The sequence below is a fragment of the Pelmatolapia mariae genome, linkage group LG7, assembly GCF_036321145.2.
Source record: "Pelmatolapia mariae isolate MD_Pm_ZW linkage group LG7, Pm_UMD_F_2, whole genome shotgun sequence".
NCBI lineage: Eukaryota > Metazoa > Chordata > Actinopteri > Cichliformes > Cichlidae > Pelmatolapia > Pelmatolapia mariae.
In genome coordinates, this window is record NC_086233.1 from 28,900,062 (window position 1) to 28,966,430 (window position 66,369).

General features: G+C 40.7%; 4 long non-coding RNA genes across 5 annotated transcripts; all 4 read right to left on the bottom strand.

The window, feature by feature from the left end:
- Positions 1-623: 623 nt before the first annotated feature.
- Positions 624-10,846, bottom strand: LOC134632141 (uncharacterized). Its single transcript, XR_010094458.1, has 3 exons — positions 10,660-10,846; positions 4,110-4,172; positions 624-2,746 (listed from the first exon to the last, which is right to left on the bottom strand). It is a non-coding gene; the product is annotated as an uncharacterized LOC134632141 (long non-coding RNA).
- Positions 10,847-20,037: 9,191 nt separating this feature from the next.
- On the bottom strand, positions 20,038-20,742 carry LOC134632142 (uncharacterized). The gene is made up of 3 exons (XR_010094459.1): positions 20,682-20,742; positions 20,278-20,387; positions 20,038-20,141 (listed from the first exon to the last, which is right to left on the bottom strand). It is a non-coding gene; the product is annotated as an uncharacterized LOC134632142 (long non-coding RNA).
- A 16-nt stretch (positions 20,743-20,758) lies between these two features.
- On the bottom strand, positions 20,759-23,214 carry LOC134632143 (uncharacterized). The gene is made up of 3 exons (XR_010094460.1): positions 21,992-23,214; positions 20,959-21,146; positions 20,759-20,785 (listed from the first exon to the last, which is right to left on the bottom strand). It is a non-coding gene; the product is annotated as an uncharacterized LOC134632143 (long non-coding RNA).
- Positions 23,215-27,648: 4,434 nt separating this feature from the next.
- On the bottom strand, positions 27,649-45,116 carry LOC134632144 (uncharacterized). Of its 2 annotated transcripts, none has more exons than XR_010094461.1 (3): positions 44,940-45,116; positions 40,803-40,865; positions 27,649-27,866 (listed from the first exon to the last, which is right to left on the bottom strand). It is a non-coding gene; the product is annotated as an uncharacterized LOC134632144 (long non-coding RNA). The 2 variants fall into 2 exon arrangements; XR_010094462.1 differs by lacking the exon at positions 44,940-45,116 and adding an exon at positions 41,555-41,640.
- Positions 45,117-66,369: the final 21,253 nt, after the last annotated feature.

The following is a 66,369-nucleotide window of genomic DNA, read 5'->3' on the forward strand; positions in this document are numbered from 1 at the left end:
GATGGCAAAAGAACCAAACGGGACAGGTTTAAAAAAAAAAAAAAAAAAAAAAAAAAAAAAAAAAAGAAATATTTACTCATATATGCTTAGAGTTTTATAATCAATTGCATGTTGATAGAGGTTTGATCCTTAGCAGTCTGTAAAGACTCTGTGTGCCTTCCAGAGTGTTCTGGCATACACACTCACATCCTGCGGTCACGAGAAGAGGTTGTACCTTCTTTTATTGTTTTATGGTATAGCAAACAAGTATAAGTGTACTGTAAAATCTAATTGGTTCCCAGAACTAAAAAAAAAGTTGAGTAAAGCTTAGCTAAAAATGACTAAATTTGGACAACTTATTTATTTTGAGTACTCTGTACAGGCTCATTTGTTCCCTGAACTCTGTTTAACAGGTACCGCATCCGTATCTGCCAACGGAATGAGTCGCCACCAAAAAACCCCCCACAAAATTACTCTGGCAAAGAAAAAAAAATACACATCTCTCCATAACAAAATGGAGCCCGAAAGAAAAACGTTTCTGCTGTGTGGGATCATTTTGATCTTTTAACTGCAAATAAGGTAACTGTTTGTTTCAGTGTAATCTACCAGAATAGGAAAAACAGCAATTTGACTTGAAGTGTAAATTATTTATTTCATTTTATGCAGGATAAATGTTGCATCTGTTCTGCAGAGCTTTCTTACAAACAAAAGCAAATCCTCAGTGTTACAGAGGCATTACAGAGCCAAACATGAAAATGAGGAGACAAACACACTGAGAATGAACACAGGTCGGCCTATACTGACACTGAACAGCTTTATCATCATTTTTTTTTTTATTAGTATGCGTTTTATTTTTCAAATCAAGCATCTAGGAAGACTGTTCTGGACCAAGCAGTCCTGAATTTTATTATAAAGGACTGCCAACCCCTTAGTATTGTGGAGAGTGTCAGAGAGAAAAATTCCAAGATCAGAGGATCCTTTAACGTACTGGGGGAATAGGAAGACATCTTATCAGAACCTTTTCCACCTGACTTTACAGCTTTTGTGTACCCCAGCTTCATCTGTGCCTGTGAGTTTTCCAAAGCTGGGGAAAAGGTGTAAAAAACAAACAAACAAACAAACAAACAAAAACAAAAAAAACCCACAATAGACTAAATGCAAAAAGATTGGATAAACTTATATTTCTGAATAGAAATTTATAATAAACTGAGTCGAATGGGTAATATTACATTCACAATACTTTCATCTTAATTTTCATTTAATGTGATTCACACTATATTTTAAAGATGTAAATGGCCTGTATTTGTATAGCACTTTACTAGTCCCTAAGGACCCCAAAGCGCTTTACACATCCAGTCATCCACCCATTCACACACTGGTGATGTCTACAATATTTGCAACATAAAAGATATAAAATGATTCCATAGAAAGTACAATACCTTACAGTGTATAAGTATGACTAGGTCATTGAATTGTTGTGAATTGTTGTGAGTCTCAAGTAAGTTGCCTACAATGATATTTAAGGTCCAGCAGGTGTCAGTATGGAGCAAAACAGCAAAACTGTGTCCACACAGTTTGGGGAATGTGCTGAAACGCTTCACGAGGCCTCATCTACCCATCACTACCAATTAGTATGCCAAATAACAACTTGGCCTATGGCATCAATTAGTGCACAACTATACAAAAAACATCAAGTTACAGTCAAAATCTATCAAAGTCATTCAAGCTGCGCTCAAGCTGCGATCAACAGAAAGTTTTGCCTCATGCTCACCCTACCTTTCTGCTCACCAACATCAGGTGCAGTGAACAGGTGAGTGCAACCACATTTATCATCTACCACACCCATGAGGCACGCCCCACACCTGTGCACCAATACAGTGAGTCCATTTAAACCAACCCACTTAGTCAAAAAAGAGCAACTCATATGGCTCCTACATTACTTATATAATCAAGATAAAATACTTTTCCACTCGATAAAGGTTAACGTGAGGGTTCGTGGTGGTTAGGGACAAATGCAATCACATGGCAAGATGCTGTAAACGGACCAAACTTCAGTCAGGAGAACAACTGAGATAATCCATCCACAATACGAGGTTAGTCATTAATATACAGCAACAACATGGGAATAGAGCAGCTGTGATAGAATACAGCATTAATGAATCAATGGTACAGAAGTGGAGGAAGCAAGAAGAATGAGTAGAATAAAGTTTGATTTATCTGACTGCTTTGTTTCGCTTAATGTGCCTTATAATCCCGTGCACCTTATGGTCCGAAAAATACATATTTGGCTTTTTTATTTGGCACACTGCAGTTTAATGTTGCAAAGCACCTCTTTTTAACTTCAGTGGATATTATAAATGGTTATGCTCAGGATATGTCAGCCCATTTCTACTGGAAATGCATTTGGGTTAAACTTTCAGCAAGGAATTTGCATTTGCACTGTTAAATTTTGATATAGCTTTAATGCATAAAAAAAACAGCTGCTTGTTTAAGTGAAAATAAATGGATGGGGTTTTTTCTTTTTGCGCTAGTTGTGGAGTTGTATTTTGTCTCGCATCAATTATATCGTCAGTTATATCGTTATCGCAAATTTTCAAATATATATGGTGATAAATATTTTTGGCCATATCGCCCTGCTCTAGTCTTTAACTTCCCTTAAGTAGAGTGGCAGTGGATGTGGGTTGGAGATGCAATGAGCTTGAACCTGCAGGCGACCATCTTCACTGACCACACCATCTGTGACGGAGGACCCATCTCTCCTGTTGTCCTGCAAGCAAACAATCATATTTTTTGGAACATGAACTTAATTGCTTTCTTAAAATATTTTTTTCTGCATTTGGTATAGAACAGACTCAAATTTAGACAATCTCAGGCTCCCTCCCCACTGGAGAGTTGACATTCAATGTCCCAATTGTCAGTCTGGATAGCCCTGACCACCAACCAACACTGTTACGAGTTCAAAATATTGGGGATGGATACAAGAGGAAAACCAAAATAACAACACTGGTCCGGCCGGGTCAAGTCAAAACGATGATTTTAATGCACACGTGTGGGAGATGAATACGGCGCGCCGACAGCATCGATCTCTCACCGAAAACCACACAACAATAGTTTTTATGAACCTCAGGGTATTAGAACGCCCCCTCATGCGTAAAGTAGGTACAATACAATCAATGTTGACAACTTTTAACACATTAAAAGAACATCTTCCTCTTCCCGAGGCCAAATCCTTCCCAGTAATCTTCTAACTCTGCTTATCCCCTGGAACAAACAGTCTCTCCTGCAAGCACAATCAAACAGCTACAAGGCCTTGCAAACTGTTTTCTAAATATTTGAACTCTCCCCTTCACATGAGTTTAACTACTGCTTGTGTGTGTGCGTGTGTGCCTCGACCTCAGCATTCACGCTGTCTGTAAGGACAGAGGCCAACTCTTCATATGTGGAATAACCTAACTGAAACCATACAGCTAATATGTTGAATAAATCTTCTAATCAAATGCCACTACTCAAAGCTTAATAAAAGAATATAAATGAATAAAGGATAATGATGCATAACATGGTATATGTGTTTTGTAAGCGTGTGCGGCCTTCTACGCTCTGAGCCACTTCCCTCAATAGATCAGTCAGACATCCCGCTGACTGTAGCTTTTAACCCTTACTGACTTGAGCACAACTCCATAATAAGCACCAGGGGGCAATATGTATAAAGATGATCATGGTTACACCTGCAATGAAAGATTATATGATTATACTAACACCTGTAAATAGAAGATTAACATGAGGTTATAACAGTCACTGTCATCCAAACTTTAATGTAATGTCAATAGCTTCAATAAATGCTTTAATGTAATGCTTATTACATATGATTCTGATGCAATGATAAAATAACAGTAAAATATATTTTCTCAACACACAATAATGTCATGAAAGCATCATTTTAAAAAGGGCTATGCAAACATGGCCAATAACTTTCATTCTAATGATGTGCAAAATGATTTGGGCACAAAACAAATTTTGCTGTTAGAAAACTTGCAGACTTCACTATATACAGTGTAAACCCTCTAAACTAAGTTTGGGGGATGTGATCTTTCAAGAAATGCAGACCAAACTGTTGTTGTTTGTTTACTTACACAGCATGTCTTGTAGAATTAACTGGAGTCACAGCAACAGCATAGTGCAGTCATATCTCAAGTCTAATAACAGAAGACAGGAAAAGATCAGTAAAGAAACAACTTTCCCAAACCATAGCAAAATTAAACAATAAGTAAAACAGGCTGATCTAAAGTATGATTAAAGTTCAGCCTGATTAATATAAATCTCACTGACAGTTGCTAATATATTGGAAAACCAAAACACTGAGTTGATTTCTTTTTGTCCAACAACAGGAGTGCTGGTCCCGAGCCTCAAAGACAGTAAGAAGCAAGCAGAGGGAGAAAAAAACAGAACATTTTTCAGAAACTGATTTCATCCTTAATGGCTGTGCAATCACGGGCGACCGTGGCTCAGGGGATTGGGAAGGGCACCTGTAACCGGAAGGTCGCCGGTTCGATCCCCGGCCTCTGTCCTGGTCGTTGTGTCCTTGGGCAAGACACTTTACCCTACCGCCTACTGGTGTTGGCCAGAGGGATATGGCAGCCTCGCTTCTGTCAGTCTGCCCCAGAGCAGCTGTGGCTACAACCGTAGCTTGCCTCCACCAGTGTGTGAATGTGAGCGTAAATGAATAATGGCATTGTAAAGCGCTTTCGGTGCCTTAAAGCTCACAAAACTATTTCCACAACCACCAAACAGCAAATGAGAGCAGGCACACGGATTCCACACAAAGACGTAACACAGAGCGGACCCGACGCATCAGAATCAGCTTTGTCTTTCTCGGCTTTCTCACCCGATGATAACATCTTGAGCTGACGCTTCTCCAGGTTTGATCAACATATTCCATAACAAATGCTGGCACTATGAACATGCGAACTGATCCGCGAGGGAGAAGGACGGTAGTGACCTGGCATTTTCAAAACACATCTTTCATCCTTCCGCAGTGAGAAGCAAAACTTCCGGCTTACTTAGTATTTTCTAAATTAAGACAACTCAAATAAATTGAGTTTATCAGCATTTTTGCATAAAAAGTACTGGTAACTTTTGACCAGTTGGTCTTCCTCGTATACGAGAAACAGCCAATGATGTTGCCAAAATGCTGCTGTAACAAAGACTTTCTGAATCCTGCTTCTGAAGTCATGTGTAGGCAACTCCTCACAGGTTCTCTTGGTTGTCCTTTTGTGTATTGTTCTAAATAATAAAGAAAACCTCTAGGGTTTTATTTCTGCTTTCAATGTTGTGTTCAAATCATTTAATAAAAGTCTGCGTCACAGTCGTAGCCGACCCGAGAGAAAAGGACTCCAATGCAGGATGCAGATGGAGCACAGGGAACGTTTAAGTGACAAAGTTTATTTAGAAAACAAGTGAATGCAACAAGGCTATTCAACTGTGAACTAAGCAGCGAGTTTACACTTGTGCCGTGAACAAAGCCAAAACTATGGAGCACTTATGCAATCAATCTGAGCTAAGCAAACAGTAAGTGAGATTTCAATTAATGAAACTGCAGTTCTGCGATTTGGGGGCCAAAGGGAGAGTCAGACTGGATGGAGGGTCCTGGGCAAGGGTCAGAGTCACTGAAACAAGAGTAACCAAGTTCAGGTATGGTTCCAGAAGAATGCTGGCAGATATTGGCTCTGAAAGTTCCTGTAAACTGCTTCCTTGTCGCAGGTGGATCAGCAGCGTGGAGGGGAGAGTGATCCGGATGAGTGGTAAGAAATCCAAAACTCCTGATGTTGAGGCATGCAGGTACAAGGGCAAGGTAATTTACTATGACGTTTACAAAACACAACAGTGGCCTGCATTAACTGTGGTTAGCTGCGAATCTGGCAAAGCGAAGTTGAGAGCGCTGGCCTTATAATTCGACAGCTTTATTACCCACAGGTGAGAGCAATTAGCAGGGACACTGTGGATCCTCCCAGAGGGAAACTGCCGGCTCAATGAAAGAAAAAAAGAAAAAAAACAAAACACTGGCACACAAACACACCCAGACCATGACAGGTACTGAAGTAGATCACCATCAAAAACTGGGCTCTCCTTTTTAGGTAATGAAGAAAAATCATGCTGTTGGATTAATCAAGCAGTGGGTTCATTTTGCTTACTTGTGACAGATAAGATGTAACATTCTTCTTCATGACTAGAAACTTGAGAACATTGTGACAAAGTGGGTAAGAACACCACTTGTCCATATTCTTAGTTAACATTCTTGTTTTGATTTAACCATATTTCATATGTAGTCTGCAATAGGCAAACATCTACTATCCCGGGTTTGTTTATGTTTTGCTTTTTTACAGATTATGTAACATAACATCTTGGTTTAAATCAATTCCTACAAGTTTGTTAAGTTAACATGTATTTATTTTAACTGTTAATTGGTTTTGTTTGAACTCACCTACCTGTGTTCTAGGAACAAAAGGAGGAAATATTGTTTTACTTCCTGCATTTATAGCTTCCTGGTTAATCTGAGGTCACAGGAAGAGACCAGGAGAAGAAGGGGGAGAATCCCTGTAATTTAATAAAGCTGATTTTAGAGTGTTAGTAGAGAAACAGGATTTGTTGTAAGATGTCTAGAGTATACCGTAGAGTTTTATTGCTAGGAAGAGTAGCAGTATAGGTCGGAGAATATGTTTGCCTTACCTGCCCTAATGGAATAGTCCAGGGTGAATTGACTATTTAAGCAGATGAACGCAGGTGTTCAGGAATAAAAAAAACAAAACAGGTCAGTTTAGCTGTGTGCAGTTTGACCTTAAATCCGTTGATTTAAATGGTGAATAAATCACTTGCTACACTGGACAGCATTTTTCTCCTGCACTTCTTTGGCCACTTCAGTCAAGTCTTACCACACACACTTTTATTTTCATGTGAATTTCTAATGTTTGACTGCTATGTCAAGGGATCTTCAGAAAAAGTCTGTGGTTAATTTGGAACTTTGCCTCCAGTTAAGAGCGTGTCAATCTGCAACATTATGCTCCTTAAAGATATGCACATGTTGCTTTTCATGTACAGGATCATCAGGACTAGTACAATATTTTCTGAACAAAACATTTCATCTCTGCTGCACTCTATACAGAAATTAAAGTCAACCAGTTCCTCAAACAACAAAAGCTAAAAAACTGCAAGGGTTGCGCTTGCAAACCGCAGCAAAAACTGCAAAAAATCTGCCCCACAACGCAAAGATTCAGCTGAAAACCTCATTACAGGTTTCTCATACTTTAAATGATCCGTCAGTTTTGGAATACAACTTATTTTCATCAAACTGAGCACTTTTTTTTCTTATGTAACTAGTATATTGTCTTTTAGAAATCAAAATGTAAACATAATTAAATCTCAGACCTAAACCCAAACACACTCCCGTTCATTTCAATACGCATGATCTGAGCATGCGCGGAATGCAAACGCTCCACTTTAGCGACAGTGATGTCAGCGCTTTGAAACGAGAAGATCAAAGAAGATCAAAGCGCTGACGTCACTGTCGCCGCCACAGAAATGCTTAAATACCCCACTTTCACCTTCCTAAACACAGTTTCACTTGGAGCATTTTCAGAAACAGCGAGTTGTTTTTGCAAACCAGGAAATTTTGAGAAAGAGAAGGATTTAGTGATTTATGCGTTAAGCTCTTAAAGAAATGTCACAGGAAAAATTCAATTATTCACCTTCTGACAAAGAGAATCGAGAGGAATCACAAAGACATACAGAGGCACAGGTATCTCATAAGACAAGAATGCAGGCAAATATTAAAACAATTAAGATGCATCTGCATGAGATTCAGAAAAGACAAGAGTTTCTCCTTAAGCAGGAAATGAGCATTGCTGGCTTAGAAAGTCTTGAACGCCAAGTGGGAGAAGCTCAGTTTTTCATAATTAAAAATAATGTAATAATAGAAAGACAGAACACAGCAGAGATTAAAAACATTAATCTGAAGCTCCATGAGCTTCAGGAAAAGGAAGAATTTCTCCTTGAGCAGAACAGCAGCATTACTGCTGAGCTTTCCAATGTTGAAAGTGAGAGAGATGGAGAAAAGATAGATAACACAAATCTCAGGAAAGCTTTGGAAAATCTTGAGTGCAAAGTGGCAGAAGCACAGGATTTAATAATTAAAAACAATGAAATAATAACAAAACAGAACAGGGCAGAGATTAAAACCATTCAGATGCATCTGCATGAGATTCAAAAAAAGCAAGCGTTTCTCTTTAAGCGGAGAAGGAGCATTGCTGCTTTACACACACTTGAGCGGCAAGCGGGAGAAGCTCATCGTCTAATAATTCAAAATAATGACATAATAGAAAGACAGTACAGGGAAATTGTGTACAAGTGGGAACTGATAGATGACCTTTATAAAGTTTTAGAAACAAGGCTACAGACGGCCCAAGATCTTAAGGATGTGCTCAGTATGGTGCAAAAACAAAATGTATCGGGTGATGTGAACAATGTGCAAGAGGAATGTCAGATTGCTGGTGAACTTCTGCAGCTGGAGAATCCTCCTGACGAGGTTCAGACTAGTGATTCGTGGTGTTGTGGTGCCAAACGACTACTTAAAGTAGGTTTAGGTCTTGCCACAGCGGGCCTTGTTGCTTGCTGGGCCTACTCAAAGATGTTCAACTGAAGTGAATGTCCCAGCTGCTATTTGTGGAATTGTGCTTATTATCTACTCGAGCCCTACTGCAATTGTCGATGTGCACCAGTTACATTTTAAAGAACAGTAATGTTTTCCAACCACGTTCTACTGACCATACCAACCTGTGGTAACTATACTGTGCTCTCTTTTATGTTTTATTTGGCCCCTCATCTCCCAACCAGTCATGGCAGATGGCTGCCCCTCCCTGAGCCTGGTTCTGTCATAGGTTTCTTCCTGTTAAAAGGGAGTTTTTCCTTTCCACAGTTGCCTAGTGCTTGCTCATAGGGGATCATTTGATTGTTGGGGTTGATAATTTCAATCCAATTGGATTGAAATTAATTGGCTTGAAGTGAAAAAACTTCAGGTGAGGGGTTCACTTGATGGGGAGCACTAAAAAAAAAAAACTATGGAAAAAGAGAAAATGTAGTTAAAAACAAATGAAAATAAAGAAAATAAAAATTAAAAAATCTCCTACTGCTTTATTTATTTAAATGAACAGTTTTACATTTTGGCCACTGTCTCATTTACTGCTAAGTAAATTATTTCAGACTGGCCAGAACATCACATGAACATCAGCCTGCTATAACTAATTTTTCTTAGGATGACTTAGGATGAAGTAAAGGTCCTATAGACACCGTTTCCATGTAATTTCATGCTGTGGCTGTTTGTGTGTGTGTGTGTGAAATTAGATCATCTTTCCTTGGAATTAATTCAAGAAAGACTGATGATCACAGTCTTGATGGAAATGTTTGATGGACTGAGATGGAATGACCCACGAGTCAAACACCAGTCACAGCATCCACACTGAAGAGTGGTCTCCAGGCTGCTGCGCCTTCTGGCAGAGCGGCAAAGAAGAAGCCAATAAAAGGAAAAAGTTGAGATGGTCAAATTATTACTTTTATTGTCATTTCAACCATGTACAGTGGTACAGTACAGAGTGAAACAGGACAACGTTCCTCCGAGGCTGGTGCTATATGACATATAAGTCATATGTAGCACAGTTAGTTAGTTTCAGTTAGTATCAATAGAAACTTTAATAAAACTCTTTAATTTAACCATTTTGCCTCTGTCTCCATTTTCTGACCCAGACACATTTTGTTACTTCCCCTTCATCGCCTGGACCCTTTTAGGGGAACGTAACACACCCATTGCAATAAATCTAGCCCTTAAATAATGCGATGCGATGTCATGCGATAAAACACATTTGAATGTTGGGACTTCCATCCGCAAATGTGGATGTGTGACGTGTCTCCAATGAGCCACTTAGTCCCATTTGTGTTTGCGTATTTATTTTAAAACAAAACAACAAACTTTGCGCTTTGATTCAAAACAAATGTACAAATGTATTAACTGACGTGCTAAAATGACGGTCAGCAGAAAAGTTTGCAACCAAACCACTCCCCCAACCTCCGTGTTGAGAACGTCAGGTAAATAACGTGCGACCCCAGGATGCAATTATCTGAGGTGCGGGGAAAATCTAAAGTGCCACCATAAGAAATAAAGAAAACCTAAACATTCCCTTTGGCTCTCACAGTGAAGTTCAAGTCTTATTACTCTGGTGTAGTTCTTTTATAGCATAAATGTTAGCACTGCACCTTTAGTGAAAATGTGTAAGAGAACAAAACAAAAAGTTGTTAATTTGAGAACAATATTTTCTGAACAAAACATTTCATCTCTGCTGCACTCTATACAGAAATTAAAGTCAACCAATTCCTCAAACAACATGTTCAAAAAACCAGCAAAAACTGCAAAAATCTGCCCCACAACGCAAAGATTCAGCTCAAAACCTCATTACAGGTTTCTCATACTTTAAATGATCCGTCAGTTTTGGAATACAACTTATTTTCATCAAACTTAGCACTTTTTTTCTTATATAACTAGTATATTGTCTTTTAGAAATCAAAATGTAAACATAATTAAAGCTCAGACCTAAAGCCGACTCCATGGGTCTAAACTGACTGGAGTTTTTGTTTACGCACCAAATAACATCGGTCTGCTCTTGACGCTCAGTGGAAAAACAAACAAAGGAAACGTTCGCTGTTCAAGCTTAACAAATATAAAAATTAAAAATACACTTTTATAGTTGCGGTGGTGTTGTTTTTCTTGCACAACAAAGAACCGAAGCCTAAGCAATGGCTAAAACAGAGGTAAACAATTGAAACCCAAACACACTCCCGTTCATTTCAATACGCATGATCTGAGCATGCGCGGAATGCAAACGCTCCACTTTGATGGGTTCCAGCGACAGTGACGTCAGCGCTTTTGTATGAGAAGATCAAAGAAGATCAAAGCGCTGACGTCACTGTCGCCGCCACAGAAATGCTTAAATACCCCACTTTCACCTTCCTAAACACAGTTTCACTTGGAGCATTTTCAGAAACAGCGATTTGTTCTTGCAAACTAGTATTCTTTGAGAAAGGGAATACTTTTACATTTAAAGAATTCAACAAGCGTTCTTTTTTTTCTTTTGACACTTTGTGTAAAGTTTTTAAAGAAATGTCACAGGAAAGATTCAATAATTCATCACAAAGACAGACTGAGGCACAGGTATCTCATAAGACAAGAATGCAGGCAAATATTAAAACAATTAAGATGCATCTGCATGAGATTCAGAAAAGACAAGAGTTTCTCCTTAAGCAGGAAATGAGCATTGCTGGCTTAGAAAGTCTTGAACGCCAAGTGGGAGAAGCTCAGTTTTTCATAATTAAAAATAATGTAATAATAGAAAGACAGAACACAGCAGAGATTAAAAACATTAATCTGAAGCTCCATGAGCTTCAGGAAAAGGAAGAATTTCTCCTTGAGCAGAACAGCAGCATTACTGCTGAGCTTTCCAATGTTGAAAGTGAGAGAGATGGAGAAAAGATAGATAACACAAATCTCAGGAAAGCTTTGGAAAATCTTGAGTGCAAAGTGTCAGAAGCACAGGATTTAATAATTAAAAACAATGAAATAATAACAAAACAGAACAGAGCAGAGATTAAAACCATTCAGATGCATCTGCATGAGATTCAAAAAAAGCAAGCGTTTCTCTTTAAGCGGAGAAGGAGCATTGCTGCTTTACACACACTTGAGCGGCAAGCGGGAGAAGCTCATCGTCTAATAATTCAAAATAATGACATAATAGAAAGACAGTACAGGGAAATTGTGTACAAGTGGGAACTGATAGATGACCTTTATAAAGTTTTAGAAACAAGGCTACAGACGGCCCAAGATCTTAAGGATGTGCTCAGTATGGTGCAAAAACAAAATGTATCGGGTGATGTGAACAATGTGCAAGAGGAATGTCAGATTGCTGGTGAACTTCTGCAGCTGGAGAATCCTCCTGACGAGGTTCAGACTAGTGATTCGTGGTGTTGTGGTGCCAAACGACTACTTAAAGTAGGTTTAGGTCTTGCCACAGCGGGCCTTGTTGCTTGCTGGGCCTACTCAAAGATGTTCAACTGAAGTGAATGTCCCAGCTGCTATTTGTGGAATTGTGCTCATTATCTACTCGAGCCCTACTGCAATTGTCGATGTGCACCAGTTACATTTTAAAGAACAGTAATGTTTTCCAACCACGTTCTACTGACCATACCAACCTGTGGTAACTATACTGTGCTCTCTTTTATGTTTTATTTGGCCCCTCATCTCCCAACCAGTCATGGCAGATGGCTGCCCCTCCCTGAGCCTGGTTCTGTCATAGGTTTCTTCCTGTTAAAAGGGAGTTTTTCCTTTCCACAGTTGCCTAGTGCTTGCTCATAGGGGATCATTTGATTGTTGGGGTTGATCATTTCAATCCAATTGGATTGAAATTAATTGGCTTGAAGTGAAAAAACTTCAGGTGAGGGGTTCACTTGATGGGGAGCACTAAAAAAAAAAAACTATGGAAAAAGAGAAAATGTAGTTAAAAACAAATGAAAATAAAGAAAATAAAAATTAAAAAATCTCCTACTGCTTTATTTATTTAAATGAACAGTTTTACATTTTGGCCACTGTCTCATTTACTGCTAAGTAAATTATTTCAGACTGGCCAGAACATCACATGAACATCAGCCTGCTATAACTAATTTTTCTTAGGATGACTTAGGATGAAGTAAAGGTCCTATAGACACCGTTTCCATGTAATTTCATGCTGTGGCTGTTTGTGTGTGTGTGTGTGTGAAATTAGATCATCTTTCCTTGGAATTAATTCAAGAAAGACTGATGATCACAGTCTTGATGGAAATGTTTGATGGACTGAGATGGAATGACCCACGAGTCAAACACCAGTCACAGCATCCACACTGAAGAGTGGTCTCCAGGCTGCTGCGCCTTCTGGCAGAGCGGCAAAGAAGAAGCCAATAAAAGGAAAAAGTTGAGATGGTCAAATTATTACTTTTATTGTCATTTCAACCATGTACAGTGGTACAGTACAGAGTGAAACAGGACAACGTTCCTCCGAGGCTGGTGCTATATGACATATAAGTCATATGTAGCACAGTTAGTTAGTTTCAGTTAGTATCAATAGAAACTTTAATAAAACTCTTTAATTTAACCATTTTGCCTCTGTCTCCTTTTTCTGACCCAGACACATTTTGTTACTTCCCCTTCATCGCCTGGACCCTTTTAGGGGAACGTAACACACCCATTGCAATAAATCTAGCCCTTAAATAACTTTGCATTACACTGCTTTTCTGGCTTGCCTTTTAACGGTGAGTGCAACTGTTTCATAAAGGTTTTAGTGCACCATAAACTCCAGCAGATATTTTTGTCACAATGAAAAACATTTTAGGAAAATAACAAGAAGTAAAAGAAGGAAACCCACAGAAGCAGAAAGGATAAGACGTGCACCATATCTGAGACAATAACCAGGGCCAGACCGTTTCTGACACCTCAATCATATTTGTTGTGCAACAACACGGCACCAGAGGACATTTTTAATTTGTCTTGGGAATAATTCACAGGACTCAGATCAACACACAGTCTACTCTCCAAAACCAGAACCAGAACAATAGGCTGAGATCATGGTGGACGATAAATATTCATCACTAGAACGATGAGACACAAACACAGAAGAGCCGTTTGTAACAGCAGGAGATGCAGTGTTGACAGGCGGCAAGAAATGTAAGTACAAGGCTACGTCTGTCTCTATCAATAATTATCCCATATCATACAAAAGATATGACACATATAAACAGAGAATTGTCCAGGTTCATCCTGACCATCAACCTTTCTGACTGAAGATCACTTCTGCCAGCACCACAACACTTACTGCTAAACACATTTAAAGGACCAGTTCTGTGTTTTTACAGTTTTAGCTCACTTCATTTTAATGCTATAAACAAATGCTTCATAAAAACGTGACTGAAGAAATCCTCCAAAGCTCACTGTCATGGTTTCATATCGTTTTCCTACTTTCAAGGCAGCCTTTGCTTTACTTCAGTCCAATCTTGTGCAGCTTGGTTTAGCAATCAGTACAAGCCCACAATGACTCCTGGGGTTCATCGGGGATCTGCTTCATATTTCCAGTTTATTTTAATGTAAACAAAAACAAATAGAAATCTAACAGCACACAGATGAAACTCTGTACTTTACAAAAATAACATTGGCTGCCTGGAAGTTAAGAAAGACCATCCAAAGCTCTAAAACATGACAGCTTTGTAAGAATGACCAGCACCACGGTTACCCTCGAAGCTGAAACTGAGTTTTAAAAGGTCACTTCTCTTTTTCTTACTTCTGTAATCCATGTATGAAGCAAACACTTGTCAATATTTCCTTCGATAGCGCACAGTAATGTCCAAAAGTGTAAAGCTGCCCTTAATTTGTTTAATATTTTTGATTCAAAGTTTGGAATATTTTCTGAACAGTATGTCAAAGTCACGTCCTTAAGAAACAGAAAAACAGTTCAGCAGTGATGTGAGATATAAGACGATAACACTATCAGTCATGGGCTGGCTTTCCCAGAGCACAAAGCTCAGCATGACATAAAAGTGTGGAATCATCAACAAATGGCAGAAACATCCAAGGAAGAGCTTTGAATGTCCTTCAAGAAGCCTGGAGAAGTGTTCCTGCAGATCCTCACACAGATGACCGAGAGCTGCTCAGAGAGTTCAGAGTGAGCTGACGGATATAGGTCAGACCACACATTCACTTACAAGCTCGTTAAAACTGTAAAAGCTTTGTTTTTCCTTCATATTCTGTATTTTTTTTAATGGATATTGGAATATTTGCACGTTTCAATGAATCGTTGCGCCCAGTGGAGGTGGTGAGTGACAGGAGAATGGTGGCTAAGCTGTCATCCCTGTTGGACAACATCTCCCACCCCATGCAGGAGACTGTGACAGCACTGAGCAGCTCCTTCAGTGGCAGGCTGCAGCACCCACGGTGTGGGACGGAGAGATTTCGCAGGTCTTTCCAACCCACTGCTGTCAGACTCCACAACAAAGACTTTAACTGATCAAACACACACACCCACACATGTGCAATAACACTAAGTGCAATACTCCTTTCTGGCATCGTTGTATTTTTACTCAGTTGTGTACAACATTTTATTCTATTTTTATCCTATTGTATATTTTATTCTACTGTATATAGTATTTGATTTTATTCTATTCTGTACAGTTGTGTACTGTATTTATTCTTATTGTAGTCTAATTATTGCTTCAGAACTTTTGCACTGTCCACTTCCTGCTGTGACAAAACAAATTTCCCACGTGTGGGACTACTAAAGGTCATGTTATCTTATCGTATTTAAACATGGTGAAGGTGTTGATGAACTTACAGTGATTACATGGTTTCACACACAATCACCTGCCAATCAACTTTAAATGACATAAATACAGATGCAATTAAACTGCACATGAATCCCATAAACATGAAGCTCTGACCTCCTACATGACTGAAGGACTTCAGGTTTATCAGTGACTGAATCAGTTGATCCTAACAGCTCCCATCGTGACAGACAGATAAATAAATCTACAACATTAAACACTAGAAATGAAATATATTAGCAAGACCTTCATAAAACCTGCATTTGTTTGTTTCAAGATGGCGCCGCGGATGGCAGCCTCGGTACTGCGCTCTCTCGCACTTTTCTTGTTTTTGTTTATTTTCTGCGCTTTTGGTCACTCAGACCACATCACTTTCTCCAGAGATGAACTGCTAAACATCAGGCAGTCGTCTCACTATAGTTCTTATCCATTTTTCACAAACCCGGAAAGTTTTTTGGAGATTTTAGTTGGAGGCGCAGCAGCTCTCTGTGGCTCCTGGAGGAGACGCAGACGGGGGACCCGCGCTGGTGCACTGGTGAAACTACGTCGGCGAGGATTCCGCACGGCACTCCCCTCCATTCACCTCGCGAATCTCCGCTCTCTTCCAAACAAAGTCGACGAATTACTGCTCTTAAACCGGACTAACAAGGACTTTGCACGCTCTGCTGCCCTCTGCTTCACTGAAACCTGGCTCAGTGAGCGTGTCCCAGACGCTGTCTTAAATCTGCCGGGCTTCCAACTTCACCGGGCGGACCGCGAAACGGAGCTCTCAGGGAAAACAAAGGGTGGTGGAGTCTGCTTCTACATTAATGAAGGTTGGTGTACTGATGTCACAGTGTTACAGAAACACTGCAGCCCACACTTGGAAAGTCTTTTCATCAATTGTAAACCGTTTTATTCACCGCGGGAGTTTTCTTCCTTCATGCTGGTCGGAGTTTACATCCCTCCTCAGGCCAACGCGAACAACGCACTGTGCGAGCTGGCTGACCAGATCACCACCCTGGAGAGGAAATTCCCGGACTCCTTTACAATTATCCTTGGGGATTTTAACAGAGCAAACCTCAACCACGAACTCCCTAAATACAGACAGCATATAGACTGCCCCACCAGGGACAACATCATACTGGATCACTGCTACACCACTCTAAAAGATGCCTATCGCTCTGTGCCCCGGGCAGCTTTGGGACATTCTGATCACTGCATGGTCCATCTTATTCCAGTTTATAGGCAAAAACTCAAACGTGCCAAACCTGTAGTCAAAACTGTGAAGAAGTGGACTAACGCAGCAAAGCAGGAACTACAGGACTGTTTTGACTGCACTGATTGGACTGTTTTTGAAGCTGCATCTGATAACCTGGATGAGCTCACGGACACTGTGACATCATACATCAGTTTTTGTGAAGATGTGTGTGTGCCAACAAAGACCTTTTGCACATACAACAACAATAAACCATGGTTCACTCCTAAACTCCAACATCTTCGTAAAGCTAAGGAGGACGCCTACAGAAGTGGTGACAGGGCCCTGTACAAGCAAGCCAGGAACACACTGACCAAGGAGATCAAAGCAGCTAAAAGGATCTACTCCCAGAAGCTGGAAGAACGGCTCTCAGCCAACGACCCTGCGTCAGTGTGGAGGGGCCTGCAGGAAATCACCAGCTACAGACGCCCCCCACCCACTGTTGAAGCAAACAAAGACCTGGCCAACGAGCTAAATACATTCTACTGCAGGTTTGAGACGGACAGACTCCCACGCCTCATCCTCCCCTCCCCAGAGACACTGCTTCAGACAATGACCCCCAACACACCTTCCACTTCTCCCCCCTTCACCCTCCCCCTCCCCAATCCAGTCTCAACGACAACCCCCACCCTCCCCAATCCAGACCCAACGACCACCACCACCCTTCCCATTTCAGACTCAACGACCGCCACCACCCTCTCCAATCCAGACTCAACGACCTCCATCACACCTCCCACCCCCCTTTCCTCCTCCCTGGAACTCAGAATACACACTGAGGATGTGAGCCGACTATTTCAGAAACAGAAGCCCAGGAAAGCCCCCGGACCAGACGGTGTTTCACCCTCCTGCCTCAAGACCTGTGCTGAACAGCTGGCTCCCATCTTCACTCACATCTTCAACAGATCCCTGGAGCTGTGTGAAGTTCCATCCTGCTTCAAACGCTCCACCATCATCCCTGTTCCCAAGAAACCTACCATCACAGGACTGAACAACTACAGACCTATCGCCTTGACGTCTGTGGTCATGAAATCCTTCGAACGACTGGTGTTAGCCCATCTGAAGGACATTACAGGCCACCAGCTGGACCCTCTGCAGTTTGCCTACCGGGCAAACAGGTCGGTGGATGATGCAGTGAATATGGGGCTGCATTACATCCTGCAACACCTCGACCGCCCGGGAACTTATGCCAGGATCCTGTTTGTGGACTTTAGTTCGGCTTTTAACACCATCGTGCCTGAACTTCTCTCTTCCAAACTCTCCCAGCTCAGCGTGTCTCCAGCTACCTGTCAGTGGATCACCAGCTTCCTGACAGACAGAAAGCAACAAGTGAGGCTGGGGGAGATCACCTCTGAAACTCGGTCCCTCAGTACTGGTGCCCCTCAAGGATGTGTCCTCTCACCACTACTGTTCTCCCTCTACACTAATGACTGCACCTCCAAGAACTCGGCTGTTAAACTCCTAAAGTTTGCAGATGACACCACCGTCATTGGCCTCATTCAGGATGGTGATGAGTCTGCATACCGGCAGGAAGTTGAGCGGCTGGTACTCTGGTGCAGTCAGCACAATCTGGAGCTGAACACTCTTAAAACTGTAGAGATGACAGTGGACTTCAGGAGACACCCCCCAACTCTGCCCCCCCTCATCATATCAGACAGCCCTGTGTCGACTGTGGAGATCTTCAAGTTCCTGGGTACCACCATCTCCCAGGACCTGAAGTGGGAGACCAACATCAACTCCATCCTCAAAAAGACCCAGCAGAGGATGTACTTCCTGAGACAACTGGGGAAGTACAGTCTTCCACAGGAGCTGCTGATCCAGTTCTACACTGCAGTCATTGAGTCTGTCCTGTGCTCCTCCATCACAGTCTGGTATGGTGCAGCCACTAAACAGGACAGGAGCAGACTGCAGCGGACTGTACGGGCAGCAGAAAGGATCATCGGTGCCCCCCTGCCCTCCATCCAGGATCTGTACCTCTCAAGAACCAGGAAACGGGCAGGGAAAATCGTCACAGACCCCTCACACCCTGGACACAGACTTTTTGACCTGCTGCCCTCTGGCAGACGGTACAGAAGCCTGCAAACCAAGACCACCCGACACAGGAACACTTTCTTTCCCCTCGCCATCTCCCTCCTAAACAGTTGACCTGTCACACTGCTTCCCACTGCCAGACTGCACCTTATGTACATTCTGTAGTATTCATTCCACCTCATTTCATTTCTGTATCTTATGTACATAAGTTTAGTTATTTATAGTTGGTTCACACAGCTTTGTGTATGTATGTGTATGCATGCGTAATGTACATATAGGTGTGTGTGTGTGTGTGTGTGTGTGTGTGTGTGTGTGTGTGTGTGTGTGTGTGTGTGTGTGTGTGTGTGTGTGTGTTTTTACATTGCTGTGCTTGAGAGCCACCATCTACCGGAACCAAATTCCTTGTATTTGTCTGCACATATACTTGGCCAATAAACACGATTCTGATTCTGATTCTGATTCTGATTCTGATTTAAAGTGATTCACATTCATGTGCTCAGACTGTCTCTACTGCCGGCATGACAGGCAGTAAATTGAGGATTTGATCTGTTTAGAAGCTCAGGCCTGCAGTCTGTCACATCAAAGTCAAGCCAATGTACGCTTTATTGTCATCTCCGCTATATACAGTACAGTATCTAGAGATGAGATGATGAGGCTCCAGTTACATTCAGTGCAATCCCCCCCCCCAAAGAAATAATAATATAAGAAAAGTGAAAAAATAAATATACACTTTAAGACTTGGAGGTAAATGTATTAATAACAATTTACAATTTGAATGATTTAAAGTGACCTTGAAGTGATTTAAAGTGACCAGCGTAGCAGCTTGTAAACATGAGCAGAGTTCTTGAGTGTAAGGATTGTCCATAGAGCAGCATCTGCATTACAAAGGCAGTGGTATGTGGAGTGCAATAGAGTTAGGTAACGGTTTGTGTGGGTGTGGGTGTTGGGGGGGAGTGGGAGAGCCGGTAGTGAGTTCAAGAGTCTGATGGCTTGTGGGAAAAAGCTACTTCGCAGCCTGGAGGATTGGGCCCCAATGCTGCGATAGCGTCGGCCAGACGGGAGGAGAGAAAAGAGTGCGTGTGAGGGGTCAAGCATGATCCAGGAGGCCTTGCTGATGCAGAGCTTGGTGAAGATGTCCTGTAGCAGAGAGAGAGAGAGAGAGATGTTCCAGTGATCTTGGCAGCTGCTTTAACAATCCGTTGTAGCTGGATGAGATTGCCGAACCACACGGAGATGCAGCTGGTCAGAACACTCTCTATGGTGCTCCTGTAGAACACGGTGAGGATGGGAAGAGGAAGGCTGGCCCGCTTCAGGCGTCTCAGGAAGTGGAGGCGCTGCTAGGCTATTTTGGTGATGGAGGTGGTGTTGGTGGTCTCGCTGCACCAGAACGCCAGCTGCTCAACCTCATCTCTGTACGCCGACTCGTCGTCGTTGCTGATGAGCGAACCTGATGATGTGGTTGGAGCTGTGTAGAGCAGTGCAGTGTCAGGACAGCGAACAACAGTGGGGTGAGAACACAGCCTCGAGGAGCTCCTGTTCTCAGTCTGATGGTGCTGGAGATGTTGTCGCCGATTCTGAAGAGCTGTCTCGGTTTTACTGACCTGCTGGGAGGCAGATGTTCAATCTTCAATCTTAAGCAGAATATCCAGTGATGAGCAGCTTCTTTGTACTTCCCGTTTCACTGTTGTTTCTTCTCCCAGCAGATGACTTTCTTATTTTGGAATCATATAGTATATGTGAGGAAACCTGCTGTAAACTGCAGTCTGTGCACTTAATACACAATGAAAATATATATTTTATGTTATTAGAATAAGATGTGTAAAAGGACTTTGATGTGTGTGAGTGACTTCTATTGTTATATCATACACTGATTAGTTTTCTCTGAAATCTAAACAGAAGAAACAAAGAGGTATTTACCCTCCGCCTCTTCCTATAACTGTACAAATATTATATTTTATTATAACTGTCTTGTTAAACAGAATTCAGATGGTGGCGACAGTCTCACCCTGGCGGTTCAGCTCCTTTCCCTCGTCCATCAGGTCAGAGGTCATTTCACTGTCTTCCATAAACTGCTGTAAGCCCAGAAGATTAAGGCAGCGGGTCCTTAAACTGAAGAGAACATTGATTACGACACAGAATCACAAACATAATTACATACAGTACTGTGCAAAGCTTTCATCAATCAACAAAATGCAGTGAATGAGCAAAAGAGAAATCTAAATCACGTCGCATTTTGAAGGAACTCAGCTGGTCGGTTGTTCCAAAGATCTTGGAGAACTAACCACAGATTTTCTGTGGATACAGGCTTCCTCAACCCCTTCTGTCTCTTCATGTAATCCCAGACACATTCGATGATGTTAAGATCAGAGCTCTGTGGGGGCCGTACCATCACTTCCAGTACTTCTTGTTCTTCTTTACACTGAAGATAGTTCCTAATGACTTTGGCTGTGTGTTTGGGGTCGTTGTCCTGCTGTAGAATACATTTGGGGTTAATAAACAATCATTAATCATTCATGAACTGAATTGAATGGAATGAATTGAACTGGAGATTGCTATACATGCATTTATTTCCTCACGCTTGGACTACTGTAACTCACTGTTGATGTATCTAAGCAAAGGTTCTCTGGATCGTCTGCAGGTTGTGCAAAACGCTGCCGCTAGGGTTTTGACAAAATCTGTATTCACATGTGACACCGTTGCTATCTCAGCTACACTGGCTTCCTGTTGAATTCAGAGGCCATTTTAAGATCCTGGTCTTGACTTTTAGATCAGAGATGTTGGCACCAGCCTACATCTCTGATCTGCTACAGCCCTACGTCCCTAGACTGTGGAACTCTCTCCCCCAAACCTTAAGAATTGTGGATGGAGTAGTTGTTTTTAAAAAAAACTGCTTTTGGTTAATTTTGCCTGTTTTAAATTGTCTGTTTGATATTGTCTGTTTTACCTTTCTATGACTGGTTATCTTATGTGCAGCACTTTATGACTCTGTCTAGAAAGGCGCTATATATATACAGTATATATATAATTTTATTTACTTATTTATTTTTCTGAACGCATTCTATGTTTACAGCGTTGTTGCATACCTGCCTAAACCTTTGGCACACTACTGTATATGTAACCGCTGTGTTCCTGCATTGTGTTCCTGCGATGAAAGGTAAAAAGAATGAAAGACCTCCAAGTAATTAACTTGCCCGCTCCAGTTCCTCTCCTACAGGGAATTGTAGAAAAGGGGAGAGGCCAAAGGGGTACCCCAAATTTAAAGGGTTGCACCAAAAAGGTGTAACAGCAGGTGTGTTACACAGTGTGGGTATTTACAGAGGTGTGAGCAGTCTGCAGCTTGTTGTGGTGGGAGATGGCCGAGTCCATGTGGATCAAGCAGGGGAGGAGTGAGACGACAGGACAGCCTGCAGGAGGAAAACACCACAAAGTCACAAAACCTCCATCAAGTTGACTCCTCCATTATCTCCGGGTCAACATCTGGGTCACATGATATGTTGTTTAATAACACGTTGACTCACTGCACAACTCTGTAGTTTGTGTGCTTTAAGAAAAATAAGAGGAGACTTTAAGGTCTTTTAAAACAGTACAAATGTTCGCCCTGTATATGAGGAGGAACATTCCCGAAAGAAACACGTGTACTTGTGTCTTCTCTTGGTTTACAGGAATGTGTTTCCTCACGCTTTCAGAACCTTTTCAAGTACCCTCACAGAGTGGAGTGTCTTTTAACATGATGAACTAGAGACTCACACAACCGCAGGTTACATCAAGCACTGCATGGACACTGTCTCCACGGAAAAGCCTGTCCGGCTCTACCCCAAACGTAAAACCTGGATGACGAGTAAGGTTCAGGCATTGTTAAAGGCATGCAACTCAACACACAAATCTGGGGACCAGGACATGTACAGCAGAGCAAGAGCAGACCATAAATAACCACCATCAGTAGCCTCAGCGACTACAGACCCATCGCACTGACTCCAGTGATTGCACAGTGCTTCGAGAAGCTGCTCCTAAGGCACATAAAGGACTGCCTCCCACCCTACAAGGCAAAAAAGTCCACAGAGGATGCAATTTGCACCGCCCTTCACTCTCCTCTGCATCACCTGGAGTATCCTGGGAAATCAGTAAGGATGCTCTTTATTGAATTCAGCTCGGCCTTCAATACCATCATCCCAGACATTCGTATAGACAAGCTTTTAAACCTAGACCCAGACCATTTCATCTCCGCCGAAGTTATCTCGGAGAGAAGTAAAGCAAGTGTGTAAGTTCATCTCTGAATGTTTGTAAAGCGTTCCCATGTTAAGCTTAACAACCGATATATGGAGCGACTGCCTCTCGCTCTCCTGCTGCTACTTCAATCGTGAAACTGCTTAATGATCAGCTGATCGGCTTTTCTGTCACGAGTCCGTCTCTCTTCTTTGTTTTTGGCCCACTTTGCGCCAGAAAGAGTAAAACCAGCGGCTGAACAACAGCAGCACGTTTAAGCTTGATAAGCTGTTGTTAGAATATATTTAATATTACTTTCTAGACCAGGATCGCTTTCTACGCAGCTGACGGCTGGTAACTGTGCAGGGGCGGATCTAGCAAAGTTTAACCAGGGGGGCCGATAGGGCATGAACAGGGAAAAGGGGGGCACAAAGACATACCTTTCTTTCTTATTCTCATTTAAAATGTCTAGCTTTTAATAAATAATTATCTGAATCTTACACCCAAAGTTTTAATCTGATGTAAAATGTGTAGAAGTCCATTACTGTATATAGTAACTGTTAAGTCTAATATACCCTAGTAAGCTATAGTACTTTTTCCTTTGGGAAAGTACCATCTGTGAATCCTGCAATTCTGTTGAAGAAAGATGTTTAATCTATTTAATTATTCTCGAAAAATTATTTGTTTCTGTGCATTTTGTTTTCATCCTGCATCAAATTAAAGTTGATTACATCGATTAAGCATCATGAGGTGGAGGGTGGTTCCCTATTTTTTTTTTTTTTGTTGCTGGGAGTTTGCAACCCTATTAGTTAGGTTGCTTAATATTTCTGCTAAGTAGTCTTTAAAATACCAGAATAGGGAGGATGGAGTAGGTTTAAGTTTATTAGATTGATCAGTGTTGCTGAACTATGAAATATTTTGGGTGCAGTGTATTTTTTTTCCCCACACACAGGTATAATGCAGAATAGCTTTAGTGTTGTTGTTTATTTAAACTTGAGTATGAACTTATACAAAATGCAGCGAGATATTAAAAAACAGTTTTATTGATTAAGAAACACACAATATCGGATTCATATGGGTATCGGCCGATATCCAAATTTATGATATCGGTATCGGACATAAAAAAGTGGTATCGTGCCATCTCTACCCTAAACACCAAGAAAACAAAGGAAGAGGTCAGCGTACCAAACGCCATCCCCGTGTGGTACGCTGGTTGCACAACAGCTGGCAAGAAGATTATGTGCAATGTCTTATGTGCAATATCTCACTCTTTCCATGCTCTGTGCAATATTTTTGGCTCATGTGCAATATTTTGGTCTCATTGGAATCACCACCCCCACCCTAAATGACCATGGCCCCTCCACCCTTATTTTATTCATAAGTCATTTATGCTTAGAAATATTTACTCATATATGCTTAGTGTTTTATAATCAATTGCATGTTGATAGAGGTTTGATCCTTAGCAGTCTGTAAAGACTCTGTGTGCCTTCCAGAGTGTTCTGGCATACACACTCACATCCTGCGGTCACGAGAAGAGGTTGTACCTTCTTTTATTGTTTTATGGTATAGCAAACAAGTATAAGTGTACTGTAAAATCTAATTGGTTCCCAGAACTAAAAAAAAGTTGAGTAAAGCTTAGCTAAAAATGACTAAATTTGGACAACTTATTTATTTTGAGTACTCTGTACAGGCTCATTTGTTCCCTGAACTCTGTTTAACAGGTACCGCATCCGTATCTGCCAACGGAATGAGTCGCCACCAAAAAACCCCCCACAAAATTACTCTGGCAAAGAAAAAAAAAATACACATCTCTCCATAACAAAATGGAGCCCGAAAGAAAAACGTTTCTGCTGTGTGGGATCATTTTGATCTTTTAACTGCAAATAAGGTAACCGTTTGTTTCAGTGTAATCTATCAGAATAGGAAAAACAGCAATTTGACTTGAAGTGTAAATTATTTATTTCATTTTATGCAGGATAAATGTTGCATCTGTTCTGCAGAGCTTTCTTACAAACAAAAGCAAATCCTCAGTGTTACAGAGGCATTACAGAGCCAAACATGAAAATGAGGAGACAAACACACTGAGAATGAACACAGGTCGGCCTATACTGACACTGAACAGCTTTATCATCATTTTTTTTTATTAGTATGCGTTTTATTTTTCAAATCAAGCATCTAGGAAGACTGTTCTGGACCAAGCAGTCCTGAATTTTATTATAAAGGACTGCCAACCCCTTAGTATTGTGGAGAGTGTCAGAGAGAAAAATTCCAAGATCAGAGGATCCTTTAACGTACTGGGGGAATAGGAAGACATCTTATCAGAACCTTTTCCACCTGACTTTACAGCTTTTGTGTACCCCAGCTTCATCTGTGCCTGTGAGTTTTCCAAAGCTGGGGAAAAGGTGTAAAAAACAAACAAACAAACAAACAAACAAAAAAAAAAAAAACAACACAATAGACTAAATGCAAAAAGATTGGATAAACTTATATTTCTGAATAGAAATTTATAATAAACTGAGTCGAATGGGTAATATTACATTCACAATACTTTCATCTTAATTTTCATTTAATGTGATTCACACTATATTTTAAAGATGTAAATGGCCTGTATTTGTATAGCACTTTACTAGTCCCTAAGGACCCCAAAGCGCTTTACACATCCAGTCATCCACCCATTCACACACTGGTGATGTCTACAATATTTGCAACATAAAAGATATAAAATGATTCCATAGAAAGTACAATACCTTACAGTGTATAAGTATGACTAGGTCATTGAATAGTTGTGAAATGTTGTGAGTCTCAAGTAAGTTGCCTACAATGATATTTAAGGTCCAGCAGGTGTCAGTATGGAGCAAAACAGCAAAACTGTGTCCACACAGTTTGGGGAATGTGCTGAAACGCTTCACGAGGCCTCATCTACCCATCACTACCAATTAGTATGCCAAATAACAACTTGGCCTATGGCATCAATTAGTGCACAACTATACAAAAAACATTAAGTTACAGTCAAAATCTATCAAAGTCATTCAAGCTGCGCTCAACAGAAAGTTTTGCCTCATGCTCACCCTACCTTTCTGCTCACCAACATCAGGTGCAGTGAACAGGTGAGTGCAACCACATTTATCATCTACCACACCCATGAGGCACGCCCCACACCCGTGCACCAATACAGTGAGTCCATTTAAACCAACCCACTTAGTCAAAAAAGAGCAACTCATATGGCTCCTACATTACTTATATAATCAAGATAAAATATATTTATTGTTCTGTCACAAGTGCAGTCTCTAATTTAAACAACACATTTGTTTTTCATTCCAACACAGGAGCTGGAATATTGTAATATTTTAAAGATGACTTGTTTCCAGTCCAGGCATTACTGCCTGAATGACTGTCATGGATCGAGGTGATCCAAATGTAGGTGCAGAAGAAAGTCTTTAATAGGGCTGGGCCATATTATACCGTTCACGGTAATACCGGTACAATGTTAGGCAACGATAAGAAAATGAAATATCGCGATAGAATATGGGTAAAACGCGCATGCGCAGTGCCTTTGTTTTCATACGCACATGGCTGATTGTTGAGTGAAACGGATGAAACAGAATCGGTTTGTAAAAATGGTGCAACTTCAGTGATGTGGAACTGGTTTGGTGTTTGTCCGTCAGATACACAGCAAAGCACATTTTTTTGTAGAACATGCAAGCGGGCCGTCGTTATTGCCATATTTGTCGGACTAAGGTGCTTGTAAATCTGGGAGTCATCTGGGTCCTAAACTCCGTCGCCTCAGGTCCCAAAGTCAACCGAACACACAGCATCACTGAGAGTTAAAAACTGTCTAAATTCTTTCATCTTTAATAAAACGATCAGCATTGCTGCTTTACCAGGTGTTTAACATCCAGGCATCCATGAAAACAGAATTTATTACATTTAAGCGGAAGTTAGCTCGCTAGTTACCTAAGCATGGTATAGCATGTTCTGACTGAGTGATTTCTGAAAAAATTCAAACGTATAGCTCTGCTATCACTTCCAACATAAATGAAGACAGAAAATTAAACAGCAGTGACGTTTGTAGGGTTACTGAAGTTGGGCTAGGTGGTATATAATGATGTGCTACGTGATCGCTAGCGACACAGCTATGTTAGCATAACATAAACAGTGAAGCTGGAGGATAAACGCTAACACTTTTCCACTCGATAAAGGTTAACGTGAGGGTTCGTGGTGGTTAGGGACAAATGCAATCACATGGCAAGATGCTGTAAACGGACCAAACTTCAGTCAGGAGCACAACTGAGATAATCCATCCACAATACGAGGTTAGTCATTAATATACAGCAACAACATGGGAATAGAGCAGCTGTGATAGAATACAGCATTAATGAATCAATGGTACAGAAGTGGAGGACGCAAGAAGAATGAGTTGAATAAAGTTTGATTTATCTGACTGCTTTGTTTCGCTTAATGTGCCTTATAATCCCGTGCACCTTATGGTCCGAAAAATACATATTTGGCTTTTTTATTTGGCACACTGCAGTTTAATGTTGCAAAGCACCTCTTTTTAACTTCAGTGGATATTATAAATGGTTATGCTCAGGATATGTCAGCCCATTTCTACTGGAAATGCATTTGGGTTAAACTTTCAGCAAGGAATTTGCATTTGCACTGTTAAATTTTGATATAGCTTTAATGCATAAAAAAAAACAGCTGCTTGTTTAAGTGAAAATAAATGGATGGGTTTTTTCTTTTTGCGCTAGTTGTGGAGTTGTATTTTGTCTCGCATCAATTATATCGTCAGTTATATCGTTATCGCAAATTTTCAAATATATATGGTGATAAATATTTTTGGCCATATCGCCCTGCTCTAGTCTTTAACTTCCCTTAAGTAGAGTGGCAGTGGATGTGGGTTGGAGATGCAATGAGCTTGAACCTGCAGGCGACCATCTTCACTGACCACACCATCTGTGACGGAGGACCCATCTCTCCTGTTGTCCTGCAAGCAAACAATCATATTTTTTGGAACATGAACTTAATTGCTTTCCTAAAATATTTTTTTCTGCATTTGGTATAGAACAGACTCAAATTTAGACAATCTCAGGCTCCCTCCCCACTGGAGAGTTGACATTCAATGTCCCAATTGTCAGTCTGGATAGCCCTGACCACCAACCAACACTGTTACGAGTTCAAAATATTGGGGATGGATACAAGAGGAAAACCAAAATAACAACACTGGTCCGGCCGGGTCAAGTCAAAACAATGATTTTAATGCACACGTGTGGGAGATGAATACGGCGCGCCGACAGCATCGATCTCTCACCGAAAACCACACAACAATAGTTTTTATGAACCTCAGGGTATTAGAACGCCCCCTCATGCGTAAAGTAGGTACAATACAATCAATGTTGACAACTTTTAACACATTAAAAGAACACCTTCCTCTTCCCGAGGCCAGATCCTTCCCAGTAATCTTCTAACTCTGCTTATCCCCTGGAACAAACAGTCTCTCCTGCAAGCACAATCAAACAGCTACAAGGCCTTGCAAACTGTTTTCTAAATATTTGAACTCTCCCCTTCACATGAGTTTAACTACTGCTTGTGTGTGTGCGTGTGTGCCTCGACCTCAGCATTCACGCTGTCTGTAAGGACAGAGGCCAACTCTTCATATGTGGAATAACCTAACTGAAACCATACAGCTAATATGTTGAATAAATGTTCTAATCAAATGCCACTACTCAACGCTTAATAAAAGAATATAAATGAATAAAGGATAATGATGCATAACATGGTATATGTGTTTTGTAAGCGTGTGCGGCCTTCTACGCTCTGAGCCACTTCCCTCAATAGATCAGTCAGACATCCCGCTGACTGTAGCTTTTAACCCTTACTGACTTGAGCACAACTCCATAATAAGCACCAGGCGGCAATATGTATAAAGATGATCATGGTTACACCTGCAATGAAAGATTATATGATTATACTAACACCTGTAAATAGAAGATTAACATGAGGTTATAACAATCACTGTCATCCAAACTAATGTAATGTCAATAGCTTCAATAAATGCTTTAATGTAATGCTTATTATATGATTCTGATGCAATGATAAAATAACAGTAAAATATATTTTCTCATGACCTCTGGATTACTCCAGAGGTCACCACACTTAGTTTTGTGTCACTCCTCGACCTACACAGCCACCTCCATGTCCATTAATGGCATCATGGGCCCCGGAACCACCGTTCCCAGGTCCACTGCCCTCGCTCTGACCCTCTCAAGCCGTCCTCTGGCTCAGGAATGAGTCAACAACCTCAGGTGTTCAAAGAGGCGTTCTCACCCCCTTACCCCGTTGAAATCCCCCTTACACTCGTCAGACACGTCGTCTGGTGTCCGTGCCTTTCTCTGTAAGAGACAGAAAACCAAAACACCGCCCTACCTAATCTTCATAATCTAACTTTATTGTTCATTGTTCTTTCAGTACTGCAAATTTGGTTTAGAATATCATGTTCAGGGCTCTCTGACCCAGCAACTTATTCTAACCATAATCTATGTGTGTGTAAGCGTGTTTGCATTTACCCCTCTGCACTCAAGGCCAATACCTACAATATATCAGTCCGGACAATCACGCCGAACGAAGCTTATGACCTTCAAGACCGAGCGCTAACTCATTATGAGCACATTTGCAATGTGTGTATGAAAATTATTAGAACCACTCATTTTAATCAAAGACAGCAAAAACAAATTAACCATTTCAATTCTAACATTTGCCCCCTTTTCACAAAAAACATGTGTTTCCTTTAGCCTACCGTCCCAGAGTTTCCTCTCCAGTGTGATACTCAGCATCTCGTGAACACAGGCATTTTATCTTCTAAACGCTATTCAGTTTATTTAAATCATTAACGCTCAAACATGGAAATATTGATATATGCTTCCCAGTTGCTCCCTAAAAAATTCTGGGAACAATAAGGTCATTATCAGCTTAAGTTTTACCATACCGACATTATTAAACACACAAGTAAAGTCATAAAAATGTTCATAACACCATTGTTTTATGTTAAACTTCCCCCCTTTTGACACAATCCCTTGTGTCGGATTCATCCGAGCTAGAAAATTAAAAGAAAAGGTTAGTGACATCATATCTCAGAAAGTATCAGAAATTCTCTTCTCCCGTGTTGTTGCTCCAGCCTTGTCTTCCTGTGCTAGGGAATGAAATCAATTTAGTTATCATGATTGACCTGTTACACTCCGGGCTCCGCCCAGAGCCTGCATCCGCAGAATTGCCTAGAAACAAAACCTGTATTAATATGAACTTCACATATAAAACGCCTTTCTAAATTTTTATTTCCCCCTTGTTTTCCCTCGCTGACCACAGCAGGGGAATCTATGTCTTGATTCAGCCATGAATCCAGCTCACCTGATTCATCACTGAGCCCAACCGTCACTGGCATCTGATAGTGTGGCACTGCATCTTCTTCTCTTAGTGTCACTATTTTCAATCTGTTAATTACAATTCTTGAACATGAAGTAGACTGTGTTTATAACAAGTCAATACAGCTGTAAATGTGGCCAATTATCAATCAATTAACAGTCAATAACAAAATCATAGCTTTTATTTTATGCATGTTTAAGTCAACCACTTACCCAGAGGATCCTCAATCCCAGAAAATTTCTTCTCCACCTTTAATACTGTCTGTCATCCGTCCATGCCCTGGCAACTGGGCTATCCAGAGCTGTATCATTTTGAAATATACATACAACAAGCCAAACCATACCTTGGTCACACCAACCCCTCTCTCCACCCTGAGGATGTCCAACGCCATCCTAGTCTGGACTGTGAAAGGTGACTTTAACGCCGACTGTTTCAACAATCCAGTTTACTGCCTTCCCTGGTCAGGTTAGCCAATGTCTGCACACTAGTATAAACATAATCAACATGGTCCGCATTATATTGCATGTTATTTCACAGTATTATAGACTCCAAACCTCCATCCTTCTGTGGGTCGCTAAATTACGTTTATCCAGAACTCCGTTCTGTCTCTAAATTTTGGAGAATTTTATGCTTGTTGTCAAGATTTGAAGAACCTTGAGTTGTTAAGTTCTCCCAATTCTTTCGGTCCTTTGGGCTAAAGGAAGGACACTGCTCGGTGTATAAATGCTTGATCGACCATTACTTTATTCCATACAATTCAACACTTTTAAGCATAAACCATCGTAAAAGCCTAAACATGCACATTCTTTCTCTCACACGGCGCCTAAGTAGCGGCCTTGGCTCCCGTTTTATCTCCTCCTGATGAGATGAGGCAGAAAACCTCTCCGGTATATTCTGCTCTCTTCTAATCAGACAAATAAGGTCATAATTCTCTAAAAACAGTATTTCTTATAACTCCCCGGTATAATGCATTATAAAACAATATCATTCATGCACAATAAATCAGCAGTCCAATGTAATACAAATCAGTTTAAACAAGTGTAATAGTTATCACCTTCTTTTAATCCAGGAGAACAATGCAAACTAAAACTACATAATAGTTTCACCATCTAGTTTCACAATATAATAATCTTACAATTCCCCCTTTGTGATCTCTTTTTTAAAGAGATCACCTACACCTCATAATCCAGTTTTGTGAGGTCCATTGCTTTTTTTTGCTCCTAAATCTAAGGTCCTCTGTCCCCCTTTAACGAGTGGAGTATAATGACTTCTATGTTAGCGCATATCAGATGCAACACAAACTAAATTTACAACAACAACCCAGTTTTTAATTATAAGAATTCAATTCAAATCTATGGTTTTATCACCCCCATCGGGGCTTACCTTTCCCACTACTGATAATATTTCTCCCTCGAATATTGGCAATTGCCCTCCTTTGGTGGCGAAAAGCTGTTGGTGTGGTCAAGCGGGTGCTATAGGAAACAAAAGCTCAGGACAGAACAGTTATCAGTCATGTACTTCATACAGAATTTGCATACATTTTGATTTCATATTGATCCTCTGAGTGTAGTGGTACATTTCACCTGAATTTGTCAAAAGGAATTTTATAAAATACACGAAACACAATAGGTTTTCTTTCTTCACTTTGCTCTTGTTCTTATGCAGCGCCACATCCTATCACATGGCCCTGTCGGTTATATTCTACTTTTTAAATTTCTGACCGTTTCAAGAAAGAACCTAATTCACATGGACCAGTGTTTGTTATTACATATCTCTTATTCTGAATGTGAAGTTTTCCATTTCCCTGATAATCATGCATTTTATTAAAGTTTTGGCTTTTTCTCCATAAACGTTAATTGACTTTTTACAGTGGCCTGCTATGGTTAATAATAACATGTTCAGTCATTAGTAACATCAAACCTTTCCTTCACTGTAGCCTTTGACATTCCCCAACATTTTTAAGGTGGATATAATGTAATGACTTTAATCGAAACACAACTAATAAAACACAATTTTCTTAATGCAAACATCAATAACTCAAAATTAGCAACCAAACGGTTAAGTCCGCAGCTCCACACTCTCATGTGAAGCTACATTCTCCCCCTCCAGTCTCTGTTATCTTCCTACAAAAACAAGGCAAGACAAAACATCCACCCTTCTCTCACAGGCTGGGTGAATTGTCTGTCGACATTTATTAATCCTAAAGTTGGTGCAGTCTTTATCTCAGTCTCAAGTCAGTCCATCACAGTCCAGTTACATGCATACATTCACACACATTCGTACCAGATATTGCTGATAATGGAGTCTCACACGCAACCTATTCGAGTATCCATCACCAGCAAGATGACGCCATCATTTTAAAGGAAACAATTCCTTGTTTTTTAGACTGGATTGACTCGCTGCAATCCTTATAGACTCAGGACTTCTCATGTGATCAGTGTCCCATATAAGTGAAGTTCTCCCAAGCCCATTTTAATCATGGAGAAAAACACTTTGCGACTGTTTTCAGTAAGAATATTTTATCGAGCTTTAAAGTTCAATCTCTCAGGCCTGGATTAAAGAGCTGATTTGTTAAATCAGGAACTCTCAAAATACCAAAATATCACCACCGGTGGATCACACCTCTCAGATTTTCTTATCTCAGTGCACTGTAACAAAAGCAAAAACAAACGTCACCAATAAAATACTAATAAAATACCAAATACTGGGGCCCGTTGCAGACATGTCCACGCATAGACCCATCTCTCTCTCTCTTAGAGAAAGAAAACAACCCAAACCTCACTTATAAAAATCGACCTAGTGTTAAGCAAAACCCAAAAATTAACCAAAACTTCACCACAAAGTTCTCCTAACTCCACGGACAATATCGTGTAGGAATGCAGGTACCATAACTCCTTTTGCACTGAAAAACATGTTGGATTTACTTGATTCAATAGTGGACACCGGTTGCACACAAATATTTTGTATTGGCAGAAACTTAAACAACTGAGTTAAATCAACACAACTTTTCCATATTCAGTAAACCTGTGCCTTTTGTGTTCATAGAACATGATTGAAACATATTCAGATCAAGTAAGTTGAGCTCTTGGAATATTTCAATCCTTCACAATTCTGTCAATTTATTTCAACACTATTCAATAACACTTATATAAATACTACTCGGTCACTTAAATACTACATGTTGTCTTCATATCACATACTGTTTAACAAAGTCTAGGTCCCGGTTACCATAAAAATTGAATGGGCCTACAACAACTACCATCCTCCTATCTTTATCCTGGTTGCAGGAGGGCTGGGAAACAACCCTGAAGAGATAGGTTACTAGGCGGGGACGGCTCGCCAGTTTATCACATAAAAACAAACAACCATTTACACTTACATTCACTGGTAATTTAGAATCATCAATTAACCTAGCTCTAATAACTGCATGACTTCTACCTGTGGCAGGAAACCAGAATACCCAAAGAGAAACCACTGCAAACTAGCCAGACTGTGGACTTGAACCCAGGACCTTCTTTTTTTCTTCCAGTGTGTTCCTCCTTTAATTAAGTCTCCATCACCAACATGTGGTGCTCTGAAATAAAACTCACACCGTTAATTCAACATTTTCACTCTGTACCACACAGGCTGTGTGAAGCACAGTAAACAATTCAGTCGAGGCCCTGAGCCATAAACAGACATTGTTTTCATAACCAAACTGCTTTAGACCCTGTCCCTTAAATCTACACAAATGCCCTCTGGGTGACATGAAACGCATTTACCAATAAACAATCAATGGCTTCTTGTTGTTGTGACAGATTCTGTGTTTGGATGTTTGTGTGCAGCATTTTTTCTTTTTTTTTTGCGTATCAGCATAAGCATTTGTTAGCAAAGCATTCTTCATTGCATCAGCGCATGTGTGTGTGCGCATCACTCTTCATTGCACAAGCGTGTGCATGTGTATGTATCACTTCTAATGCCTCAGCATTTCGATTCAGGTGTGTGGTTGTGTGTGTGTATGTGTGTGTGTCATTTCTCACTCAATCAACGAGTGCACATGTGTTCATGTGTGTGTTTCTCTTCATTCTGAGTCAGTGTATATATATGTGTGTGTTTGTGTGTTCATCACTTTCCTGTTCTGGTGTCTTGGGTAAACCACGGCCTGAAGCGTGCCCTGGGGTCCTGCCCTCCTCCATTTCAGCCTGTTTGCCACCCTTGCTGCTGTTCAAAGTTCAGTCTGTCCTGGTTCTGGCCCCAAATCAGGCAGTGCTTTTCTCCAGTGTCCATGTTCACCGCAGGTGAAACCTGCATCTTCTCCTTGTCCAGCTCCTCCTGAGCCATGCTCAGTTTCTGCTCTGATGCCTTGAGCTCTTACTGAGGACAGAAACCTCAGAGTCTTTTCCGTACACGTCAGATTGAAGTTTATTGATGTTTTCCTTGCTTTGCTCCACGGACTTCTGCACCTCTGCTGTCCGGCTCTTCTCAGAGGTCAGCTCCTGGCTGAGCCCCGACACCTGTGCCTTCAGCTTATTTTCTTCTTGTGCTTTTGTCCGTTCTGAGGTGCCTCCTGACCTCAGTTACTCCTCCTGTCTCTGGCACGCCTTTTTTGCTGCCGTGTTGGTCCATCACTGTCCTGCACAGTGTTAATGCAGAGTTGTTAAGGTCAGCATTCTGTTGCTCGGCCTCACCTTTCATCCGGGCTTAATGGGCGTCTCATCACAGCTCTGTCAGCTGAAGCTGTCTCAAAATCTCCCCCGTGTAGTGAAACGAGCCTTGGGTTTAACGCGCTCCGTCTCTGCTGCATGAGATCGCTTTCCTGCAGCACTGTTTACATTTTCAGGTTGTTGTTGTGGGTCCAGCTGCTGCAGCGTTTGGTCAGGGTCACATCAAAGATGGCAGAGGGGAGAGCAGGAGTCCAGGTCAGCCTCGGCTTTCCGGGCTGGCAACGCAGCCTGCAATTAAACATAAAGAGATAAAACAAAACAAAACAAAAACAGACGAACAGGAAAATGATGTTGTTTTGGCTGTGTTATTCAGAGAGGGGAGAAACACCGGGCCAGGCCCTGTGTCAGCCTTCTCTCACCCTTTTGTTTTTTCTCACCGTATAATCAACCCACCAAGTTGACAGGAATACACAGGTACATGTTAAAATTCTTAGGATCGTGTTTAAAAGCCCAAAAAGCAATTTCCTTCCTTCAGTAATCACTTATATTATTCAATCAGCAGAAAACATCTCACAATTTGACTCTTAACCACTAAATCTGTTGTTTCAACACTGGTTGGTCATACCAGTATCTTTCTTTTTGAAGTTAAGTTGTTGTCCTGCAACCCAGAGAGTTTATTTGTTAGTAGTGGATAAACTTCATCATTAAAACAACAGGTGTCTGTTCATTTTCGCTGCTTTAACCTTGCTGGAAAATCTTCACATGTTCATGAGTGTAAGCTGTTTCTTCATTGCATGTGTGTGCGTTTGTAGGTGGGTTATTTTAACTTGCTTCTCCAGCAAGGCATTCCTCTAACAAGTGCCTTTCTCATACATTTCTCTGGTTGTGTGTGTGTTTTTATTTTGTTTCCCAACTTTTGATTTCCCACCTTAAATAACAGCATTCCTTGTCTTCAGCCAGGAGTTAGGGCTTGCTCGTGAGATTCAGGGACACATGGTGCTAACAACAATTTAGCCAAAAACTTGCCTGAAAATTTCCAGTGATGGTAACCGATAACCGGATGAGAAGATGTCTTTTAAGCTTCTTCTCAGGGTGGGGACCAAGTAAGAGGTCAAGGCTGTAAAATTTTGAGCCAGTCTGTCGTCCTAATCCTGTTAATCTATCCTTTTTCGCTGTACTCAGGTTTCCAGGTTGAGAGAAATCCACCTGTATTAACACACTAAAACATTCAATTAGTATTCCATTTCTGAAAACCGCCATTCACTTCATCTACCTAGATTTTACTCTCTCTCTGTCTGGGTGCATACTCCACACAGTCTGGCAGTTGCCTTTTATGGGCATGCAGAGTTCCTGTCACACACACACACAGCTACTCACACCCAGCAGCTGCAAAGTTGTCTTCACGGTATCTATCCGCACACTTAGCCACAATCATCCGCTCCTCAATATCAATGTATAAAACCAGTATTACCCCTAGAAACACACACACCCTCAAGAATTCACTGTATTTAATCCTTTATTCATACTCACTGAGACAAATGCAATTCATGTAAAGAAAATCCCCTATAGGTGAAATTTCAATTTGGCACGGCCCTGAAATAAGCATGCCCTTTATCTACACAAAATTAAGTTGCTACACCACATATAGTGGTGAAATTCATGCTTAATCACACCCTATATAATGATAGAACCAAACAGTAAAGTAAATTAAATGTAAATGCTTATATTATTCAACTAAAACAATAACCACTTAAAGATCTTATAAAATCATGCTTCACACCGCAAACATGATCCAAATCATTTTATGATTTTATCATTACAAATACAATTTTCTTTAAAGTCTGTCTGCAAGTACAAATCAATTTAAACTTTTCACCAGACTTAAGTTAAACTGCCCCTAACAAGTCCACTTTATTGCGTGCTCATAGATTTTTTTTTATCAGAGAGATTCACCAAATGTACTTTGTTTAAGCTTATTGCTCTGTCACGCTCATTAGGCTACGTTCACACTGCAGGCGAAAGCGCATCAAATCCGATTTTTTCGACCCTATGCGACCCGTATCCGATCATGGTATGACAGTGTGAACGGCACAAATCCGATATTTTCAAATCCGATCTGGGTCACTTTCGTAAGTGGTACTGAATCCGATACGTATCCGATGTTTTAGAAAGCGACTGCTGTGTGAACGGTCAGGTCGCATTAAATCCGTCTTTTACGTCACTGACACAAGACAGACGCCGATTATCAGCGCCGGAGAAGCGCCCGATAGGACATCGCGAACGCTTCCTGGCCATCCAGTGTAGATGTTAGTGAAACTGTTGGGAAGACAACGTTGGAGAAACGTGAACATTTTATTTGTACTGTATAATCTGCAGAATCTGACAGTAATCTGCAGCTATCCTTTGAAGCACCGCTCCTCTAAAACAGCAATAAGGATAATTATTAGGTTATATACATTATTATGTAAATAACAAAATAACTTAAAGCAAAAATTGTGAAACGTAAAGTCCGAAGTCTTTATTTTAAGGGCCATCAGTCAAACAATATTGTTTGCTCTGGGTCTAAATAGCACCTTGTGTGTGACATCTTCTTTTGCGCATGCGGGCCGCTTTGAGCGTTCACACTGGAGAGCGTTTGCTGTCGCATTTTATGTGTAGTGTGAACAAGCAGACAAAAAAAATTGGATTTGATCAAAAAATCGGAATTGAGCATTAAGACCTGCAGTGTGAACGTAGCGGCTCATGACTGCTTAAAGCCTGTGTCTGGAGTTGACCACAGAGGCAGAACATCATTCAATCCTCCACGATGGCAAACTCCACTTTCTCTGTATCAAGATAGCTCATACTCTAAATACACCATACATTATACTAAAGCCAAACGGTAACTTGATTTATCAAAAATATCTATGTGTTTTCAAGCTGAGAGAAAAAGAAACTCAACCTTTTGTATCATCATGTATACATTACTTGAATCAAAAGCATTTTCAAACTCTAAAACATCCAGCTTTGCGTCACAATATGCCAACCACAGCCATTAATCACATATTCACAACAATACACTTCTCATGAGGTTTTCACCAAAATCAAAACAGACCTTTACCAGTAATTTCAGTGAGCAGACTTTTAATTTTGTCAATGTCCAATTTGGCACACTTCGGAATAAATCAACAGGTAGTGCCTCACCTTTTAGATGTGACCGGTCTGCCCACTCACTTCAGCTCACTGGCTCGCGCCTGTCCGTTCGACCACCTCGGACCGTCCAAGCCTCCAGATTCAACTTCCACCCCAATACCTCAGGACGAGCCCCCATAACTGTTATGAGTTCAAAATATTGGGGATGGATACAAGAGGAAAACCAAAATAACAACACTGGTCCAGCCGGGTCAAGTCAAAACGATGATTTTAATGCACACGTGTGGGAGATGAATACTGCGCCGACAGCATCGATCTCTCACCGAAAACCACACAACAATAGTTTTTATGAACCTCAGGGTATTAGAACGCCCCCTCATGCGTAAAGTAGGTACAATACAATCAATGTTGACAACTTTTAACACATTAAAAGTAGAGATGGACCGATCCGATATTACGTATCGGTCCGATACTGACGTAAATTGCTGGATCGGATATCGGTGAGAAATAAAAAATGTAATCCGATCCATTAAATATCAAAAAAGCACCTCACAAAACTTGCGACACGGCGTAACTCGGCTCATAACCGTAGCATGTCGGAGCAGTGTGCTCACGTGATAGAGCGGCTGTGTGTATTTGTAGCCTCGCTAGCAAACCAGCATTTCATCTCCGAGGAAGTTATCCCAGAGAGAAGTAAAGCAAGTGTGTAAGTTCATCTCTGAATGTTTGTAAAGCGTACCTACGTTAAGCTTAACAACCGATATATGGAGCGACTGCCTCTCTCTCCCTCCCTCTCCTGCCGCTACTTCATGAAACTGCTTAATGATCAGCTGATCGGCTTTTCTGTCGCGAGTCCGTCTCTCTTCTTTGTTTTTGGCCCACTTTGCACCAGAAAGAGGAAACCAGCGGCTGAACAACAGCAGCACGTTTAACCTTGATAAGCTGTCGTTAGAATTTATTTAATATTACTTTCTAGACCAGGATCCTTTGTATGTAGCTGACGGCTGGTAACTGTGCAGGGGCGGATCTAGCAAAGTTTAGCCAGGGGGGCCGATAGGGCATTAACAGGGAAAAGGGAGCACAAAGACATACTTTTCTTTCTTATTCTCATTTAAAATGTCTAGCTTTTAATAAATAATTATCTGAATCTTACACCCAAAGTTTTAATCTGATGTAAAATGTATAGAAGTCCATTACTGTATATAGTAACTGTTAAGTCTAATATACCCTAGTAAGCTATAGTACTTTTTCCTTTGGGAAGATACCATCTGTGCAGTCTGCAATTCTGTAGAAGAAAGATGTTGAATCTATTTAATTATTCTTGAAAAATAATTTATTTCTGTGCATTTTTTTTTCACACTGCATCAAATTAAAGTTGATTACGTTGATTAAGCATCATGAGGTGGGGGGTGGTTCCCTTTTTTTTTTTTTTGCTGGGAGTTTGCAACCCTATTAGTTAGGTTGCTTAATATTTCTGCTAAGTACTCTTTAAAATACCAGAATAGGAAGGATGGAGTAGGTTTAAGTTTATTAGATTGATCTGTATTGCTGAACTATGAAATATTTTGGGTGCAGTGTATTTTTTACATACAGGTATAACAGAATAGCTTTAGTGTTGTTGTTTATTTAAACTTGAGTATGAACTTATACAAAATGCAGCAAGATATTAAAAAAACAGTTTTATTGATTAAAAAACACACTATATCGGATTAATATCGGTATCGGCAGATATCCAAATTTATGATATCGGTATCAGTATCGGACATAAAAAAGTGGTATCGTGCCATCTCTAATTAAAAGAACATCTTCCTCTTCCCGAGGCCAGATCCTTCCCAGTAATCTTCTAACTCTGCTTATCCCCTGGAACAAACAGTCTCTCCTGCAAGCACAATCAAACAGCTACAAGGCCTTGCAAACTGTTTTCTAAATATTTGAACTCTCCCCTTCACATGAGTTTAACTACTGCTTGTGTGTGTGCGTGTGTGCCTCGACCTCAGCATTCACTCTGTCTGTAAGGACAGAGGCCAACTCTTCATATGTGGAATAACCTAACTGAAACCATACAGCTAATATGTTGAATAAATGTTCTAATCAAATGCCACTACTCAACGCTTAATAAAAGAATATAAATGAATAAAGGATAATGATGCATAACATGGTATATGTGTTTTGTAAGCGTGTGCGGCCTTCTACGCTCTGAGCCACTTCCCTCAATAGATCAGTCAGACATCCCGCTGACTGTAGCTTTTAACCCTTACTGACTTGAGCACAACTCCATAATAAGCACCAGGGGGCAATATGTATAAAGATGATCATGGTTACACCTGCAATGAAAGATTATATGATTATACTAACACCTGTAAATAGAAGATTAACATGAGGTTATAACAGTCACTGTCATCCAAACTTTAATGTAATGTCAATAGCTTCAATAAATGCTTTAATGTAATGCTTATTACATATGATTCTGATGCAATGATAAAATAACAGTAAAATATATTTTCTCAACACACAATAATGTCATGAAAGCATCATTTTAAAAAGGGCTATGCAAACATGGCCAATAACTTTCATTCTAATGATGTGCAAAATGATTTGGGCACAAAACAAATTTTGCTGTTAGAAAACTTGCAGACTTCACTATATACAGTGTAAACCCTCTAAACTAAGTTTGGGGGATGTGATCTTTCAAGAAATGCAGACCAAACTGTTGTTGTTTGTTTACTTACACAGCATGTCTTGTAGAATTAACTGGAGTCACAGCAACAGCATAGTGCAGTCATATCTCAAGTCTAATAACAGAAGACAGGAAAAGATCAGTAAAGAAACAACTTTCCCAAACCATAGCAAAATTAAACAATAAGTAAAACAGGCTGATCTAAAGTATGATTAAAGTTCAGCCTGATTAATATAAATCTCACTGACAGTTGCTAATATATTGGAAAACCAAAACACTGAGTTGATTTCTTTTTGTCCAACAACAGGAGTGCTGGTCCCGAGCCTCAAAGACAGTAAGAAGCAAGCAGAGGGAGAAAAAAACAGAACATTTTTCAGAAACTGATTTCATCCTTAATGGCTGTGCAATCACGGGCGACCGTGGCTCAGGGGGTTGGGAAGGGCACCTGTAACCGGAAGGTCGCCGGTTCGATCCCCGGCCTCTGTCCTGGTCGTTGTGTCCTTGGGCAAGACACTTTACCCTACCGCCTACTGGTGTTGGCCAGAGGGATATGGCAGCCTCGCTTCTGTCAGTCTGCCCCAGAGCAGCTGTGGCTACAACCGTAGCTTGCCTCCACCAGTGTGTGAATGTGAGCGTAAATGAATAATGGCATTGTAAAGCGCTTTCGGTGCCTTAAAGCTCACAAAACTATTTCCACAACCACCAAACAGCAAATGAGAGCAGGCACACGGATTCCACACAAAGACGTAACACAGAGCGGACCCGACGCATCAGAATCAGCTTTGTCTTTCTCGGCTTTCTCACCCGATGATAACATCTTGAGCTGACGCTTCTCCAGGTTTGATCAACATATTCCATAACAAATGCTGGCACTATGAACATGCGGACTGATCCGCGAGGGAGAAGGACGGTAGTGACCTGGCATTTTCAAAACACATCTTTCATCCTTCCGCAGTGAGAAGCAAAACTTCCGGCTTACTTAGTATTTTCTAAATTAAGACAACTCAAATAAATTGAGTTTATCAGCATTTTTGCATAAAAAGTACTGGTAACTTTTGACCAGTTGGTCTTCCTCGTATACGAGAAACAGCCAATGATGCTGCCAAAATGCTGCTGTAACAAAGACTTTCTGAATCCTGCTTCTGAAGTCATGTGTAGGCAACTCCTCACAGGTTCTCTTGGTTGTCCTTTTGTGTATTGTTCTAAATAATAAAGAAAACCTCTAGGGTTTTATTTCTGCTTTCAATGTTGTGTTCAAATCATTTAATAAAAGTCTGCGTCACAGTCGTAGCCGACCCGAGAGAAAAGGACTCCAATGCAGGATGCAGATGGAGCACAGGGAACGTTTAAGTGACAAAGTTTATTTAGAAAACAAGTGAATGCAACAAGGCTATTCAACTGTGAACTAAGCAGCGAGTTTACACTTGTGCCGTGAACAAAGCCAAAACTATGGAGCACTTATGCAATCAATCTGAGCTAAGCAAACAATAAGTGAGATTTCAATTAATGAAACTGCAGTTCTGCGATTTGGGGGCCAAAGGGAGAGTCAGACTGGATGGAGGGTCCTGGGCAAGGGTCAGAGTCACTGAAACAAGAGTAACCAAGTTCAGGTATGGTTCCAGAAGAATGCTGGCAGATATTGGCTCTGAAAGTTCCTGTAAACTGCTTCCTTGTCGCAGGTGGATCAGCAGCGTGGAGGGGAGAGTGATCCGGATGAGTGGTAAGAAATCCAAAACTCCTGATGTTGAGGCATGCAGGTACAAGGGCAAGGTAATTTACTATGACGTTTACAAAACACAACAGTGGCCTGCATTAACTGTGGTTAGCTGCGAATCTGGCAAAGCGAAGTTGAGAGCGCTGGCCTTATAATTCGACAGCTTTATTACCCACAGGTGAGAGCAATTAGCAGGGACACTGTGGATCCTCCCAGAGGGAAACTGCCGGCTCAATGAAAGAAAAAAAGAAAAAAACAAAACACTGGCACACAAACACACCCAGACCATGACAGGTACTGAAGTAGATCACCATCAAAAACTGGGCTCTCCTTTTTAGGTAATGAAGAAAAATCATGCTGTTGGATTAATCAAGCAGTGGGTTCATTTTGCTTACTTGTGACAGATAAGATGTAACATTCTTCTTCATGACTAGAAACTTGAGAACATTGTGACAAAGTGGGTAAGAACACCACTTGTCCATATTCTTAGTTAACATTCTTGTTTTGATTTAACCATATTTCATATGTAGTCTGCAATAGGCAAACATCTACTATCCCGGGTTTGTTTATGTTTTGCTTTTTTACAGATTATGTAACATAACATCTTGGTTTAAATCAATTCCTACAAGTTTGTTAAGTTAACATGTATTTATTTTAACTGTTAATTGGTTTTGTTTGAACTCACCTACCTGTGTTCTAGGAACAAAAGGAGGAAATATTGTTTTACTTCCTGCATTTATAGCTTCCTGGTTAATCTGAGGTCACAGGAAGAGACCAGGAGAAGAAGGGGGAGAATCCCTGTAATTTAATAAAGCTGATTTTAGAGTGTTAGTAGAGAAACAGGATTTGTTGTAAGATGTCTAGAGTATACCGTAGAGTTTTATTGCTAGGAAGAGTAGCAGTATAGGTCGGAGAATATGTTTGCCTTACCTGCCCTAATGGAATAGTCCAGGGTGAATTGACTATTTAAGCAGATGAACGCAGGTGTTCAGGAATAAAAAAACAAAACAGGTCAGTTTAGCTGTGTGCAGTTTGACCTTAAATCCGTTGATTTAATTGGTGAATAAATCACTTGCTACACTGGACAGCATTTTTCTCCTGCACTTCTTTGGCCACTTCAGTCAAGTCTTACCACACACACTTTTATTTTCATGTGAATTTCTAATGTTTGACTGCTATGTCAAGGGATCTTCAGAAAAAGTCTGTGGTTAATTTGGAACTTTGCCTCCAGTTAAGAGCGTGTCAATCTGCAACATTATGCTCCTTAAAGATATGCACATGTTGCTTTTCATGTACAGGATCATCAGGACTAGTATTCAATGTATTAGTTACCTTTTGTCCCTTTTCAAAATAAGACTCCATACCATCACATATTTTGGTAAGTTTACTTTTAATGCTGGATCCTTTTGAGTCTCCAAGTACTTTCATTTTTGCAACCGTGGCAGCTATATTTGTTTCCAGCTCCAGTTGCTCCCGCTGTCAAACAAAATCATTATTACATTTTGTGATGCGTCCCAAACAGTCAACATGAGTGTCTTGTTCATCTTCCGGAATCAGTAAAATGAATGGATCATGAACTGCTTCAGCATTTTGATACAAATCATTCAGTTTTTCCAATTTGAACTGCACAGCTTTTGCTTCTTTTTTTTTTTAATCAGTTCTTTACGGTGACCCTTTCTTTCTTTACGGTTTCCAAAAGCAATAACCCAACAGACCAGTTGCAGGAATCCAAAACATGGTAGATGTGTTTTATCAAGATTCATATAATACTGATGACGGATTTTTAGGCTAACCCACTTACCTCTCATCTTTTTTCCCCCCTCACAAAACCGATAGATCCTCCACTTCTTTTAAATGTCTCCCAGCGCAATTCTTGGCATATTTTGGTTCCTGCAACTGCTCCGTCGGGTTATTGTCTCCCCAGAAACACTTCCCTTGTGCTTTTGGAATTTTTTTCCCCCCATTTCAGTTGCGTTTTGCGTTTTTGCGGCGTTTTTCTTATTGCGGGTGGTTTCTGTGTTTTCTTAAGTTGCGGGCCGTTTGGCCTCTCAGGGCAACCGTAGTTCTTTAACAAAATTCAAGGGTTAACGCGTGATATTAACCTGAGGTTTTCGCTCTTTCTGTGGTTTCCATTTTATAAGCACGTGATTTACCCGTCAGTTTTGCAGATCTTTTTTTTCTTCCAGTTCATGTGGCTTCTTATGTTTCACTAATTGTCACTTTCTCACATGCAGCAAACACAATATTATATTCCACAGCTTGAAAGATCGATCATATCCAATGCTTTTCTTACGTGCAAACAATGCGCAGTATCCACAGCGTCACAAGCTGTCAAAATCAGACCAGCTTCCTCCAGCTTGCCAAATCAAGCACATGCAAGCACACAACGCAAACCAATGTACCCAATGGACAAGCGGTGACACAAACTGTGTTCAAAACATTCAATAATACACCGAGTGAATCTGCGTGTCCTACCGCTTCTGATGTGTATGTTGCGTCAATCTTTTTCGTGTCACTGTGGCGGTGACGTTTCCAATAACTCCTTTGAGAACAGCGTCCGACTATCTGAAAGCTTCGTGACTCCAAAACGTATATCCACAAATCCTCTTCATTGTTCTGATGCATGCGATAAAACACATTTGAATGTTGGGACTTCCATCCGCAAATGTGAATGTGTGACGTGTCTCCAATGAGCCACTTAGTCCCATTTGTGTTTGCGTATTTATTTTAAAACAAAACAACAAACTTTGCGCTTTGATTCAAAACAAATGTACAAATGTATTAACTGACGTGCTAAAATGACGGTCAGCAGAAAAGTTTGCAACCAAACCACTCCCCCAACCTCCGTGTTGAGAACGTCAGGTAAATAACGTGCGACCCCAGGATGCAATTATCTGAGGTGCGGGGAAAATCTAAAGTGCCACCATAACAAATAAAGAAAACCTAAACATTCCCTTTGGCTCTTACAGTGAAGTTCAAGTCTTATTACTCTGGTGTAGTTCTTTTATAGCATAAATGTTAGCACTGCACCTTTAGTGAAAATGTGTAAGAGAACAAAACAAAAAGTTGTTAATTTGAGAACAATATTTTCTGAACAAAACATTTCATCTCTGCTGCACTCTATACAGAAATTAAAGTCAACCAATTCCTCAAACAACATGTTCAAAAAACCAGCAAAAACTGCAAAAATCTGCCCCACAACGCAAAGATTCAGCTCAAAACCTCATTACAGGTTTCTCATACTTTAAATGATCCGTCAGTTTTGGAATACAACTTATTTTCATCAAACTTAGCACTTTTTTTCTTATATAACTAGTATATTGTCTTTTAGAAATCAAAATGTAAACATAATTAAAGCTCAGACCTAAAGCCGACTCCATGGGTCTAAACTGACTGGAGTTTTTGTTTACGCACCAAATAACATCGGTCTGCTCTTGACGCTCAGTGGAAAAACAAAGGAAACGTTCGCTGTTCAAGCTTAACAAATATAAAAATTAAAAATACACTTTTATAGTTGCGGTGGTGTTGTTTTTCTTGCACAACAAAGAACCGAAGCCTAAGCAATGGCTAAAACAGAGGTAAACAATTGAAACCCAAACACACTCCCGTTCATTTCAATACGCATGATCTGAGCATGCGCGGAATGCAAACGCTCCACTTTGATGGGTTCCAGCGACAGTGACGTCAGCGCTTTTGTATGAGAAGATCAAAGAAGATCAAAGCGCTGACGTCACTGTCGCCGCCACAGAAATGCTTAAATACCCCACTTTCACCTTCCTAAACACAGTTTCACTTGGAGCATTTTCAGAAACAGCGATTTGTTCTTGCAAACTAGTATTCTTTGAGAAAGGGAATACTTTTACATTTAAAGAATTCAACAAGCGTTCTTTTTTTTCTTTCGACACTTTGTGTAAAGTTTTTAAAGAAATGTCACAGGAAAGATTCATTAATTCATCACAAAGACAGACTGAGGCACAGGTATCTCATAACACAAGAATGCAGGCAGGGTTTGAAACCATTGAGATGATGCTCCATGAGCTTCAGAAAAGGCAAGAGTGTCTCCTTAAGCAGGAAACGAGCATTGCTGATTTAGAAGGTCTTGAATGCCAAGTGGGAGAAGCTCAGTGTTTTGTAATTAAAAATAATGAAATAATAGAAAGACAGTACACAGCAGAGATTGAAACCATTAATCTGATGCTCCATGAGCTTCAGGAAAAGGAAGTGTTTCTCCTTGAGCAGAAAAGGAGCATTGCTGTTGACCTGTCCAATGTTGAAAGTGAGAGAGGTGAACAAAATAAAGACAACACAAATCTCAGGAAAGCTTTGGAAAATCTTGAGTGCAAAGTGGCAGAAGCACAGGGTTTAATACTTAAAAACAATGAAATAATAACAAAACAGAACAGGGCAGAGATTAAAACCATTCAGATGCATCTGCATGAGATTCAAAAAAAGCAAGCGTTTCTATTTAAGCAGAAAAGGAGCATTGCTGCTTTAGAAAATCTTGAGTGCCAAGCAGGAGAAGCTCAGCATTTAATAATTCAAAATAATGAAATAATAGAAAGACAGTACAGGGAAATTGTGTACAAGTGGGAACTGATAGATGACCTTTATAAAATTTTAGAAACAAGGCTACAGACGGCCCAAGATCTTAAGGATGTGCTCAGTATGGTGCAAAAACAAAATGTATCGGCTAATGTGAACAATGTGCAAGAGGAATGTCAGATCGCTGATGAACTTCTGCAGCTGGAGAATCCTCCTCTTGAACCTGAGGAAGTTGAGACTCCTGTCTCCGAACCACCTCCTAATGAGGTTCAGACTAGTGGTTCATGGCGTCGTGGTGCCAAACGCCTACTTGAAGTAGGTTTACATCTTGCCACAGCAGGCAGTTCAGAGAGTCCTACCTCTGAACCACCTGCTGACGAGGTTCAGACTAGTGGTTCATGGCGTCGTGGTGCCAAATGCCTACTTGAAGTAGGTTTACATCTTGCCACAGCAGGCAGTTCAGAGAGTCCTGCCTCTGAACCACCTGCTGACGAGGTTCAGACTAGTGGTTCATGGCGTCGTGGTGCCAAATGCCTACTTGAAGTAGGTTTACATCTTGCCACAGCAGGCAGTTCAGAGAGTCCTGCCTCTGAACCACCTGCTGACGAGGTACAGACTAGTGGTTCATGGCGTCGTGGTGCCAAACGCCTACTTGACATAGGTTTAGGTATTGCCACACTGGGCCTTCTTGCTCCTGCAGCTTATTGGGGATTCTCAAAGATTTTTGGCCATCTGAATTTACGCAGAGTGTATAAGTCAGTGGAGAGAGAACTATCTGAACATATAGAGCTTAAACAGAAAATTAAAGATCTCCAGTTGGAGATGAACACTCTAAAGCTCGAAAAGAATTATCATCAATTATCATCAGAAGACCTTGAAAAAGAGAGATTAGTTTCAGATGAGATTGAAGACAACCTTGATGATAAAGTGGCCCATCTGGAACATCTGATGGAGGAATATCAAAAAGAGATGAGAAGTCTCAGAGCGGCCCTGTATGATCGTCAGAAAAAATTAGGCAGAAAATTACAATCTGCAGCTAAAGGTTCATGCCCTTCGAGTAAATAAGAAAATCAAAACTGAAAATAATGAAAAGCCTGTACTCAGATCTTAATGAAATATGCTGTGCTCTCTTTTATGTTTTTGGCTCCTCATCTCCCAACCAGTCATGGCAGATGGCTGCCCCTCCCTGAGCCTGGTTCTGTCATAGGTTTCTTCCTGTTAAAAGGGAGTTTTTCCTTTCCACAGTTGCCTAGTGCTTGCTCATAGGGGATCATTTGATTGTTGGGGTTGATAATTTCAATCCAATTGGATTGAAATTAATTGGCTTGAAGTGAAAAACTTCAGGTGAGGGGTTCACTTGATGAAGAGCACTAAAAAAAACTGCGGAAAAACATCAAATGTAGTTATTTGCAAATCAAAATAAAGAAAACAAATATTTAAAAATTCCCTACTGCTTTGTTTATTTATTTAAATGAACAGTTTTACATTTTGGCCACTGTGTCATTTACTGCCAAGTAAATGGTTTCAGACTGGCCAGAACGTCACATGAACATCAGCCTGCTATAACTAATTTTTCAGTGACTTAGGATGAAGTAATCGTCCTATAGACAATGTGTGTGTGTGTGTGTGTGTGTGTGTGTGTGTGTGTGTGTGTGTGTGTGTGTGTGTGTGTGTGTGGCCAAGCCACACAGTGAACCTGGATGAGTTGAATTTATTTATTAACCTCCTAGGACCTGCCGTCCACATATGTGGACATCACATCTTGCGTTATTTAGACCAAAATATTCAAATTTGCTCTACACGGGCCTGATATCTACTTACGAGGACATTATACTGCTACTGTTCTATCAACATTTTAAATGAATATCCTCATTTGTGGCTCTCATTTTTTAAAAAACAAAAACTAAGGTAAAAATCTGGAAATTCTTTGTTTTTACATTCATTGGGCCCCAATATGCACAAATATCCAAGAGAAATTAAAAATGCATGTCGTGGCAGAGTTCGGGTCTTGGGAGGTTAAAGTAAACAAGAAAAAAAACTGTAAAACAACATTCAGTTATCTGACATATTTCGAAGGAGTACAGGGGATGTAATCTATAGGGTAGTGTTTGGATTTTTAAGAACGACAGGTGTTTATCTGAGATAAACGGAGGCGGAGAAACCTCTCCGACCCACACTCCAGTCCAGAAGGTGGCGATAATGCAACTAAAAGTTGTTTGCAACCGCCATTAAAATGTAGAAGAAGAAGCACAAGAAGAAGAAGAAGAAGAAGAATTTTTTTCGCTGGTTTGCTGAGTAGTATTGAGATTTAAATTTATAATCTGAATACGTACTTCCTGGCCACATTATTTTATAGAAGAGAAGGTCTAACTTTAGGCCTACACGGTCTTGACAGGAGACACAGGCTTGTGCAGAGTATGCTTTTGCAGAAGCGAAACTGAAACCAGAGTCTAAGTGCAAGTTAAGAGTAGGGTGTCTTGTATGCATTTATCGCTGATTAAGCTTTAAGTAGTTGTATTAGATTGGAACATTTGTTTTATACATTTTACATATAAGTCAAGATCGGCACACACAGGATAGCCTTAGCCTGGTTGCTTAAGCTGAGGTCAACTAAGGTGCAGAGAGCATATGCAAACTCTGTGCACGCACAGACAGACATACACACATGCACACACATAGTTTCAGTTGTGCTGGCCTTCTGTCTAGTGGAAAGGTTACAAGGTCTAGCTGGGGAGCTGAGAGGTGAAACAAAGTGCAAGCAGAGGCTGACACATACACACACACACATCGTAGATAGACTCAGTTATATAGGTAAAAGTTAATCTTGTGTTTTGCTTGCAACTGCAAAATTGTGCGTGCATATGTGACTGTTTGAGAAGCAGCTGCAGGATGTTCCAGACCGATAAGCGAGCGTCCGGGGACAACAGGAAGGCACCTGGATGGAGACGCGACGATGTTCTTTTTAAACTATGTTAAAAGTCATTGTGGTTTTGGTTTCTGCCTGGCAACAGAAAGGGGGGCTGTACTGTTTCACCCCTATAAATATTGGGTTCTGACTATTGTAAGAGAGTCCAACACTGAATCTGTACAGTGTTGGCTCCACGCTGCGTGTATTCATTAAAATGCCGTCTAATTGCACACGGCCGGATCAGTGGTGGTTATTTTGGATTCCTCCTCAATATCTGAACCTTAACATTTGGGGGCATCGTCCGGTGAGAGGGGGAATTTTGGAGGTGTAGACGGAGAGATCCGGGGTCCGTGGTGATTAGACGGGCAGACGCTAATCAGTAGTGAAAGTGAGGAGGCATTCCCCGGGGCATTTAAAGGTAAGACACTGCCTGTTGAAATTGTAACCCCTATAGACATGGTTACTAGTATTTTGTTTGTTTTACCTTGTATTATTATTTCCGACACCCCTCTAACACACTTTGATTTTCCGTAGTTCAGTGAATGCGACAAAAGCACGCTGCTGCATTAAGCTAGGCAAAACGGAGCAAGACACCCGAGAGCAATTAACAAGCTACACAGTGAGTCTTTCGATATAAAATAAGTGTTATAAAGTATTTTTAACAGTCTCTAACTTAAAGTTATGTACTTTTCAGAGGCCTTTATGTGTTTTACTCTCGACCAAAACCAGGCAGAGCGTGTGTTTGTTTCTTGGGAACTCCGGTGAGTTACTAAAGATGATAAGTTAGCAGGAAAACCTATGCTAATTTTACATGTGGTAAATACTGCAACAGTGTGAATTCTGCATTGTCTAAGAAGCCTAAAACCAGTCGGAGTACTTGAATTGTATGTGAAATGGGGTGTCGTATCTTATTTTATTGTCTATTTGATTGGGCATCTTCACAAATGTGCAAAACTAATGCAGGATACACGTTTCTTTTAGCCATGAACATTGTTCAGTGCTTTTTCTGCACTTTGTGATTTCAGTTATGGGTTGATTCATGTAAATAAGTTATTTAAAACTAGTTACGTTACAAACATTTCATGATGTGATTACATATGCCTTAAAAAGGGGGTATATAAATACAATTGATTGTAATGCTGTAAAGCAATACAAATGGAATTCATAGAGACAGAACAATGTTAAAACAACAGTGTACTTGATTTTGAAAACGTTATGAGATCTGATTTTATTTAGAAAAACTGTTAAGAACTGTTTTGTTTATTGCTCTGTACTGTATGTGCAGACTGGTTTTTTGTGATCCTGGATCTGAAGTGGTTCTGGATATGGATGGCGAGCCAGACCCTGTGAAAACTCTTGGCGAATCCAAAAGCAGTGTGGCCAGCTGTTCTGGATGCAGGAGTAGAGCTACAGTCTGACTTACTTCGGATCACAGGATTTCAGATAAGCAAGAGCAAAACTGCTTACTTCATACGGATCGTTTCTCCGGAAACTATTGAACTCACAATATCCTGTTCATCAGGAGTCAGGTCTAAAGGGACTCTTTATTTTATTTTGTTGTTATTTTCAAAAGAGCGCTCTTCTCTGTTGATCTTCTGTTAATTTTCTATGTTGTTTACATTGGGTTACCGCACCATTGTGACATTGTAATAAATCTGCCGGCTGTTCAACACTCAATTATCTCAAATTTATTTTACTCCTCTCGAATCTAGTTGATAAGCTTAACCTTACTATACTAAGTAGGTGTTACATAACAGTGGCGAGCCAGCCAGGAGGAGTTGGCTATTTAATGCCTTTAATCCAATCATTGGCACACAGTTTGGCAGTTTTATGACAATTTTTGCACATTTTTCCACTGAAGTAACATGGATGTCATTGAACGTGAACGTATCAAGGTACCAAATGCTGTACTAATAAGTGGGTTTTCTAGTACAGAGACTGATGAAGAAGTTGTTACGTTTTTGCAACACTATGGTTCTATTGCACGAACAGTGAAAATTACTAGTTCTGACCCCGACTTTAAAGATACAGCTATAGTTGAGTTTGAGTATGGCACAGCCATTGAGTCGATTCAGGGTGAACTACCCTGTCAAAGAACAACATCTGACCCAAATGTAGTTCATGGCATCCAACTCTTATCCCCAATTTACAGTGCTAAGCTAACGGCTAGTAGTACAGAGTCCTACCTTTCTAAGTTAAAAGGGATTGCTAAGGTGAGTGGGGTCGATTATGAGAAAATACTACTCAGTGAACTTAACAAACTTCAGGCCTCTGCTGGGGAAAGGGAGGGTACAGCCCCCTCTAAGGTCATTTCAGTAGATGACCCAGTCCCTTTAATACCTGGTTCTGTTTTGAGGCGACCAAGCAGTGAAACTATCCCACCCACTCTGACCACTGATACCATCAATCCTTCCCTTATTGACAGACCAGCCCCTGTTTTGAACCCTGAACACTTGACCACACCTGAAGTCCAGAGGGTCATTGTGGAGCACATTGTCAAAAGTACTGACATGTCCCAATCCTATCCAAGCTCTGCAAAGTTCAGGTCCTTTTCTGGAAAAACTCCATGCCCTAATACGGAGGTTGACTATGACACTTGGCGAAGTCATGTTGAGTTTTATCTTGCAGATTCTTCTGTTCCTGAAAGACAAGTAGTGCGGAGGATCATTGAAAGCCTCTTACCGCCAGCTGCAAACATTGTTAAACAATTGGGTCCCTTGTCCAGCCCCAAAGACTTTTTGAGCTTGCTTGATTCTGCATATGGGACTGTAGATGACGTTGATGAGCTGTTCGCAAAATTCTTGAGTACAAACCAAAATGCTGGCGAAAAACCTTCAGCCTATGTGCACAGGCTGCAGACTACCCTTGACAAAGTTGTAAAAGGGGGAGGAGTCCCAGTTAGTGATTTCGATCGGCAGCTTTTGAAGCAGTTCTGTAGGGGATGCTGGGATGATAACCTAATCGCTAGCCTCCATCTAGAGCAAAAGAAATCCAGTCCACCCTCCTTTTCTGAGCTGCTTTTACTCTTGCGAACAGAGGAAGATAAGCAGGCAGCCAAGTCAACTCGCATGAAGCAGCACTTGGGAATTTCAAAAGTGAAGGTGCAGTCCAATCCTTTAAATGTTTACTCAAACACTGAGTTTCAAGCTGCTGCTGCTGACAGCTCAGCTCAAGCATCTGCCAAGAAACTGCAAAAGCAAATTGCTCAGCGGCAAGAACAGTTAACTTCCTTAAAAGCTTCAATGGAAACCATGGTTGCAAAGAAACCTAAGGCAAAATTCCCAAAAGCTGTAAAGAAACAGCAGCTAAAGGAAGCACAAACCCAGAACTCTCAATTGAAAAATGAAGTCTTTGGCAAAAACAAAAAGCCTCGCCCATGGTTCTGCTTTAACTGTGGCGAGGATGGCCATATAGCTCCCTCTTGTGACAATGAGCCGAATCCCAGTACTGTTGAAGCCAAGCGGAAAGAGCTAAGGGCGAAACAAAAAGCTTGGGAAGACCAATGTGACTCTGATTTAAACTAGTTCCTGTTTCAGTTGAGGGACAAACTGGAACTAGAAGCGACACAAGTCCCACTCAAAAGCCCCCAAGAAAACATTCTTGTGCACAAACAAGTATGCATCATTCTAGCTTTCCAGAGGGCTTAATTGGCAAGAAGTGCACAGCTAATGTCAACATAGCTGGAGTGAGTTGCAATTCTTTGTTAGACTCTGGGTCGCAAGTAACGACTATTTCACACTCATTTTACCAGAGACATTTGTCTGATCTCCCCATCCAGCCGATCAGTGACTTAGATGTTGAGGGTGCAAATGGACAAGTTGTACCTTATCTAGGGTATGTAGAAGTTCCAATTGGCTTTCCAAAAGAGTTTGTTGAGTCTGAGCCCCAAATTTCTACATTAGCTCTCATTGTCCCTGACTTACGTTCCAGCACAGACTTACCAGTTTTAATTGGTACAAATGCCCTTGATGTTTTATATGAAGAACACTGTAGGGATACTCCCATTTCATCAGCAGTCTATGGCTATAGTCAGATTTTAAAAATCCTTGAACATAGACATGAAACAAAAAGTACAGGAAAGCTTGGACTAATGACACTGAGGGGCAACACACCTTACGTAATACCAGCTCATGAAAGGGTTTGCCTAGAGAGTTACGCCCACCTAAATTCACCACCCACTGACAGATGGGCAGTTGTAGAGCAGCCAACTTCCTCAGCCCTTCCGGGAGGAATCTTTGTCGATTGCTGCCTTATCACAGTGCCACGGCGAAGTCCTTACAAGCGTCCTATTTGGATCAGAAACGAAACTGATCATGACATCATGCTTCCTGGCAACTGTGTTCTTGCTGAACTACACATTGCAGACCAAGTTCTTGAAACTCAATCCACGTCGAGTGCAAACTCTGTAGGGTGTTGCAGCCTGTCTGCAGACTCATGTTCATTACCCAGTGACCAGTTGACTTTTGATTTTGGCGATTCACCTCTGCCCGAGGAATGGAAAAGTCGGGTCACACAGAGTCTTAGTGCCTACCATGACGTTTTTGCATGCCACGATCTCGACTTTGGCCATGCCACTAAAGTTAAGCATAAGATCAAGCTTAAAGACGAAACGCCTATAAAACAGAGATCGCGGCCCATTCATCCAAATGACTACGAAGCAGTCAGGAAACACCTTAAAATGCTTCTCGATGCTGGGGTAATAAGACCATCAGAATCTCCCTTCTCATTCCCCATCGTTGTAGTCAAGAAAAAGAATGGTGAGGTACGCCTCTGTGTGGATTACCGTAAGCTTAATGTGCAAACGGTGAAAGACGCTTACGCGTTGCCAAACCTCGAAGAGACCTTCTCCGCCCTATCTGGTTCAAACTGGTTCTCTGTCATGGACTTGAAGTCAGGCTATTACCAGATAGAGATGGAGGAGGAGGATAAAGCCAAAACAGCCTTCGTATGCCCACTGGGGTTTTATGAGTTCAATCGAATGCCCCAAGGCATCACAAATGCTCCCAGCACATTTCAGAGGTTAATGGAGAGGTGTATGGGAGACATTAATCTCAAGGAGGTACTCGTCTTCCTAGACGATTTGATTGTTTTCTCAGACTCCCTCGAGCAACATGAACAGAGGCTAAAGCATGTTTTGGACCGTCTTCGTGAATATGGCTTAAAGTTGTCCCCGAAAAAATGTCGCTTTTTCCAGACATCAGTTAAATATTTGGGCCATATTGTCTCCAAAAATGGTGTGGAGACAGATCCTGAAAAGGTTGCTGCTATCAAGACCTGGCCAGTGCCACAAAACTTGAAACAGCTGAAGTCATTTCTAGGGTTCACAGGCTATTATCGCCGATTTGTTAAGGACTATTCAAAGATAGTCCGGCCCTTAAATGACCTCACATGCGGCTATCCACCTCTCAGAAAAGGCCAGAAACAAACAGGCACTTCCAAATATCTCAATCCTCGAGAACCCTTTGCAGACAGATGGACATCTGTTTGTCAGTCAGCCTTTGAATGCATTAAGGAGAAGTTAACATCATCCCCTGTATTGGGGTTTGCAGATCCAAAGCTCCAATATGTTCTGCACACTGACGCTAGCACCACGGGCCTGGGTGCCGCTCTTTATCAGGAGCAGGATGGTAAAATGCGCGTCATTGCCTATGCTAGTAGGGGATTGACACCAAGCGAGACCAGATATCCAACTCATAAGCTAGAATTTCTAGCTCTGAAATGGTCCATTGTCGAAAAATTCTATGATTACCTTTACGGTAACGAGTTCATTGTTGTAACGGATAACAATCCGCTTACATATATTCTGACCACGGCAAAACTTGACGCAGCGAGTTATCGCTGGTTAGCAGCGCTGTCTACCTTCAACTTCCAAATCAAATACAGAGCTGGGAAGGCTAACCAGGATGCCGACGGCCTATCAAGGAGGCCTCATCAAACTCTGGCTGCAGATAGTGTGACACTGGAAGAGGAAAACAGGATTCAACAACTCACCTCACGTCTTCTCGGATTCCTTCCAAGCTCTAACAGTGTATGCCCTAACACTGTAGCAGCTATATGTAATAAGCATCTTGTCAATGAGAAAAGTGAAAACTCACCTTATGTCACTCTGGTTGAGTCCTTGGCTATGAGTGCTGATGCCATTCCTGATGCATACAGTGATGCTGAAACATCTGGTCAAGTAGCTGCTCCCTTGTTTTCTGAGCATGAGCTTAAAGAACACCAAAGAGCTGACCCAAGCATAAACCACGTCATTCAGTTACTAGAATCTGGTGCTGATGTTCCACGTGAAAACAGGTCTGAAGCATTTGACATAAAACTGATGCTCAGAGAATGGAAACGTTTTGAAATGAGAAATGGCCTTTTGTTTAGGAAACGACAGTGTGACTCAGTTACAACTTACCAGCTTGTACTCCCTGTCTCTCTTAGGTCTACTGTTCTCAAGCTGCTCCATGATGATATGGGTCATATGGGGTGGGAGAGGACTCATGATCTAGTGAGGGCGAGATTCTATTGGCCTAAGATGGGTACTGATATTGAGACCAAAATAAAGAACTGTGGTCGTTGTGTTAGAAGGAAGTCCTCGCCTGAAAAGGCAGCGCCGCTGGTTAACATCAAAACCACACGCCCAATGGAATTGGTGTGTATGGACTTTCTTTCTATTGAACCTGACAGTAAGAGTACCAAAGATGTGTTGGTCATCACAGATCATTTCACGAAATACGCAGTGGCCTTGCCCACCCGAGACCAAAAGGCAACCACTGTGGCCAAAAACCTTTGGGAAAACTTTTTAGTTCACTACGGGTTCCCCGAACGCCTTCATAGTGACCAGGGGAGGGATTTTGAGTCACATGTGATTAGGGAATTGTGCTCTATCACAGGCATTAAAAAAGTAAGGACCAGTCCTTATCACCCGAGGGGTAACCCCGTTGAGCGATTCAATCGCACCCTGCTTGGTATGCTGGGCACCCTGAAGGATGAGCAAAAGATTCATTGGCGTGATTTTGTCAAGCCTCTTACCCATGCCTACGACTGTTCAAAGAGTGAGGTTACCGGGTTTAGCCCTTATGAGCTAATGTTTGGTCATAAACCCAAGCTACCAGTCGACCTTGCCTTTGGGTTGCCAGTTACAGGGGACTCACCAACATCCCATTCCCAGTATGTGCGCAATCTGAAAGCTAGGCTTGAGGAAAGTTACCAGATTGCACTCGAAAACTCCAAGAGGATTGCTGAGCGAAACAAGAACAGGTTTGATAAAAAAGTCAGAGAGTCCACACTTCAAGCTGGGGACAGAGTCTTAGTCAAGAACGTTCGCCTGCGCAGTAAACACAAACTTGGCGATAAATGGGAACACATGGTGTACCGTGTTGTTAAGAAACTGGAAAATGTTCCTGTGTATGTGGTCCAACCAGAGAAGGGTGATGGTCCGAGCAGGACTCTTCATCGAGACCTTTTACTTGCATGTGGTGATCTCTCAGACATTGAGGATGAGGTTGAGACTAAGCCCAAACCTCCACGTCGACCTAAGACTCGTCAGAGCCCTTCTGAACCTAAAGATACAGAAATGTCAGAGTCTGAGGAGGAGTATGAATGCATTTTAGGTCATCCCTCAGTCCAAACCGAGACGTTTATCAGGATTTGTGACCAAACTCAAAACCATTCCAATGTGACAACCAGCTCAGAAGTTCAAAATGATTCATGTACGCTCAAAAGTGACAACCCTTTGCTCCAACCAATAGAGACAATCTCGGACGAGATTGACCATGGACAGAGAAATCAAACTGAATCTGAACTGTTCAATGAGGAATCTCACTCCAACATCATGGGAGAGGATCATATTGTCCAAGTTCAAGGAGAACCAGATGTTGAGATAGAAAACACAGAGCAGAGTGAAAGTGTCATTGACATACATGTTGACCAAATGCCTGAAATAACTCCTGAAACATCTCAAGTGAGAAAATCTGAGAGATTAAAGCGACCCCCAGGACGGTTTCATTACCCCCAGTTGGGTCAACCCCTTATATCCTTTGCACAACAATTTCTGGATAACTTTAACCAAGCTCTTGAGTCGTTTAGTAGCTATGAAAACACTCAAATCTATGATGTTTAGATAAAATTTAAGTACATGAAGGGACTCATGTTTATTCAAAGGGGGAGGGTGTAACCCCTATAGACATGGTTACTAGTATTTTGTTTGTTTTACCTTGTATTATTATTTCCGACACCCCTTGAACACACTTTGATTTTCCGTAGTTCAGTGAATGCGACAAAAGCACGCTGCTGCATTAAGCTAGGCAAAACGGAGCAAGACACCCGAGAGCAATTAACAAGCTACACAGTGAGTCTTTCGATATAAAATAAGTGTTATAAAGTATTTTTAACAGTCTCTAACTTAAAGTTATGTACTTTTCAGAGGCCTTTATGTGTTTTACTCTCGACCAAAACCAGGCAGAGCGTGTGTTTGTTTCTTGGGAACTCCGGTGAGTTACTAAAGATGATAAGTTAGCAGGAAAACCTATGCTAATTTTACATGTGGTAAATACTGCAACAGTGTGAATTCTGCATTGTCTAAGAAGCTTAAAACCAGTCGGAGTACTTGAATTGTATGTGAAATGGGGTGTCGTATCTTATTTTATTGTCTATTTGATTGGGCATCTTCACAAATGTGCAAAACTAATGCAGGATGCACGTTTCTTTTAGCCATGAACATTGTTCAGTGCTTTTTCTGCACTTTGTGATTTCAGTTATGGGTTGATTCATGTAAATAAGTTATTTAAAACTAGTTACGTTACAAACATTTCATGATGTGATTACATATGCCTTAAAAAGGGGGTATATAAATACAATTGATTGTAATGCTGTAAAGCAATACAAATGGAATTCATAGAGACAGAACAATGTTAAAACAACAGTGTACTTGATTTTGAAAACGTTATGAGATCTGATTTTATTTAGAAAAACTGTTAAGAACTGTTTTGTTTATTGCTCTGTACTGTATGTGCAGACTGGTTTTTTGTGATCCTGGATCTGAAGTGGTTCTGGATATGGATGGCGAGCCAGACCCTGTGAAAACTCTTGGCGAATCCAAAAGCAGTGTGGCCAGCTGTTCTGGATGCAGGAGTAGAGCTACAGTCTGACTTACTTCGGATCACAGGATTTCAGATAAGCAAGAGCAAAACTGCTTACTTCATACGGATCGTTTCTCCGGAAACTATTGAACTCACAATATCCTGTTCATCAGGAGTCAGGTCTAAAGGGACTATTTATTTTATTTTGTTGTTATTTTCAAAAGAGCGCTCTTCTCTGTTGATCTTCTGTTAATTTTCTATGTTGTTTACATTGGGTTACCGCACCATTGTAACATTGTAATAAATCTGCCGGCTGTTCAACACTCAATTATCTCAAATTTATTTTACTCCTCTCGAATCTAGTTGATAAGCTTAACCTTACTATACTAAGTAGGTGTTACAAAATATATTTCCAAAAGGTGTCACATTGGGCATGTCAAATTAAAGCCTAATCACTGGAAATTACTGGTGAATGTCTGTTTCGATTTTGGTGAAAATTTAATGGAATTGACATTAAGATAATGAAAGTAATAAAGTACAGTATTGAGAGAATTAAAAGCGGTTGGAGCCGCTGAGAGAATTAAGAACGGTTGGAGCCGTCGAGAGAATTAAAGCAGTTGGAGCTGCTAATTTAGTGTGGTAGGGAATTTGGTCATTTTGTGGGTTGGAGCCCGATTGATCATTGACTGTATTCTGTGATGGTCATTTTGTGGGTTGGAGCCCCTATGTCCACAAGGATAAGTCGGCCTGAATCTTACTCCTGTTGGGGAGTGTAGATGGTGGGTTTAAATTACTCCAAATCTTTCTAGAACAACAGCGGCGTCTGTTAAGAAGCGCATTTTCTCCTTGGTAACGCTTGCGCCTGGGCAGGACGCTGACCCTTGACCTACCGGCGAGTAGGGATAGTACCGTCGACAGCGGGGAAGGAATGTTGGGAACCTTCAAAACTGCTAGGAGTTAAAGTCTCCTATTTCTGCGCTTGTTTGGCTACCTGTAAATTAAAGTTAGGGTTAGAAATCTGGACGGAGCAGTTAAAGTCTGTTCTGGTGAAGTGGACGCAAAAAAGTCTGGGACTTTATCGGTTGGAGCCGTTAGGTTAAATTTATCGAAATTTGTTAGGAACCACTAGGCCGAAAATCTGTGCAGTTGTGTATATATGACGTCTGTGTAAAGTTATGTATAAACAGAGTGGTGTGTGATGAGTCTGACTGAGTGACAGGATGCTACGGTCCTGTGAGTTATTTTTAGAGAGTCTGTGAACATGCACGGTGTGTGTGTGAGAATGCAAATGAGGAGCGGTGACGTGCATGGAGAGTGTTGCTTTCAGTTTAGAGTGTGATTGAGCTTTATAACTATTGTTTGAAAATGGCTAAAAGCCTGTGACTGAGATGCTGGTTTTGCTCACTACAATTGTATAAATAGAGTGTGAATTGATTACTGTAGATGTATAGGAGTTGACTGACTTTTGATAGATATATATAGATTGAGTGCATTGTACAGTACCTAAGACCAATATATTATTGTAAAGTAGTAACCTATCTTGAGCCACAAATGCTGGAGAGGGTATTTTGAGTGATTTTAACTGTGTGAATGATGTAAGTATTTGAGTGACTGTGCGTGATTTGTATAAAATAAGTAAATAGGTAATAATAACACTCAGGAGGTTGATAGTAGAGTGAGCGAAAAAGTGGAAGTGTGAGAGAAAAGGCAGTGTGTGTGAGACGATTCATGATGTCTGAAAGAGGTTAGAATAGTTAAAAGTGTGCAGGAAATAAAGGTGTATTTTAGATTAAGATTTAGTAGAATTAAAGAGGGTCTGTAGACTATAAATACGATGAAAAACAAAAGAGTTAGATTAGTCTGAAGAAACAGGAAATATGGCTCTGTGTGCCTGTGTGTGTGTGTAACCGGGGCTGCATGCCCATAAAAGGAACGGAGTGTGTGAAGAGAGAACCCAGAGAGAGAGACGAGTTAAACTCTGGGTGGAGAAAGCACAGAAGAGAAAAGAAATGAAAAGGATATTAATTGTATGCTTTAGTGTGTTAATACAGGTGGACTTCTCTCAACCTGGAACCCTGAGTACAGCGGCAAAAGCGTAGATTAACACAATTGGGAAAACAGGCCACTTTTTTGGCTAAAAGTTGATAGCTTCACCTGTCACTTTGTCCGGACTCTGAGAAGAAGCTTAAAGGACAGTTAATCTCCTGAGGAAGACCGACAGAACATCATGGAAGAATTGACTGCAGCCAAAAGGCAGTGCAAGTGAAAGCATTAACACTGACGACGACTGATGAGTCCAGCAGTATGAATGAAAGCACGTGATGCAATATGCCCAGTTGCTGGTAAAGAGCAGTGTGACTGGACTGGGGGGCACTGAGTCGAAGGCACTGAACGTGATATTTTGCCAGACTGGAACTCAACTTAAAAGAAGAATACTGAAACATCAAAACAGAGAAGAAACAGACTGTGTTTGTTGGAGCTTTGAAGGCCGCACAGGACACTGTGAAGAGAGGGACCGGTGTCAGGTGAAGCAGGACAAGTTTGACTGCGAGAATATAGGATATGATTGGGTTGAAATTGAAGGCTGGACTTATGATGGTTTAGGGAGGTCCACCACGTCACAACAAACAGGTAAACAATAGAAAAGGTAAAATAATGAAAGTAAATAACTGACAACTATATTAATGGATAGAAAACACACATGCACAAATTGTTACATGTGAAAGTATTTTTGGAGAGAAGCAGAAGTGAGATAGTTTGAATCCAGAACTCAGAGAAAAGACGCATGAATTAAACCTGATTATAACGTAAGATGCAATGAAGAAACAGCTTACACTGCATTTACATGACCCCATAACGCAAGGAAGAACACGCTTACATACATGACATAAGTTGGTATTTCTGACCAGAGAAAGAGAAATGGGTCGTTTAGGTACCCGTGATAATAATGAAAACGTTTCAGTTTTGTTATTTTCAGGAGCAAAGCAGACCTGGACCAATTCTCCACAGCAGCGGTCGGAAGAAATTATAGGTTAACATCAATGGATATGTTAAGGCAAGTTTCTGGTTGAATTGTTCACAGCATGATGTGTCCAGGAACCTGAAAGCAAGCCCTAACTCCTGGCTGAAGACCAGGAGGGCTGTTATTTAAGGTGGGAAATCGAAAAGTTTGGGCTAGTAATTCGGGGAAGGAGAAAACTGACTGTTTAACTGGAGAATTGTGAAGGAGTCTGAATCACTGGAAAAGCAACACATACAAAATGACCCACACAAACAGAAAATGCACTAACCTTAAGAAGATAGAGACAAGCTTGTGAAGAGTAATGCAAAGATAGTGATTAAACTTGGCTAAAGGACACAAACACATGCAATTAAATCAGCTTGCTAAGTGTATGAGTGATAGAAGGGTGTGAATGTTTAATAAGATAGATTAAAGCTTGAAGTTGACTCAAAAGAAGCTGTATGACAAGGGAGTGAGTTATGGAAAAAACAAACAGAACAGTGATTAAAGTAGTTTTTATAAGAGTGAGTTAGGAGTGCTTTTGCGCTGAATGATCAAAGCAAGTGATTAGTATAGAAAGAAAATGAAAATAATTGAATGATGTGATAAGGTTTAAACATGCATTTTTCTTGTCACAGTAACTTCTTGAGATATGACTCAGTATGCAAATTAGCTGGAGTGAGTGGTGAAGAAGACACTTCCTGTGTGCGTGTGAGACTCAGGCTTTCAGTGAGCAAACGGAGCAGTGACTGAGAAGGATTATTGGGCGAAATATATGATGGTAAAGTAACAGGATAATTGATTATGGTGGTCAGGTCTGTTCAGAGATGCAGATTTGGACAGGAAATTTATAATGTAGTGATGATACGTTGTTGTAATGGGTGTATATCTTATGCTGAATCTAAGTATGGTGAAGTGTCTAGGGAGACATTGTTGTGTGGAAAACGGTGCAGCTTTTGACGGGGTTTTCGGTGTGTTGAACGGGTGACATTTGGGATTGGTTAAGATTTGTGAGGTTGCGGTTTTTATTTTAATAGAAGGAGTTTTAATAAACATGGACATGTCGAAAAGGGCCCATAGTTTTTGTAGTAGTGCACTTAGAAAAAACCTGTCAGGTGATTTTGTTTTGTACTTTGATGAGCTAATAAGCAGCTCTCTTTTTCTCATTTTTGTTCTGAAGCAGGCCTGGAAGAGGGTGAGCAGCGCTGACAAAATTCTCGGGAGAACAAAATGTAGGGTGGGCTTTTCAGATTGTAATTGGCTGAAGAGGAGTCCATCGTGGGGACCTGATTGGCTGTGAGTCTCTGTCTAAAAGGATTGTAGCGATTCAATCCAGTCAAAAGCCTAAAGGACTATTTTCTTAAAAAGGACAACGAAATAAAACAAATGATTGAGCTCATTTTGCTGATGTGGAGTATCTGATTATTTGGAGGCTCGATATCAGCAAACATCATGTGTGAATGCGTGTGAGTGAATGTGAGTGACTGGACCAAAGAGGGGATGAATGAATGTGGACAAACAGTTTACCATGCCAGGAAGAGAAATGGGATGCTTTGTTTTGCTTTTGTCATAAGCAGGACAAGGGGGAGACTTAATTCGGGGGATGCTGACTTTTGAGTTGCTTTGAGGGAATTTCTGTTTTACTGACTGGGGTTAGATTCGTATTTTGCTGATATTTCTGCTGCTATTTTTTATAACTCATGTTACCATTAACAGAAGAAACACATGTTTCATATTTTGCTGCTATTTTTGCTGCTATTTTTTATAATGTATTTGCTTGATAATTGTGCTTTGTTGGGGTTTCTTTCTTATAACACGGATTGGATCATAAAGGGGGAGTTGGTTATGAAATGTAAAGTACAGTTCTGTTTCCAGGAATTTTCAAGGATCCAGATTTCGAAAGGAGCAAGGAGATGGGTCATGATGATTAAATTGATTTTATTCCTTGAACACAGGTTTTTAGGGCAAAATACCTGGGAGGAGGATGGCTGTAGTGTTTGAGTGTTTAGAGAGATGATATGACTAACCTTTTTTCCCTTTAATTTCTTAAGCCTGGGTGATGCATTTTGAGTTTTATTTGGACACACATGTGAAGTCCAAATAAAAAGGGGGATTTAATTTGAAATGGGTTTTAGGATGAGTTTATAATTATGGGGTTTTTTGTGATAATTTAGATATGGTAAAACTGAGGCAGGAATTGTTATTTTCATGTTTAAGTTAAAGGAGTAAAATGAACTGAATTCTGTTCAGAAGATAAATGGTGTCCATGAGAAGTTGTACACCAAATTTAAAGGAAAACTGTGGGAATAAAAGATAGGCTTAGATAATTTGGGGAAAACTAGTGAAGATTTTAGGAGTAGAAAATGTTTGATTTATTTTTATTTGTAGAATAAGCTGTTATAATGTAGGCTTTAGAAACAGATATTAAATAGATTTATTTCTAGGGTAGAGGAGAGCTTTTTATGAGGATGTTAAAAGTGTCACTGACCCAAAGGAATAGCATTGAATATTACATACATAGAAATGATTTCATACACATTGCATTTTGTGCTTATTAAAGAAATGTTGCTCAAGTCAATAACTGAAGGTCAGAAGCTTTGTTTGGCGCGATGTCCAAGCAATTTATTGTGCAAGATGACAGAGCATGGAAGGCCGCACACGCTTACAGACATATAGAGTCCATAACCACACATGACAGTATTGATTCCAGGCCAAAGGCCTCAAATCCATTTAGCCTCTGTTTGAATAGGAGTTTTGCTTGTAACTAAACTGTGTGACATGTAAAATATTGCGATAACACATGCAGCTCTAAATTAGTCTTATTATATAAAATGCAGTTACAGAATAACAAATGCTTGGTGAAGTGACCAAGTTTTTTGTTTTAAAACAGAAGTAAATGGGGAAAGCATATATATTTTGGTTAAGTCTGATAAAGTATAAATTAGAATGTACCCTTACATTAAGAGCAGCAAAGTGAAATAAAATGTTATACCAAGAACCGGAATAACACAGGAAATGTGAGTTTAAAATGAAGTTAGGGTTAACATATAGAACTTGTGTTTAGGGAGCTTTTAGCTAGGATGAGTAATTAAGTATATGCTTACACTTGGCTGATTAGAATGGTTGTTTTTTTCTTCAATCCTTTAGTAGAATAGGCGTTTATGATGATTTTTCTTGTGAAATGTGATTTTAGATGAGAGTTACATGCAGCTGCGACAGTACAGGATGTTGATGATCAGATAAGGGGAGCAGCAGGAAATATATGCGGGGGCGTGAAAGCAGTGCTTTAAGACTGTTAGAATGTTGTAGATTACAATAAGTGCTGTTTAAGACTATATATGAACAAAAATCAGGAAGAGTTTAAAGTAGGATTGAAAGAAAACTAAACTGGGTGAAAAGGGGGTGAAGGAAGTAGATTTAGGACCGGTCATAGCTTATTTGTTTGATTTATTTGTTGTGGATAGAAGTAATTATGACAAAATAATGAGGAAACATTGAAAATATACAACCCTTTGAGGGGACAGATAGGGTGAAAACTAGGAATTGTGTTGTGTTTCTAGGGAAACACAAAAAGGGGGAATTATTGAGATTTAAATTTATAATCTGAATACGTACTTCCTGGCCACATTATTTTATAGAAGAGAAGGTCTAACTTTAGGCCTACACGGTCTTGACAGGAGACACAGGCTTGTGCAGAGTATGCTTTTGCAGAAGCGAAACTGAAACCAGAGTCTAAGTGCAAGTTAAGAGTAGGGTGTCTTGTATGCATTTATCGCTGATTAAGCTTTAAGTAGTTGTATTAGATTGGAACATTTGTTTTATACATTTTACATATAAGTCAAGATCGGCACACACAGGATAGCCTTAGCCTGGTTGCTTAAGCTGAGGTCAACTAAGGTGCAGAGAGCATATGCAAACTCTGTGCACGCACAGACAGACATACACACATGCACACACATAGTTTCAGTTGTGCTGGCCTTCTGTCTAGTGGAAAGGTTACAAGGTCTAGCTGGGGAGCTGAGAGGTGAAACAAAGTGCAAGCAGAGGCTGACACATACACACACACACATCGTAGATAGACTCAGTTATATAGGTAAAAGTTAATCTTGTGTTTTACTTGCAACTGCAAAATTGTGCGTGCATATGTGACTGTTTGAGAAGCAGCTGCAGGATGTTCCAGACCGATAAGCGAGCGTCCGGGGACAACAGGAAGGCACCTGGATGGAGACGCGACGATGTTCTTTTTAAACTATGTTAAAAGTCATTGTGGTTTTGGTTTCTGCCTGGCAACAGAAAGGGGGGCTGTACTGTTTCACCCCTATAAATATTGGGTTCTGACTATTGTAAGAGAGTCCAACACTGAATCTGTACAGTGTTGGCTCCACGCTG